Source organism: Rhinoderma darwinii, chromosome 4 (assembly GCF_050947455.1).
Source record: "Rhinoderma darwinii isolate aRhiDar2 chromosome 4, aRhiDar2.hap1, whole genome shotgun sequence".
Taxonomy (NCBI): domain Eukaryota; kingdom Metazoa; phylum Chordata; class Amphibia; order Anura; family Rhinodermatidae; genus Rhinoderma; species Rhinoderma darwinii.
In genome coordinates this window covers 397612937-397678492 of record NC_134690.1, presented here as the reverse complement: position 1 = coordinate 397678492, position 65556 = coordinate 397612937, and the positions used below count along the sequence as shown (strand labels likewise).

At 44.1% G+C, this 65556-nt stretch overlaps 1 protein-coding gene across 3 annotated transcripts; it reads left to right on the top strand.

Moving 5' to 3' along the window:
* The first annotated feature begins 8307 nt into the window (after nt 1–8307).
* LIN9 (lin-9 DREAM MuvB core complex component) lies at nt 8308–47820 on the top strand. 3 transcript variants are annotated; one of them, XM_075863418.1, is made up of 15 exons: nt 8308–8553; nt 16912–16944; nt 18337–18425; nt 19384–19488; nt 21198–21325; nt 23453–23578; nt 28253–28410; nt 30955–31088; nt 33189–33308; nt 34180–34281; nt 34642–34722; nt 39266–39391; nt 43024–43203; nt 43294–43391; nt 45130–47820. In XM_075863418.1, the coding sequence occupies exons 1-15, from the start codon at nt 8457–8459 to the stop codon at nt 45233–45235; spliced, it is 1683 nt and encodes a 560-aa protein (XP_075719533.1). In that variant the 5' UTR covers nt 8308–8456; the 3' UTR covers nt 45236–47820. The 3 variants fall into 3 exon arrangements, with proteins under 3 accessions (XP_075719533.1, XP_075719534.1, XP_075719532.1); XM_075863417.1 differs by having other exon boundaries at nt 8309–8553; nt 21195–21325; XM_075863419.1 differs by lacking the exon at nt 16912–16944 and having other exon boundaries at nt 21195–21325.
* The last annotated feature ends 17736 nt before the right edge of the window (nt 47821–65556 follow it).

The window sequence follows — 65556 nt, the reverse complement described above, 5'->3', positions numbered from 1 at the left end:
GCCCTCCACGCAGTATAATGCCCCCATAACTGCCCTCCACGCAGTATAATGCCCCCATAACTGCCCTCCACGCATTATAATAACCCCATAACTGCCCTCCACGCAGTATAATAACCCCATAACTGCCCTCCACGCAGTATAATGCCCCCATAGCTGCCCCCACGCAGTATAATAACCCCATAACTGCCCTCCACACAGTATAATGCCCCCATAACTGCCCGCCACGCACTATAATGCCCCCATAACTGCCCTCCACGCAGTATAATGCCCCCATAACTGCCCTCCACGCAGTATAATGCCCCCATAACTGCCCTCCACGCAGTATAATGCCCCCATAACTGCCCTCCACGCACTATAATGCCCCCATAACGGCCCTCCACGCAGTATAATGCCCCCATAACTGCCCTCCACGCAGTATAATGCCCCCATAACTGCCCTCCACGCAGTATAATGCCCCCATAACTGCCCTCCACGCAGTATAATGCCCCCATAACTGCCCTCCACGCATTATAATAACCCCATAACTGCACTCCACGCAGTATAATAACCCCATAACTGCCCGCCACGCACTATAATGCCCCCATAACTGCCCTCCACGCAGTATAATGCCCCCATAACTGCCCTCCACGCAGTATAATGACCCCATAACTGCCCTCCACGCAGTATAATAACCCCATAACTGCCCTCCACGCAGTATAATGCCCCCATAGCTGCCCCCACGCAGTATAATGCCCCCATAACTGCCCTCCACGCATTATAATAACCCCATAACTGCCCTCCACGCAGTATAATAACCCCATAACTGCCCTCCACGCAGTATAATGCCCCCATAACTGCCCTCCACGCAGTATAATGCCCCCATAACTGCCCTCCACGCAGTATAATGCCCCTTATAGTGCCTGATAAAAATAATATAAATACTCTCCTAACCCCGTTCTAATGACGTGTGGGGGAGATCCCTCTGGTCTGTGGACTTTACGGCCCCCTCCTCTACCGTTGGATTCAACTGTATCTGCGTCCTGAAGGTGTAGATAAAATGTAAAACCGGGGAAAAATAATTGATAAAACCAAAATTCCTAAGATTAATTGGGCAGAATTTCGATTATTTTTCGATTAATTGCCCAGCCCTACTGAGTAGTCTGATCCTGTAGTTACTCGACTGCCTCTGACATGCAGCGTTTGCTACTAGTCTGTAACCAGGGACCCGCACAGCTCTGCATAGGAGCTGTATACATAATAGGACAACTGGTTTAGGAGACTATTTGCAAATGTTTTTCTTTTTGTATTGCCTTGGAGCAATAAAAGGTTGGTAAAAAATGGAAATTAGATCCCCTTTATGACCTTAGCTGAACACCTATAGAGCTCCTAATCGATTGGGGAGAGTCATTAAAACCGTTTGTTGCACATAGTAACCAATCACAGAGCAGCTTTCATGGTTTTTTTTTTTAACAGCACTAAGAAATGAAAGCTGTGCTGTGATTGGTTGCTATGGGCAACAAAAAAAGTTGTTTTTTTTTTGGATAGACCGTTCTCCCCCATTGTGTCCGTTCATCAGCGCTTCCTTGGGAACGTTCATGTGGTCGGCACGATGCCTCGTTTCTTGTAATGCTGATCACGTGATCCCTCTTACCCAATCGGGAAAGTGAAGTCACGATTTAGCATGCAGCACTAGGACCGCTTGATGTCTCCACAGTCTAATGTATGTATTTAACCCATTGTTCTACGACAAAGGTGCTTGAATGGCTTCGTGCCCCACCTCTAGCAGTAAGTACGAACATACCCTAAGGGCGTAGATTTAGCAAAACTAGGACAGAGGAAAAGTGGAGCAGTTGTCCATAGCGACCAATCAGGCTCCAGCTTTCATTTTTCATTGTTCCTTTGAAAAATTAAAGAAGTCGTCTGATTGGTTGCTATGGACAACTTCTTCCCTTTTTTCTTAAGCTGGCCAAACACATAAGATCAGCATCGGCTGATCGTACGTTGGATCGGTCACCATCCGACTGGCAGAACCGGGAGCTGGTTATAAAAACCACAAAAAGTAAAACCACCAGCGCGGGCTTGCGATACGATCATTTCCGTGTAGTTTCAGCCAAAAAGATCAAGCCCAACATCCCGGAAGTCTACTCGGCCATCGGTCTTTTAAGAGTATGTTCACACGCAGTGACCAAAAACGTCTGAAAAAACGGAGCTGTTTTCAGGCAAAAACAACTCCTGATTTTCAGACTTTTTTAACAACTCGCGTTTTTCGCAGCGTATTTTACGGACGTTATTGGAGCTGTTTTTTAATGAAGTCAATGAAAAACTGCTCCAAAAATGTCACAAGAAGTGACATGCACTTCTTTTTCGCGGGCGTCTTTTTACGCGCCGTATTTTGACAGCGACGCGTAAAATTAAGCCTCGTGGGAACAGAATACCGTAAAACCCATTGAAAGCAATGGGCAGATGTTTGTAGGCGTCTGAAAACACTGTGTGTGAACATACCCTAAATGTAATTTTCAATCAATTGACAGCCGAAATGATCAAGATCTGACATTTTGTCTGACTCTTACATTGGGTCTGGCCATTTTTACACCACTGATGAGCACCGGTGATCTTGGGGTTACTGACCAATGTACCCACTAAAATAATAAAGGTAACATTATTTACACCTCACAGTGAACGACGTAAAAGGAAGAAAACAAAAATCAAGAGGAAATGCGCTCTCTCCCGAGAAAAAATAAATTATCCCTGACTTATAAGTTACCCAGGTTAGAAGTCTGAGTTTGTGAGTGCAGTGTAACTTTTAAACTATTCCGGGGGGGTCATGTGACATCACGACTAAGGCTGAATTCACACGAACATGTACGGGACAGTTGTCCCGCAGCGAGGCAGGGACTCCTAGCGTCGTACATAACTATGATGCTAGGAGCCCGGCCCCCTGCAGTGTGTTCGGTCCGGGACTTGCGGCCGAAATAAGTTCCATCCTTTACGGACCGAACATGCTCGTGTGAACCCAGCCTAAGGGTATGTTCACACGCAGTGTTTTCTGGCGTTTTACGCCTCGAATTACACCTGAAAAAACGCCCCTAATCCGCCTACAAACATCTGCCCGTTGCTTTCAATGGGAATTACGATGTTCTGTTCCCACGAGCCTTTATTTTACGCGTCGCTGTCAAAAGACGGCGCGTAAAATGACGGCTCGTCAAAAGAAGTGCAGGACACTCCTTGGGACGTTTTTGGAGGCGTTTTTCATTGACTCCATTGAAAAACAGCTCCAAAAATGCTGCGAAAAACATCTGAAAATCAGGAGTTGTTTTCGCCTCAAAACAGCTCCGTATTTTCAAACGCTTTGGTCACTACGTGTGAACATAGCCAAAGACATCTTTGGGCATTTTGCAATGTTACTTGTGGCTTCGTTCCCTCTACAAGGGAGTAAGTGAAGTTGCCTTGTGACGGTGACTGGTGGTGAATAAAATAATTGAAAATGTGACCAAAAAGTATTATTTGGCCCTTAACTTTTAAGACAAATGGTGCAAGTCATTTTTATTTTATTCTTTTTAAAATGCTTGGAACGCTGCTGCAGAGACAGATTCAGCACATAACATTCTGGCTGCTACTAGTCGGCGCTCTCTTCATACATCATTTTCTGTAGACCGAGGTCTAGTGTAGACACTTTCTTGTAGGCTCGGCTCACATGTGCGTCATGGCGTCCGTGTATAACTCGAGTCATCACGCAGTGCTGGTATCTTTGCATGACTATTCTGCTGGTGCAGTCACTGTGCACATACATTACTTATCCTGTACTGATCCTGAGTTACATTCTGTATTATACTCCAGAGCTGCACTCACTATTCTGCTGGTGGAGTCACTGTGTATATACATTACATTACTTATCCTGTACTGATCCTGAGTTACATCCTGTATTATACTCCAGAGCTGCACTCACTATTCTGCTGGTGGAGTCACTGTGTACATACATTACATTACTTATCCTGTACTGATCCTGAGTTACATCCTGTATTATACTCCAGAGCTGCACTCACTAGTCTGCTGGTGGAGTCACTGTGTACATACATTACATTACTTATCCTGTACTGATCCTGAGTTACATCCTGTATTATACTCCAGAGCTGCACTCACTATTCTGCTGGTGGAGTCACTGTGTACATACATTACATTACTTATCCTGTACTGATCCTGAGTTACAGCCTGTATTATACTCCAGAGCTGCACTCACTATTCTGCTGGTGGAGTCACTGTGTACATACATTACATTACTTATCCTGTATTGATCCTAAGTTACATCCTATATTATACTCCAGAGCTGCACTCACTATTCTGCTGGTGGAGTCACTGTGTACATACATTACATTACTTATCCTGTACTGATCCTGAGTTACATCCTGTATTATACTCCAGAGCTGCACTCACTATTCTGCTGGTGGAGTCACTGTGTACATACATTACATTACTTATCCTGTACTGATCCTGAGTTACATCCTGTATTAGGGCGGGTTCACACATAGCGGAATTTCACTTAAATTCCGCTGCGGACACTCCGCAGCGTTAATCCGCAGCGGAGCCGTTTCTCCATTGACTTTCACTTTAATTTAGCAGTGTTCGTTTACACGATGCGTACAATTCCGCTGCGGAGCATAGGCTGCGGAGCGGAATTTGGTGTCCGCAGCATGCTCTGTCTGTTGCGGAGCAGTGGCGGACTGGTTGCGGACTCATGGCGGAATTTCTCCATTGACTTCAATGGAGAGTCAAAATTCCGCAATGAAGTCCGCAGATCTTATGTGTGCTGCGGAGCGTATTGTTTTTACTACCATGACATTTCTTCATTCTGGCTGGACCTATGTATTTCTAGGTCTACAGCCAGACTGAGGAAGTCAATGGGGCTCCCGTAATGACGGGAGCGTTGCTAGGAGACGTCTGTAAATAGTCACTGTCCAGGGTGCTGAAAGAGTTACGCGATCGGCAGTAACTGTTTCTGCACCCGGGACAGTGACTACCGATCTCAATATACATGTATCTGTAAAAAAAAATATAAGTTCATACTTACCGAGAACTCCCTGCGTCTGTCTCCAGTCCGGCCTCCCAGGATGACGTTTCAGTGTAAGTGACGGCTGCAGCCAATCACAGGCCAAGCACAGGCTGCAGCGGTCACATGGACTGGAGCGTCATCCAGGGAGGTCGGGCCGGATGCCGAAAGAGGGACGCGTCACCAAGACAACGGCCGGTAAGTATGAATTTCTTTGACTTTCACTAGGGAAAGTGCTGTCCCTTCTCTCTATCCTGCACTGAATAGGGAGAAGAGAAGCACTTTTCCTGCAGTCCGCAGCGGCCAGTCCGCATCAATTTTCTGCACATTTTGTGCAGATCCGCTGCAGAATCTGCAACGCAGATTCTGTGCGGCATTGATGCGGACAGTTGCGGAGGAATTCCGCCATGTGTGGTCATGCCCTTATACTCCAGAGCTGCAGTCACTATTCTGCTGGTGGAGTCACTGTGTACATACATTACATTACTTATCCTGTACTGATCCTGAGTTACATCCTGTATTATACTCCAGAGCTGCACTCACTATTCTGCTGGTGGAGTCACTGTGTACATACATTACTTATCCTGTACTGATCCTGAGTTACATCCTGTATTATACTCCAGAGCTGCCCTCACTATTCTGCTGGTGGAGTCACTGTGTACATATATTACATTACTTATCCTGCACTGATCCTGAGTTATATCCTGTATTATACTCCAGAGCTGCACTCACTATTCTGCTGGTGGAGTCACTGTGTACATACATCACATTACTTATCCTGTACTGATCCTGAGTTATATCCTGTAATATACTCCAGAGCTGCACTCACTATTCTGCTGGTGGAGTCACTGTGTACATACATCACATTACTTATCCTGTACTGATCCTGAGTTATATCCTGTATTATACTCCAGAGCTGTCAGAGTGACAGGAAGTCACTAAGTCGTTCCAGATGAACACTGTCAGTGATAGTGTGCACCGGGAGGTCAGCTGTCCCCGACAACTGACACTCCACTGTTGCCGATCAGCGGTTCATCGCCGCTGATTTCAGCAATTAACCTGTTAGAATACATTACACTACGTAAGTGATCAGTGCTGCACGTCCAAAAAAGTTAATAAAAATGTTTTATAAAACTGTAAAAATAAAAGATATAAGTTAAAAAAACAAACACTGCTTTTTTTCATGTCTTTTATTATAGGAAAAGAATGAAAACATTTAAAAAAGTACATATATTTGGTATCACCGCGTTCGTAACGACCTAAACTATAAAACTATAATGTTATTTTTCCCGCACTGTGAACACTGCAAAAAAAAACAAAACGCCAGCATTGATATTTTTTGGTCACCATCCCTCCCAAATATAGAATAAAAAGTGATCAAAAAGTCGTATTTAACCCAATATAGTATCAATAAAAACTACAAACCCTCCCGCAAAAAACAAGCCCTTACACCGCTTTTTTTGTCTGAAAAACAAAAAAGTTATAGCTCTGAGAATACGGTGACACAGAAAATGTATTATTTTATAAAAAAGTGGTTATTGTGCAAACGCCGCAAAACATAAAAAAACGATATACATCTGGTATCGCCGTAATCGTACCGACCCGCAGAATAAAGTAAAACGTAATTTATAGCGCACGGTGAACGCTGTAAGAAAAAAATTGATTCCTTGTAAAAAAGATTTTTATTTTTACAGACTAATTCCAATAAATGTAGCAAAAATCCTGTGGGGTCAAAATGCTCACTATACCCCTAGATAATTTCCTTGAGGGGTGTAGTTTCTAAAATTGGATCACTTTTGGGGGGTCTTTACTGTTTTGGCACCACAAGACCTCTTCAAACCTGACATGGTGCCTAAAATATATATATCCTTTTTCTTCGGAGGCCGGTGCTTCAGTCCATTACCGCACTAGGGCCACATGTGGGATATTTCTAAAAACTGCAGAATCTGGGCAATAAATATTGAGTTGCATTTCTCTGGTAAAACCTTCTGTGCTGCAGAAAAAAATGAATTAAAAATGAATTTCTGCAAAAAAAAATGTAAATTTCACCTCTACTTTGCTGTAATTCCTGTGAAACACCTAAAGGGTTAAGAAACTTTCTGAATGCTGTTTTGAATACTTTGAGGGGTGGCGCTTTTAAAATGGGGTGATTTATGGGGTCTATCTAGTACATAAGGCCCTCAAAGCCACTTCAGAACTGAATCGGTCACTGAAAAAATAGCCTTTTGAAATTTTCTTGAAAATGTGAGAAATCGCTGCTAAAGTTCTAAGCCTTGTGATGTCATAGAAAAATAAAAGGATGTTCAAAAACGATGCAAATATAAAGTAGACATATGGGGGATGTTAACTAGTAACATTTTTGTGTGGTATAACTGCCTGTCTTACAAGCATTTTTTTCACTAAATTTTGGTGTTTTTCACAATTAAATACTGAATGTATCCAGCAAATTTTGCCAGTAACATAAAGTGCAATGTGTCACAAGAAAACAATCTCAGAATCGCTTGGATAGGTGAAAGCATTCCGGAGTTATTACCACATAAAGTGAAACGTGTCAGATTTGAAAAATGAGGCTCTGTCAGGAAGGTCAAAAGTGGCCAAGGAGGGAAGGGGTTAATGGAAGCGCTGTCTGTCTATGGGACGCTCTGGTGGTTGTTAGGGTATGTTCACACAACAGCGTCCGTAATGGCCGAAATTACGGGGCTGTTTTCAGGAGAAAACAGCCCCGTCATTTCAGCCGTAGCGGCATGTGCAGGCGCTTGAACGCCGCGTCCATTACGGACGTAATTGGCGCTGCTATTCATTGGAGTCAATGAGTAACGGCTCCAATTACGCCCAAAGAAGTCACAGGTCACTTCTTTGACGCGGGCGTCTATTTACGCGCCGTCATTTGACAGCGGCGCGTAAATATACGCCTCGTGTGAACAGACAAACGTCAGCCCATTGCTTTCAATGGGCAGATGTTTGTCAACGCTATCGAGGCGCATTTTTCGGACGTAATTCGGGGCAAAAACGCCCGAATTACGTCCGTAATTAGTGCGTGTGAACATACCCTTATTGGAGTGTGGTTAGTATTTGTAAACGGGGAAAAAAACGATCAGCGGCGCCTTTTGAACGCTGCAATTTTAATAAATAAAATAAACAGAGAATACGGTAATAATATATTGACGCTGCGTTATAATATCTCCCTAATCATCTGCACCACAGCGCCGTACACTGTGCGTCTCGACTTAACACGCATGCGTGAAGCAACCCACTTTCACGCGTCTCAGGATCACACGCACGAATGCGCGTACTGGAGCGCGCACGTTCGCCGCGTCGTGTGTTTGTGGTGACGTCACGTTCTCGCCCAGCAACGCGAGCGGGATCGCGAATGGCGGCGCAGAGAGGGGAGTTCAAACCCAACGGAGGCTCGTCCTGCCCGTGACTCGGCAACATGAAGAGATTGAAGACGGCCCGGCCCCCCGCGGCTCCCGGAGCTGAGGGGGAGGACGACGATGACGTGCAGGGCCCGGACCTGGCGGACGTGGAGGGTAAGCGAGAGAGAGTGACAGATGAGGCGAGAAACCGGAGCTGCAGCCGCCACCGCCCGGGGGAAGGACCCGGCTCCTGTCACTGAGAGACTAGGGCCCCCGGCGCAGTGGCGGTTCTGTCACCTCGTCGTCTACAACTCCCGGCAGTAGGGGGCGCTGTAGTGGTGAACTATAGGTGGAGAGCGGGGGTCTCACACACTGGGGAGTCCAGCACCCCATTAACTGACTTATTTACGTGGACACTTGAGAGACCCCCAAAACCGCTTATTTTACCTCATTATTGGGGTGTGGAGACCTCAAAAGGGACTTGTTCCCATTTTCTGACTATGTAAACACACAACGACCCTCAAAACACGCACAACCCCATAATAAAAAGACCCCCGCTATATCGAGGTCTCTGAGTCGTCGTCTTGTGTCAAATGCTTTAAAATAATAATTCAACTTTTCCTTAATTATCTTTATCTGGGAAAGCTGGGTGACAACAAATATGGCCGCCACTACCGCTCCCCCAATGTAGTCACTCAGCTTTTCTGGTGTTCTGCCTAGTAATACAGGACTGAGGGAGAATATAACTCGGGGGTCTGTGAAGGCTGGGGCAGAGGGCAGCCTCCGAAAGACAAGTAACAGCACCCAACTTTCCCCTGCTCCTGAATGGCAGACTCCTGTGAACCCCATGAATAAACCTACAGCCAGCATGAGTATAGTGTTCTAATAAGGGCACTTAATTACCCCTGGGAATCCTGCGCCCACATACTGATGACCGCTCCTGCGCCCACATACTGATGACCGCTCCTGCGCCCACATACTGATGACCGCTCCTGCGCCCACATACTGATGACCGCTCCTGCGCCCACATACTGATGACCGCTCCTGCGCCCACATACTGATGACCGCTCCTGCGCCCACATACTGATGACCGCTCCTGCGCCCACATACTGATGACCGCTCCTGCGCCCACATACTGATGACCGCTCCTGCGCCCACATACTGATGACCGCTCCTGCGCCCACATACTGATGACCGCTCCTGCGCCCACATACTGATGACCGCTCCTGCGCCCACATACTGATGACCGCTCCTGCGCCCACATACTGATGACCGCTCCTGCGCCCACATACTGATGACCGCTCCTGCGCCCACATACTGATGACCGCTCCTGCGCTCACATACTGATGACCGCTCCTGCGCCCACATACTGATGACCGCTCCTGCGCCCACATACTGATGACCGCTCCTGCGCCCACATACTGATGACCGCTCCTGCGCCCACATACTGATGACCGCTCCTGCGCCCACATACTGATGACCGCTCCTGCGCCCACATACTGATGACCGCTCCTGCGCCCACATACTGATGACCGCTCCTGCGCCCACATACTGATGACCGCTCCTGCGCCCACATATTGATGACCGCTCCTGCGCCCACATACTGATGATCGATCATCGCTCCTGCGCCCACATACTGATGATCGATCATCGCTCCTGCGCCCACATACTGATGATCGATCATCGCTCCTGCGCCCACATACTGATCGATCATCGCTCCTGCGCCCACATACTGATCGATCATCGCTCCTGCGCTCACGTACTGATGATCGATCATCGCTCCTGCGCCCACGTACTGATGATCGATCATCGCTCCTGCGCCCACGTACTGATGATCGATCATCGCTCCTGCGCCCACGTACTGATGATCGATCATCGCTCCTGCGCCCACGTACTGATGATCGATCATCGCTCCTGCGCCCACGTACTGATGATCGATCATCGCTCCTGCGCCCACGTACTGATGATCGATCATCGCTCCTGCGCCCACGTACTGATGATCGATCATCGCTCCTGAGCCCACGTACTGATGATCGATCATCGCTCCTGAGCCCACGTACTGATGATCGATCATCGCTCCTGAGCCCACGTACTGATGATCGATCGATTCTGAGCCCACATACTGATGATCGATCGATTCTGTTCCCACATACTGATGACCGCTCCTGCGCCCACATACTGATGATCGATCGATTCTGTTCCCACATACTGATGACCGCTCCTGCGCCCACATACTGATCGATCGATCCTGCGCCCACATACTGATGATCGATCGATCCTGTGCCCACATACTGATGACCGCTCCTGCGCCCACATACTGATGATCGATCGATCCTGTGCCCACATACTGATGACCGCTCCTCCGCCCACATACTGATGATCGATCAATCCGGCACCCATGTATTTGTCTCAAAAAAAAAGATTCCAGTTTGTGCCCCATAAATGATAAACACAAACAAGGGCTTGTCCCCTTTTACCTAGAACTTTTCATACCCCAAAATAAAGATTTATCCTCCCTTTACTGATCATGTAAATACTTGGGGATCAGCGCTGGTCTCCCCTGTAGACATCAATAGAAAATTATCTAAACTGCAGTGGGCGACAGGAGGTGCTCAAGAGCCACAACTAATACTGTATGATCGGTGGGACCCCCGAGCTGATGTAATGGACCCTCCACAGTCAGAGGAGGAGGAGGATGAGATGCTTGCACTGTAAATCGGAGGTGTGGGGCCGGGGACCTGATGCATGTTCTGTTCTAGTCCTCAGCACTGGCATGTCAATACATGGAGTAGATCTTATTACGCTGCTGTTCTCTAACGTGGCAGGGGGGGGGGGCACTGGAGATCTTGTCGTGACTGCAACCTCTGCACCCCCAACACAGCTGGAAATGTAATATCTATAGGGGGAACCGTGTGTCTACTCTGCGCTTATTGCCTGTTTTATTTATATAGCGCCAACATATTCCACAGCGCTGTACACAGAATGCACAAAATGCCCCTTTTTAGACCGTCCGATTCAATTAGTTTTGCTTTTTGTGTATTCCTTTCACACAGGGCAGCTTATTTTTTATATTTTTTCTGCCATTTTTTGTTACTTGAGTAAGGCCTAGTTCACACACAAAGTCAAAAACCTCTGAAAATTATGGAGATGTTTTCAGAGAAAACAACCCCTGATTTTCAGATGCTTCAGAAGCTGAAAACGTTTTTTTTTCAGTAGTTTTTGGATCTTTTTTTCCATGAAAAAGTGACGTGCTCCTCTTTACGCCCCGTTTTTTTAAAGTCTGAGCGACACTTTTTTGTAGGCGTTTAGCTAGCGGTTTTTCAGGTGTATTTCAAGACGTTTATTCCCTGAAATACAGCTGAAAACGCAGCGTGTGGACATACCCTTAGGCCTAGTTCACACGGAGTCTTTTTCAAGCAGAATTTTAAGGCAGGTTTTGAACTGCCAGTATCGTTTTGACGCTTTTTTCCGCTGAATTTGCCCACGGTCATTCACTAATGCAAAACACGATGCAAGAAAACGCTCACAAACTAGCGCCATTGGTTTCTTTTGTCTCCCGTTAACTTCAATGGGAGGTCAGAGACAGAAACCGCGGCAAGAAAGAACATGCCGTGTTTTTTTTTTTTTTGTTTTTTTTTTTCCCCGCGAACACCCAAAAGATGCCCGGGAAATAAAAACGCCTCTACCCCTCCCCCCCCCCCCCCCCCATTGAAATCAATGGGGGTTTTTTTTTCAGACATTTTTTGGTGCTCATTCCAACGCAGTTTCCACATTAAAATCAGCACCAAAATCTCAGTGTGAACTGACCCTAAAGTGTTAGAAAAAAAAATAATTTTGCATTTCTATTCTATTTGTAATATTCACACACTGAACGTTTTCCCTCGTGTTTCTCTCATTGTATTTTATGGCCGACGAATTGTAAAAAACTGACTTCTAATTTATTTACTTCTGTGGCTTATATAGCGCCAACCTATTCCGCAGCGCTGTACAGAGATGGTCATCACGTCCTCTCGCCATTGGGTCTCAAAACCCAAATCACCACAGGGAGAACATAAAACTCCATGTAGACGTTGCCCAATGGCAGAATTTCAGATGATCTGGGCAGACTATAGGTTTGGGTTGGCACTGACCCCCAATACGTCATAACAGACCTTTAAAAAAAAAAATTTTTTTTTATTTCCCCTGTGCCCTCAATGAGCGATCGCTGTGTGTAAATGATCTGCTGCGACTGTTTATGATCAATGATCGGCGCCGCCAGCACAATTAAAATTGGTCTGACAGGTTTAAAATGTTGTTATGGGACATGACGGGTCTGGTCGTTGCGTCACCGCAACCTCTGAGTAATGATAGAACAGGATCGGGCATCGTTCGCTTCAGACTGGATGTTCAGAGTTGTAGTGTGTAAACCAAGCCTTGTAGCGGTCATTCCTGACGCACGGGGCGGAGTGGTTTATCCCAGAGTCTTCAAGTCATCAAGCCCCCCTTTCTCTTTCCCCAGCTGTTCCCCTCCCCTGGTATGAATAGCCCTCCCATCTGCTGAACCTGAAATATCCCTCCCCGGGGTCAGAGGGGCTGTCATTGTCACCGCTGCCTGAGGTGCTAGACTGGTGCTTCTGTTTGGGTTTGTGGAGGGGGTGGCACTGTGACATGTACAGTATATAGCGCTGCAGATTTAGCCGGGTTTGGAGACGCCGCTTTTTTTGTGTGCTTTTGTTCCGCTGCTGTCCGTTCAGCACTAGGACGGCCCTGATCCAGACTGACATCCCTCTGACCTCCCCTCATTATTTACCCCCTTCCTGAGACCTTATTATCCAGTAATGTCCAGCATTTATTTTCTTTCTGGTATATGGGAGATCCTATAATCTATACCATCGCTGCCGAGAGCAGGACAACCTCATACACGTGTCCACGTTCAGGTTGATCTCAATATTTTGGTACATTCAATTGAAGGACGCATTGGGTAAAGTTAGTGATGTAAATTTGAGGACCTGTGACAAATGTCCATTAAGGCCCCCCGCACACGATGTGTATTACGTGCCCATTTGTCTGGCGCATCCGCAGCATAATACAGGACCAGCAAAGTCAATGAGATCTCAATTAATCTCAGCTACACGTTGCAGAATTTTTCCGCGTGTAAATTGACCTGCGGTGCGGATTTTAAAATGTATTTTGCCTTTCCGACAAGTGTATATAAAAAAAACAATTTTCAGGTGTAATTCCCTGCCGGTTCTGGGTCAGATACGCTGCGGACCTTTCCGCAGCGTATTGGCCCATGTAGCCTAAAATCCTTGGAAAGTAGGACAGATTATCCAAATTCTCTAAGGTATTGATTAATAATACTATAACACCTGCTGTGACCAATGGGAGTAATATACAGAGTATAACCTTCCGCACCTATACGCCTAGTTCATCAGGAAGGTTGTCGGGTATATATCCTCATCTGGGCCGATCTCTCGCCACATAGACTACCATGGATTGATAGAAATAGACGTCTATTGCATCCAAAGTTCTTGGGGGGGGGGGGGGGGTATTGGTGATATATATCATATGTTATGGCGTTGCTCTCGTATAATGGGATTTTGGCAAGAGATTGTCTAAGGCCTCGTGCCCACTTCCGTTATTTTCTTCAGGGTGCTATCTGTTTTTTTAGCGTATAGCACCCTGACACATTCATTTCTATTGGGCCATGCACACATCCGTTGTTTTAACGGAACCGTGCAGCCTTTTCGACAAAAATAGGACAGATCCTACTCCATTTTCGTTTTTGATGGAGCAGTCTCGGCCATTCCATTAATTTTGTCTGTTGAAACAACGGACTGCACACGGAAGCCATCCGCGTGCGGTCCGTGTTTCACAGATTCGTCATTAGCGGCCGTACGACGGGCAACGGAAGTGTCCATGAGGCCTAACATAGATTAAATATGTGGGGTCGCTCTCCTTTTAGACCCAAAAATTAGTTAGGAAGTCCTGGGGGGGGGGGGGGGATCCAAAGGGAAGAAGAGAAGTTGTAATGCAATTCCCGTACTATGCAAGGAAGACGATACTCCGGAAATGGATTGTGTCTGAATGTCCCACGAGTCAAGAATGGGTTAAATATGTCAGTCGTGTGTTACTATATGAAAAAGTATAAAGATCTGGACATAAGAACAGCGGGTTATGTAAGAATTAGTGATGTGGTTACTCTTCTTCTCCATTTTTTTTTTTTCTTTTAGTGCAGGATGGTGGGGGTTGTAGTATATGGTTTTTTTTTCTGTTCTTTCCTTTTTTGGTATGTTGGGGATGTGTGGAATAATTGAGTGGTTAATATTGTATGGATTACGAAACCAATCAAAAATATGAACAGAGTGGAACTGCATATTAAGTTGACAGATGGGCCAATTTTGGCTCATTTCGGGTTAATTTGCTTCTGACAGCACTTTCCTTTGCATGAATATTTTGTGACACATCTTTGAAAGTTTTACGAGTGTTTTAATAAGCTCTTCCAAAAACAGCGCCACTTTTGTCTGTAGGCTGTGTCTGGTATTGCAGCTGAGCTTTAGTCATTTGAATAGGAATGAGCTTCAATACTACAAACTGTCCCTGAGCAAGAGAAAGCAGACGTTTTTTTTAAATTTCAGACAACTTTTGAGTGGAGCCGCCACAGTGATCCGCTGAACTCCGCGTGTTCTGCTCTTGGCACCCGCTGCAAACAGCTGATTCCGGCAAGGAAGGCCGCGGCTAGCCAGACATTACCCCTGCAGTGGCCACTGTAGAGGAAATGTAATATTACATGGCGGCCATTCAGATAAGTGTCCGCCCTTGTAATGTACAGACGGTTCACGTCCACCATAGCAGGGGCTTCTCTTACAGGGTGGTCCTCTGATCTGGCTCGTAGATGGGGGGTACTAAGTACTGGACACCCCTCTGAGACCTCCATAATCTCTTAAAGTTCGTATGGACAGGAGTTGTCTATAACCCCATTACCAGTTTTCCAAAAGTAGTTAAATGACTAAAATAATAGTAGTTATTTTATTTTAATTCTAATGCAAAAAGCTTGTTTAAAAAAGGCAGCAAAAAAAAAGACGAGCGCTGCAGAAAGAGAGTGCCACTTTTTTTGCCACAAGCTGTCAAAAGCCGCCCGGGAAGAAAACGCCGCTGCTTTCCGTTGAAATAAATAGGGGGCGTTTTACAATGCGGTTTACATATCAAAATCGGCGCCAAAAAAACGCTCTGTGAACTACCCTTTAAGCTTGCAGCTGCTTTACTGCTGGGTCCTCATTTATATATAAACTATTCTTTTTTAACAATTTACATATTTAATGTTGTATAATGTCCAAAAGTGGAGTTCTTCATTAAGGCCCAGTTCACACAGTTTTTTTGGCGCTGTTTTTTGATGCAGAAACTGCGCCAAAATACATATGAAATCGTCTCCTCCAGAATTCAATGGGAGGGAAAAAATGTTCACCTGAAAAAAAAAAAAAAGCGACGTTCTCTTTCTTCCCGCGGTTCCGTCTCTAACCTCCCATTGAAATCAATGGGAGGCAGAGGAAGCATTTTTCACGCCTTTTTGCCTGGGGCGCTCAATGGCTGCGGCCGAAAAATGCGGCAAAGTAAGTGCAGGCAGGGCAAAATCTGCCTTAAAATTCCTGAAGGAATTTTGAGGTGTTTTTCTGCCTGCAAAAAAAACTGTGTGAACAGGGCCTAAAGGATTTCCGCTCTGGAGCATGGAGAGAAGCTTGTGTCGCCCACAGGCCGCGGCCTGCGTTGCAAGTACAAGTAAAGACTGAAACATATTTGGGCCACTACTTTCCTAACATCAGGTCCAAGTAATGCATTAGAGAGTCCTGGGAACTTCCATGTGAATAATTATTATGGGAAGCTCTAATTTTTTGCCGCAATAGCCCTTTCAATTTTGATTGTATTCTCAGAGCACTTGGACTGGCTGATAACTGGGAGCAGTAGATTTCAATTAACTGCACTGAAAACTGAAGACGAACCTGTACATGCGGTGTCCACAAACCTCCTAATGTCCCTGGCCCCATACGAGCCTCACCCAATCTGGATTCTGCCAGGCTTATCCTATTCTTTTCTTGGGAGATAAGAGGCACCAGAGATGTCTTGCCGCCGCTGGTCCTCTCTGCGCTAGTGAAATGAAGTAAATCGCGCCTGGTGTTGGTGCTGTCTGGGCTCGTACTTGGTCTATGGCCGCCGTTAAGTCTCCCTATATTGTCACACATGCATTCGATTTCTAGTTAGGTTACTCGATGATTTTGGAGCCAGTATTACTTTTTTTTACTGTGTCATTGTAATGCCCTGTAAACATTGCGTGCTGCGCTATTGTTTAAAATAAAAATAAAAAAAGTAACCTATCGGAAGGGAGGCAAACGGAAACCAAAAAAACACCATTGAAATCGATGGTGTTGCAAACAGAAACGATCTGACGGGACACATGAATGGAAAGCTAAACGGGAGGCCAACGCTAATGTGAACAGGCCATTAGTGAAGACTCCTGCAGCAGTGACCTCGATCTCATTCTGATTTTTGTCTTTTTAGATTCTTCCGCGAAGGCGCTGGTCAGTCTGAAAGGTAAGAGCCCCCTGTGGCGCCCCCATACACATTCAGGTTCTCCTCCAGATATGATGAGAATCCCAATATGTTTTGCAATCGGCAACAAAATAAATAGATATTGAATGATTTTCCTATTGTAGGACATTTCACCTTTTCTTTTTCCATCACCCAATTCATGTGCCGTAAAGCAAACCCTATAGTTGCAGCATTTAGTTGGAGCATGATTGATGAGCGTTGTAACCAGTGGGGGAGATTTCCATCAGTCTCAGCCGTTTTTGGTTCTCTAGATTATACCGGAAAAAGTCTTTGAGACGACCACCCAGAATTGCATTGAAAAGGGTCGTCTAGAGGGGTGGTCCTCCCAAACAAGAGACCAATATACTTCTGATATGACTCTGTATAAAGAGGTGGACTTTTGGAGAGGTTACATTTGTATTTAATAATCTGATCATTACAGATCTTTTTAAGTCTCCTTTGTGTGTGATTTATTACAGCGTACCTTTAGCCAAGAGGAAATGTTTAGGTTAGTTTAAAGCAGGAACAGCTGAACTGCGCAATTTCTAGGACAGGAAGTAGCTGTCTGTCACCATCGTCACCCATATTGGTCCTCATGGAGCTGATTGTTTGGTCACCCAGAGGCTCCTCCCTCTCACAGTTCTTACTAGCAGAAAATGCCAGTGTCGGGATGCTCCCTCTCACTGTGCAGAGGCATCAGATAGCTTCCTCCCTCCGCTTCCCCCTAAAAACATTTGCACATGCTTTGTTTAACTAATACTGATCCTGAGTTCCAACTTGTACTGTTCTCTAGTAACATCCAGAGCTGCATTCAGTACACTGTTAAGTCCCTATACTACTCTACACTATGGTTTGTCTACATGGGAGGAGTATAAATCAATTACTATATCAGTGTAAACATCACATCTCCTAGAATGCAGTACAGCATAGCATGCTCTGTAAAAACACACACAGGCTTCGTTCACATCTGCGCTAGGGCTCCGTTACGCCGGAGCTTGCTGACCGTGGACAACATAGTCGGATAACTTTATCACATGGCCACATAATCCGTGACAATATATGGACAAGAACTCCCACGCCTATTCAGACTGTGCCGACGTGCGCCACTTGCCTCTCCCTACTTCTTTAAGATGAAACCAACAAAATTGTAAATGCTGCTTTGTGTGTGACTGGAGAATGTTTTGGATCATCATTTAAGTATAAAATAAGCAAAGCCTGTGAATGTTATATATAGATTTACGTTATGCAGTTGGCCATGCTTTATAGTGAAGCTCTGCTTTAAATGTCGTTTTACAAAAATGTGCAGTGAAAATGTTGTTTCATGACTATTCGCTCGAGATGAGGATGTGACTCTCCTGGAAAATTAACCCACTGCTTGGTTTTATTCTTACACAGAAGGAAGTTTATTAAATACGTGGAATGAAAAGTTCTCCCCTCAAAAAACACTGAGCTGGAAAGGTGGGAACAGCCCGGTCACGGACCTGGTGAGTAGTCACCATCTTGTCAGGTTTGTTTTTTAGCATTGTGAGCATTGGCTGCTATCGGCATGCTGGGAGTTGCTGACCGAAGATTTAGGACATTTCTGACTTTTACCAGGGCCCCCCCCCCCCCTCACCAATTCGCCACTTTGGCATCAGACTGATCAAACATCTATATAATCTCTAAGCAGCGCAATTCTTGAGCATCTTTTCTTACAGCTCGTTTTGATGTTACTCTGTTGTTCCTCCTGGAAATGAATGAATAAATTGACCACTGGGTTGGCATTCCCTTTATCAATATTGTGTAAACCTACACACACTGTCGGAACTGAACAGTGTGAGCGTAGAGGGATCCCCCCCCCAACTGGTAACATCCAGTTGTCAATTCAGGCTAGGGCTACACGACGACTTCGGCCAGGACACAGGTCGTTCAGCCTAAGAATGCTGTCCCCCTGCATTCATCGCACGCTCCCAAAGTGAATGTGGCCGCATTGCGTCTCGCCGGTTGCCGCAAATGACGGTCGCGAGAATTGCTGCAGGTTTGGATTTGTTGCGAGTATTTGGTCACCGTTGCGGCATCCTGCGGTGTACAACGTGTCCACATTCACTTTAATTGTGTGATGCCCACAAAAGCATGCAGCGATCTTTGGCTGCTTGACCTGTCCCGTGGCCAAAGTCTCCATGTAGCCCAAGCTTTATTCATACATTTCCCGGAGGAATAACAGAACGACGGCACAATACAGAGTTATAGGATAGTCAGCCGTATAATAATTGGCACTACTCTGTTTCCGTAAGTCTTTTAGACTATAATGGAGAAAGACGAGCACGTACGCTGCCATGGGGATGACTCTCAGATGACACTTTGCTTTTGGGGTAGCTGGGGGTCCCGCCAAGTTCTAACAGGTCTATGACTTTCAATTCGCTTTGTATTGCTGTCCAACCTAATGTGCTGTCGTTTCTGTAGCCGCAGCGGAGTTCTAAAAGGAGCAGACTTATAAGTGATGAAGAAGATCTCCAGATAAATACCAGATCACCAAAAAGGAACCAGAAAACTACAATGACACCACAGGTAACCCACATTCACACGCACACAGCCCCGCTGAGGAGCAATGTATGATCCTGTGTCCAGCACTGATGAAACAGCAGCTTGTATTCTGCAAAGCTTCTTACAAAGTGGAACCGCTTGAAGCTCTGTTCACGCTAGCGTCACGGCTGCTATTCATTGTGACGTTGTGACTGATCCGTTTTTCAGACGTTACCCAATGACACGTGATCTGTCAGGTTTCCAGTGTTTTTTACAGCAAGAATAGAGCTGCACAATGACATGAAAAATAACCGCATAAGGCTGTGTTCACATCGCGTTTTGGCCTTAAGTTTCAGAGTTCATCGTTTTAACATGGGAGCCTATGGGAAACTAATGCTACTGTATGGCATCTGTCACAGGCATCCGTTAAACGTATACATCAGAAGCTTTTCAATAGTGGATGCCCAACGGTGGCATCTGTCACTTGTAGGCTGTAATGGTATCCATTTAAAGGGGTTGTCCGGTCCCTAAAAATGTATGGCCTATACTCCAGATAGGTCGTCCATATTCGATCAGTCGGGGTCTGACTCACGGTAACCCCACCGTTCAGCTGTTTTGATGGGGCCGCAGCGCTGCTTCCCCTTCATTCCTTATGTGCTCGTACTCGCTTATAGCAGCAGTTCACAGTATTACAATCTTCTCCCATTCACTTCAATAGGAGAATGCTGTAATACTGTGAACCTCCGCTACAACTGTGTCTGCGATTCAAAGTACGACAGATAAGGAATGAAGGGGAAGCAGCGCTCGTACTATAAACAGCTGATCGGCGGGGCTTCCGGGAGTCGGCCCCGACCGATTAGGTATTGATGGCCTATCCTGAGGATGGCGTATAGAAAATAAGCACAAATTCAGATAAGTGTCACAATGTAGAAAACTATTCAATATTTTTCCATGTCAATTGACCGAAATCGAAGGCATAACAATTGCCAAATGTAAACAAAAGATTCTGTTCACCCATTTAGGCCCCATGCACACGACGGTAAAAAAAACCTCAGTTTTTGCGGACCGCAACTGCGGTCCGCAAAAATGGACCCATTCACTTTCATTGAACGCGGACACCTTTCCGTAGCACTACGGAAGGGTATCCGTGCCGTGGAAATGTTCCGGAAATTATGGAACATGTCCGTTCTTTTGCATTTTGCGGGCCGAGCTCCCTTACTTTGTATGGGAGCACGGCCCGAAAATGCGGCTGTCAGTCGGCGGCCGGCCGTGCCTGCAATCGCGGGCCGTGATTGCGGGCACCGTCGTGTGCATGAGGCCTTAGAGGTTAGAGTCCTGGAAGTGTCCTGGTTAGAATTTCATCTTCGTCTTTCCAGTTAGATCCAGGGCTTTCGCCGATAGAGACGGCACGTGTGGAGGGTCGGCGTCTGACAACACCTTTGCATCCTGAGGATAGGCCATCAGTTTTTAGGGACAGGACAACGCCTTTAACTTCCGCTATCGAAAAGGGTCACGAGTTCATGACGTATCTGTTAATCGAATACCATAATAACCTATTCGTGACAGATGCAACTGATAAGCATCAGTCACCGCCTACATTTAACGTATACGTCAGCTTTTCTCGGCGTGCACATCAAACCTAGGAAAAATCATGTGAACAGGGTCTTAGTTTGCAGTTTGTGGGGCTTTCTCTCTTTTTGTTTTTTTTTTGTTCTGTACACCAAATTAAATGCTACCCTTTTTTATGCTAGAAGTTTACAACAACAAACACGCCGGTGAAAAAATCGTCACAGAAAATAGGCTACAGGCTCCGGAATCTATTAAAACTCCCCAAAGCGCATAAATGGTGTATATACGAGTGGTTTTATTCAAATATTGACAAGTGAGTACCAACAAACAATCATTTAGTCTATTCTAGTGTGTTAACTTTTTATCATGGGAAGCCGTAAAATTTAAAGGGATTGTTCAGGATTAGAAAAACATGGCTGCTTTCTTACAGGAACAGCACCACACCAGTCCACAGGTTGTGTGTGGTATTGCAGCTCAGTCCCATTCACTTCAATGGAGGTTTTGGACAACCCATTTAGGCCCCATGCACACGAACGTGCTTTTGCGGCCTAAATTCCCCCGAACATCCACGGGAGAATTGCGGCCCCATTCATTCCTATGGGGCCATGCACACGACCGTGGTTTCTGATTTGCGGGTGACACTCCGCTGCCGGCCGACCCGAAAATCACGGCTATGCACATGGCTACGGTCGTGTGCATGAGTCCTTAATGTTGAGCTTACCACACGTTCATCTGTACATGTGTATTATGTATTGACATGTTTTATTCCGTAATCTTGGCTTAAAGGGAATGTTTCGCGAATTAGTTACAGATTTCTATTATATTTTTAATTTTTTTACTTGTTTTTTTTTTTTTCTTACACATGGTGGAAAGTATTAAAAATGAAATAATAATTTGACATGTTTTCCTATGTTGGCCACCAGTGGGAGCACTTCCCAGAATTACAGCAAGGTGAATAAGGCAAAGCAACCTGACTCACAGCTGCTGTAAATGTGGGAGGGAATCTCACCCCCCCCCCCCCCTCTACAAGCCAGGAAAAGGTATCTTCAAATTGCTAAGCAGTGTCCGGCAGCCATATTGGGTGTGATTCTGCAGCTGGCAGAAGTTATAGGATACACCAAAAGGCTAAGGGTATGTTCACACGCTTACTAAACAAAGGGAAAACAGCTCCTGATTTTCAGCCATTTTTTAATCAAACTTGCGTTTTTTACGGCCGTTTTTGTAGCTGTTTTTCTATAGAGTCAATGAAAAACGGCTCCAAAAACGTCCCAAGAAGTGATATGCACTTCTTTTTGGCGGGCGTCTTTTTACGTGCCGTTTTTGGAAAACGGCCGCTTAAAAAAAACCTCCGTCAGAACAGAACGCCGTATTTCCCATTGAAACCAATGTTCAGATGTTTGTAGGCGTTCTGCTTCCAATTTTTCAGCCATTTTTCGGGACATTTACGGCCCGACAAACGGCTGAAAACACTGCGTGTGAACATACCCTTAGAATGTTGAAAGTAAAGTGAAACACACACACACACACACACACACACACACACTCCGCTCTACTACATCTGACAGTCAGCACTGCTACATGCACACACACTCTGCTCTACTACATCTGACAGTCAGCACTGCTACATGCACACACTCTGCTCTACTACATCTGACACAGTCAGCACTGCTACATGCACACACTCTGCTCTACTACATCTGACACAGTCAGCACTGCTGCATGCACACACTCTGCTCTACTACATCTGACACAGTCAGCACTGCTACATACAGACAGGGATTTTACAAGAAACACAAAGAGGCAATGGCCCTTAGAAGATCAGAACATGCACAATATGTTATCAGCAGGAGATGACAGACTCCACGGCTGGACTGCAGGTATCGTCAGCAGAATACAAGGGCCGTTTATGTCAGCTTGTAGTCTGCAATGCATGGGTGGCCCGTCGGGGGTCACGAGAGTGGGGGTCTGTGAGAGAGGGACAGACAGACACACACCTTACCTGCAGTGCAGCCGGTCTTCATAATGGCGCCTGCTATCTCCCTACAATCCGGCTTCTCTGCTGTGTGACTGACCTGCGTCTGCGCAGTACAGAGCCAGATAGCAGAGGTACTGGACGGCTGACGTTCATTGTGCCCTATGCATTGTAGCTGCCGTATTCCATCTCTGTATGTGCCGTATTCCATCTCTGTTTGTGTCGTTAATCAACACCTACAGAGATGAAACAAAAAAATGGCAGCCCCCATAGAGAAGTAAAAGTATGAATACATTAAAAAGTGGAAAGTGACATCACAAATAAATAAAATTTTTGTTTACATTATATTAAAAGCAATATAATAAAATAAAAATCATGACACCTTCCCTTTAAGCTCAGCGTAGAATCGGAACATATTTTGCAGAATATTCTGTAAAAAATGTGAATGTTATTTTTTTCCCTTTTTAGGCCTCTTTTTGAAGGTGATAATGATTTCTGTGTTTGCCTAAAAGAATCTTTTCCAAATCTTAAGACAAGAAAGCTAACCAAGGTGGAATGGGGTAAAATCCGACGACTTATGGGGAAACCCCGAAGGTAATTCACAAATCCGCTGTGTGGACAAAGTTATGCTGGACAGGAATATGAAATGAGACTTCCACTGCAAGGCGGATCTAACCAGGATGCCCTTGTATAGGTGTGAACGTAGCCAGTTGGAGAATAGCTTTTCCCATCTCTCAGGACGTGATCTGATCCTGTTCTTGGCTCTTAATATGCAGCCTATGCAAGAAGCCATAATGCAGCCATGTGGTTGAGCAGTATTTTTGTAGTTTTTATTGTTTTTCATAGGATACTTTATTTCAAGAGGTCTATTGTTGTCGATAGGGGGCAGTATTATAGTAGTTATATTCTTGTATATAGGGGGCAGTATTATAGTAGTTATATTCTTGTATATACGGGGAAATATTATAGTAGTTATATTCTTGTATATATGGGCAGTATTATAGTAGTTATATTCTTGTATATAGGGGCAGTATTATAGTAGTTATATTTTTGTATATAGGGGCAGTATTATAGTAGTTATATTGTTGTATATAGGGGGCAGTATTATAGTAGTTATATTCTTGTATATAGGGGCAGTATAATAGTAGTTATATTCTTGTTTATAGGGGCAGTATTATAGTAGTTATATTCTTGTATATAGGGGCAGTATTATAGTAGTTATATTCTTGTATATAGAGGGCAGTATTATAGTGTTATATTCTTGTATATAGGGGCAGTATTACAGTAGTTATATTCTTGTATATAGGAGGCAGTATTATAGTAGTTATATTCTTGTATATAGGGGGCAGTATTATAGTAGTTATATTCTTGTATATAGGGGGCAGTATTATAGTAGTTATATTCTTGTATATAGAGGGCAGTATTATAGTGTTATATTCTTGTATATAGGGGCAGTATTACAGTAGTTATATTCTTGTATATAGGGGGCAGTATTATAATAGTTATATTCTTGTATATAGGGGGCAGTATTATAGTAGTTATATTCTTGTATATAGGGGCCAGTATTATAGTAGTTATATTCTTGTATATAGGGCCAGTATTATAGTAGTTATATTCTTGTATATAGGGGCAGTATTATAGTAGTTATATTCTTGTATATAGGGGGCAGTATTATAGTAGTTATATTCTTGTATATACGGGGAAATATTATAGTAGTTATATTCTTGTATATATGGGCAGTATTATAGTAGTTATATTCTTGTATATAGGGGGCAGTATTATAGTAGTTATATTCTTGTATATAGGGGGCAGTATTATAGCAGTTATATTCTTGTATATAGGAGCAGTATTATAGTAGTTATATTCTTGTATATAGGGGGCAGTATTATAGTAGTTCTATTCTTGTATATAGGGGCAGTATTACAGTAGTTATATTCTTGTATATAGGGGCAGTATTATAGTAGATATATTCTTGTATATAGGGGGCAGTATTATAGTAGTTATATTCTTGTATATAGGGAGCAGTAGTATAGTAGTTATATTCTTGTATATAGGGGAAGTATTATAGTAGTTATATTCTTGTATATAGGGGCAGTATTATAGTAGTTATATTCTTGTATATAGAGGGCAGTATTATAGTAGTTATATTCTTGTATATAGTAGTAGTAATATAGTAGTTATATTCTTGTATATAGGGGGCAGTATTATAGTAGTTATATTCTTGTATATAGGGAGCAGTATTATAGTAGTTATATTCTTGTATATAGGGGCAGTATTATAGTAGTTATATTCTTGTATATAGGAGCAGTATTATAGTAGTTTATATTCTTGTATATAGGGGGCAGTATTATAGTAGTTCTATTCTTGTATATAGGGGCAGTATTACAGTAGTTATATTCTTGTATATAGTGGGAGTATTATAGTAGTTATATTCTTGTATATAGGAGCTGTATTATAGTAGTTATATTCTTGTATATAGGAGGCAGTATTATAGTAGTTATATTCTTGTATATAGGAGGCAGTATTATAGTAGTTATATTCTTGTATATAGAGGGCAGTATTATAGTAGTTATATTCTTGTATATAGAGGGCAGTATTATAGTAGTTATATTGTATATAGAGGGCAGTATTATAGTAGTTATATTCTTGTATATAGGGAACAGTATTATAGTAGTTATATTCTTGTATATAGAGGGCAGTATTATAGTAGTTATATTCTTGTATATAGAGGGCAGTATTATAGTAGTTATATTCTTGTATATAGGAGCAGTATTATAGTAGTTATATTCTTGTGTATAGGAGCAGTATTATAGTAGTTATATTCTTGTATATAGGAGCAGTATTATAGTAGTTCTATTCTTGTATATAGGGGCAGTATTACAGTAGTTATTTTCTTGTATATAGTGGGAGTATTATAGTAGTTATATTCTTGTATATAGGAGCTGTATTATAGTAGTTATATTCTTGTATATAGGAGGCAGTATTATAGTAGTTATATTCTTGTATATAGGAGGCAGTATTATAGTAGTTATATTCTTGTATATAGAGGGCAGTATTATAGTAGTTATATTCTTGTATATAGAGGGCAGTATTATAGTAGTTATATTCTTGTATATAGAGGGCAGTATTATAGTAGTTATATTCTTGTATATAGAGGGCAGTATTATAGTAGTTATATTCTTGTATATAGGGAACAGTATTATAGTAGTTATATTCTTGTATATAGAGGGCAGTATTATAGTAGTTATATTCTTGTATATAGGGGAAGTATTATAGTAGTTATATTCTTGTATATAGTGGGAGTATTATAGTAGTTATATTCTTGTACATAGGAGCAGTATTATAGTAGTTATATTCTTGTATATAGGAGCTGTATTATAGTAGTTATATTCTTGTATATAGGAGCAGTATTATAGTAGTTATATTCTTGTATATAGGAGCAGTATTATAGTAGTTATATTCGTGTATATAGAGGCAGTATTATAGTAGTTCTATTCTTGTATATAGGAGCAGTATTATAGTAGTTATATTCTTGTATATAGGAGGCAGTATTATAGTAGTTATATTCTTGTATATAGGGAGCAGTATTATAGTAGTTATATTCTTGTATATAGGGGGCAGTATTATAGTAGTTATATTCTTGTATATAGGGAACAGTATTATAGTAGTTATATTGTATATAGGGGCAGTATTATAGTAGTTATATTCTTGTATATAGGGGACAGTATTCTAGTTCTAGCTATATTCTTGTATATAGGAGGCAGTATTATAGTTGTTATATTCTTGTATATAGGGGCAGTATTATAGTAGTTCTATTCTTGTATATAGGGGGCAGTATTATAGTAGTTATATTCTTGTATATAGGAGGCAGTATTATAGTAGTTATATTCTTGTATATGGGAGCAGTATTATAGTAGTTATATTCTTGTATATAGGGGCAGTATTATAGTAGTTATTCTTGTATATAGGGGCAGTATTATAGTAGTTATATTATATATAGGAGGCAGTATTATAGTAGTTATATTCTTGTATATAGGGGCAGTATTATAGTAGTTATATTCTTGTATATAGGGGACAGTATTCTAGTTCTAGCTATATTCTTGTATATAGGAGGCAGTATTATAGTTGTTATATTCTTGTATATAGGGGCAGTATTATAGTAGTTATATTCTTGTATATAGGGAGCAGTATTATAGTAGTTATATTCTTGTATATAGGGGCAGTATTATAGTAGTTATTCTTGTATATAGGGGCAGTATTATAGTAGTTATATTATATATAGGAGGCAGTATTATAGTAGTTATATTCTTGTATATAGGGGCAGTATTATAGTAGTTATATTCTTGTATATAGGAGCAGTATTATAGTAGTTATATTCTTGTATATAGGGAGCAGTATTATAGTCGTTATATTCTTGTATATAGGGGCAGTATTATAGTAGTTATATTCTTGTATATAGGAGCTGTATTATAGTAGTTATATTCTTGTATATAGGAGCAGTATTATAGTAGTTATATTCTTGTATATAGGAGCAGTATTATAGTAGTTATATTCTTGTATATAGGAGCAGTATTATAGTAGTTATATTCTTGTATATAGGAGCAGTATTATAGCAGTTATATTCTTGTATATAGGGGGCAGTATTATAGTAGTTATATTCTTGTATATAGGTAGCAGTATTATAGTAGTTATATTCTTGTATATAGGAGCAGTATTATAGTAGTTATATTCTTGTATATAGGGGCAGTATTATAGTAGTTATATTCTTGTATATAGGAGCTGTATTATAGTAGTTATATTCTTGTATATAGGAGCAGTATTATAGTAGTTATATTCTTGTATATAGGAGCAGTATTATAGTAGTTATATTCGTGTATATAGAGGCAGTATTATAGTAGTTCTATTCTTGTATATAGGAGCAGTATTATAGTAGTTATATTCTTGTATATAGGAGGCAGTATTATAGTAGTTATATTCTTGTATATAGGGAGCAGTATTATAGTAGTTATATTCTTGTATATAGGGGGCAGTATTATAGTAGTTATATTCTTGTATATAGGGAACAGTATTATAGTAGTTATATTGTATATAGGAGCAGTATTATAGTAGTTATATTCTTGTATATAGGGGGCAGTATTATAGCAGGTAGTGCTAGTTGTGTATAAATATACCTCCTTTTTTTTTTTTTTTTTTTTTTTTTTTACATGATGTCCTCTGAAGCCCGGCTGCTGGTGGATAATACTGTTTTATATTCTGTACTATTTGTAGATGTTCCTCTGCGTTCTTTGAGGAGGAGAGGTCCGCTCTAGAGCAGAAGCGACAAAAGATTCGGCTGTTGCAGCAGAGGAAGGTGGCGGATGTTTCACAGTTCAAAGACCTTCCAGATGAAATCCCACTGTCCTTGGTTATAGGAACAAAGGTTACAGGTAAGAAGCAAACTCCTTAAATGCACATTCTTATCGTGGATTTTTATGACATATCCACAGGATATTTGGACGTGCTTATTATAAAACCTGGAGTGTCCAGATAATGGGGCAGAGCAGTAACCATGTATTTGAACTTGCTTCGCTCCTCTGGTCCTATCCTGCATTATTCCAATAGTAGTTAATATTAGAAGGTTTTTGTGTAGGCAATTCCCAAATATGTAGGGAATGTATCATTAGAAAATGACATTATTTCAATCAGATGAGCTACAGAAAACAGGTTGTTTCAGCCTATTGTAACTGCGCCAGGGAGCAGTGTGAAAACCAGAAGATTTTTTTTCATTTATTGTTTTTTAAAAGGGATAGTATCATTAAAAAAAAGCACATATAAAATTTTCTGAAAATATGTTTATAACAAATTTTCTACACATTTTTGTGTGCTTTTGAAATTTTTTTTTTAAATAAAATAAAAAAATCTTCCGATTTTCGCACTGCCCACTAGCACAGTTACAATAGGCTGACGATACCTGTTTTCTGTAGCTCACTTGTCAGCTTTGCTATATTTACTGGGTGAGATTGAACAGAGTCTTCTCATTATCATTAGAGGTGGGCGAGTTACATACCAGTTCTATTTTACTGCTGGAGGCCTAGATAAGGCAGGTTAGTAAAGCCCCTATTACATCGGCCAATTTTGGCCGGTACAGCGAGCGTCTGTCGACGAGACCTTCTTGATCGGGTATCGCTTGCTCCTGTCACACGGATCTATGGATGGGGACGAGCGATCGTTACTCCGATTGCTCGTCACTATACATTATCACGTCGGCAGCGCGTCTCCCTGTTTACACACCAAGATGTGTTGCCGACAACGATATTTCACTTTTTTAAAACCATGCGATCAGCAGATTATTGAGCTTTTGATCGTTCATCTGCTGATCGCTGCCCTGTTTACACAGGGCAATTATCGACAACGAGTGTTCTATGAATGCTTGTCTGCCCAATGTAAAACCCCCTTTACACTGTATACACCGATAAGGCACTGTATGCAGCTCTCCTGGGGGGAGAGGCTGTACTCCATCACTTCGTGTAAACGGGTCGTGTTTTTTTGCGCAGAATTAGGACTCCCATTGACTCTGAGAATTAGGCGCGTTGACCTGACTCTTCTTTTGTTACGCAACGTGTTTTCACTACAATGCGCTTTCCCATTGATGTAAATGGGAAGCTTAAAGCATGCGTTTTTCAGCGCTAAAAGCGTGTCAAAACGAGTAATACATGCCGTGTGAACAAGGCCTAATAATCTGACGGTTCTCTGTCAATTGACTCCTATTCATTTCAGTTGCCATAAAGAACACATACTCTGCTGCACTGTGTATACAGGGAGTGTGTGCCTCCAGTATGGCCACCCCAAGAACGGTTTAAAAAATCTCCTTCAAAACGCGTCAGGAAGTGACATGTTGCTTCTTTTTACAAGGAGTTTTTTTTAATTCAGCAGCGTCCAAATACGCCTCATGTGAACAGCACCGTGTGTTTCTCATTAAAATCAATGGGATCCTGTTAGATTTAATTCAAGTGTATTTTGGAGCGTAAAACGAGGCTTTTCTGCTTCAAAATCGGCCTGAAAATAAGCCGTGTGAACATAACCATGTTGAATAACTTTGTAGTTTACTTTATTTAAAGCGGATCCGTCTGCTAAATACGCTGCCCTAGGTAAGGATATAACAGGGGCAGGTCCGTTCTCCGCCAAAGCAGCACAAATAAAATATTGTAACGTTTGACTAATAGGAGCAGTTAAAGAATACTCCGGACTCGTATGCCCACGTTTACTAATGCTGCCTAATAGTGAGACCGTCTAATCGTAGTCCAGGCAGGCACAAAATGCGCCAACCTTATCACATTGGTTCATGATATTTTTGCCGCATCTTGTTATGACCTGACAGACACTATTTCTTTTCCTTCTATGTCACTTTTGATGATTTGGATTACTTTGCGGCAGAATTTTTTGCTATGTTTTTCTTTTTTTGTCGCATGTTTTAATCCACACCCAGTTTCTTGCAAATTACAGCTCTTTTTAGGAACACTTTTAAAAAGTGTCAAGGGAGGTGCAAACATCAAAATTGTAGTCTTTGACTTCTCCTATTGGCCATTTGCCACAATATTTTTTGGTGCGCTGTTTTGGCTAATAGAAGAATGGAGCAGTCCCTGTGATATGCCGTCCTTACTCAGGGCAGGATATATAGCTGACAGATCTACTCTTACATGTCTGAGATCTGAATATAGATACCGGCTATGTATCGGCAGGTGCCATTGCCTTACACAGACTCTCTGAGCTACCTCTTGTACAGTACGAAGCTTGTAAATGTCGTTTTTGAAAACCCCATTCACGTGTAGCAGATTTTTCACACTGGATCTCAGCGCGTTTTGCAGATTTTCTTCCCCCTTCGTGTCCAATGCAATGAGCTGAATGTTAAAACCATAGTTCCCTGCTATATGCATTCGGTAATGTGTAAGGCTGTTAATCCAAGTCCATGTAATTCTGCTGTTTCTCCACAGCCCGGTTGCGTGGTATGCATGACGGCTTGTTCACTGGCCAGATAGATGCCGTAGACACCCAAAATTCTACCTACAGGGTCACCTTCGATAGAAATGGCCTTGGCACACATACAATCCCAGATTATGAAGTTCTGGTAAGTGGAATAGTTCTAAGACTTATAATATGAGATTGCTCGTGCACTGTTTACCTCAATCACCTAAAAAGAATACGTATTTTTTTTTAAATCCCTTAGCGTAGCGCCTTTCTTTATTTTATTTTAATTTTTAATTTTTTTCTGATTGGGCGAGCCCTACCTGGTGTGCTTCTTAGGGTAAGGGTTACTTTGGTGTCGTTTTCTGCTGCCCACAGATCCCATAGTGCTGTGCACAATGTCCAGCAATCAGAAGGTTCCCCCTGTTGCACCTCCTCTCCTTTCACAGCATGTTGTTTCACAGACCAAAAGGGAAGCTGCAGCTGCATCCCCCACCTCTCCCTTCTTCCTATTGTATTACTCTAGAGAGCCCGCAGGCAGGGTCAGTCAAACTACAAGCAGCTGGGGGGATGGAAGATGCCTCTCATAAAATATATTCCAAAGTTTCATGTAAATACATGTACTACTGATTTATGCAAAAAACAGAAGAGATAATATAACGATAGGTACTTTAGAGACGTGTTTTTACTGATCTTGCATTTAGCAACTGTATGAAAAATCTTGCAGTTGCAGACGTGAAACAGTGGCGTCAATGAAAGTCTGGGGCTCCGGAGGTGAGTTAGTGGTGGCTTGAAAATGTCTTGACCAATCTTCCCTTTTTTTTGGCTCATTATCGGAGCACTCTGCAGTACAGTCACAGAGCGCTGCGTCCAGAACTTGTGATTATGCAACTCAGGGAAGCCCCGTGTCGAACGTGTGTCCAGAAATAGTCCCAGAGCATTAGCTGGAAAGTTTTCTGCCGTTTTTAAATCTTGGGTAAAAATAGTAGCAGAGCAAAAATGAACCAACGGCAAAGAAGTTAATGAGTCCTAGCTGATTAACCAGCCCATCAACAATTGCAGGGTTAGCCAGGAGCACTGAGGATGAGAAGCACAAGGTGAGTACATGTGGCAGGACAGTTGGGGTATATTCACACGTGGCCGTTGAAAACCGCATCCAAAACATATCTGAAAATCCAAATGCGGTTTTACCGCGATTTGGTGCGGTTTTTTGTTTTGCGTTTAAAAATGCATCAACTAGTGGTAAAAACGTGCATTTTTTTTTGTGTTTTTTAACTGCAACTGGTTCGTGTGATTATACCCTTAGTGTTTAAAGCTGCCCAATCTCTAACTCTCATAAGCTTCAATGGAAAGAGCTTCTCTATTGATCTAAATGGGAGAAATGGCAGCAAATGGGGGTCGTAGGACCCGTATCCTTCTGATAGGTGAAAATCCAACATCTGGACCGCTTACCTTTGTCATTTCTGCCATGTTTTGTGGATATGTCATAAATGGCGAAGATATTAGTGTCCTTTTACGTACTTGACGGAACAGGCTGGGTTCACACAGTGCATTTTTATTGCATTTTTAACATATTGTTTTTTGTTTTGGTAAATAATCTCCCATGTCTCTCAATGGCAGTACCCGAACTAAACAAAAAACGCATACTAAAAATACAACAAAAACGCACAGTGTGACCCAAGCCAAATACCTTATGTTACTACCAGTCGTCATGATCTGTGAGAGAAGGTAGACCGTGGAATAGGTAGATACTATGTTTTATTGTGTATTATCTGCCTCTAAATGCTGGCATGTAATAATAAACGTATTCACGTCTGATGCAGTAAAAACAAATGACTTATTGTATCATGTGTTGTATGTAGAAATGTGACTTGATGTTTATATACCAGCGGCTCCAAATTATATGGGGGTAGATCTTTCATGGCGTAGTAGAATTGGACTTTACCTGCTGTTAAAGTGGTTGTCCAGGATTAGAAAAACATGGCTGCTTTCTTTCAAAAAACAAGCTCCTCACCTGAACACTGGTGGTGTATGGTATTGCAGCTCAGTCCTATTTACTTCAATGGAGCTGAGCTGCAATACCAGAAACAACCCATGGACAGGTGTGGTGCTGTTTTTGGAAGGAAGTAGACCTGTTTTTCTAATCCTGGACATCCCCTTTAACACACTGCCACTATTTAACCAGTGAGGCGCCAGCAGGATGTAAATCCATGTATTACAGCTGTAGCCACGACTAAAAGTTGGATTTTGCTTTGTTTTGCAGAGTAATGAGCCCCATGAGACCATGCCCATTGCCGCCTTTGGTCAAAAGCAGCGTCCTTCCCGAATGTACATGACTCCTCCACGGTTACATCATCCGCCTCATGTCCAGTCACCCATCCTGGTAAGAACTGTTCTGTGTCTCAGATGGAAAAAAATTTGGATTTGAGAAGAGACCCTAAGGCCATGTTCACACGCTGTGGAATTGCAACTGATATGTGGTGCAGAGTTTGAAAACCCCGTCCAGGCTTAGAGGAAAAAATTGAAACATGCTGCAGACTTTCATATGCAATTTATTTGTGTAAAATAGCTGAAAATCCCTGGCAAAATCCATATGTATCATGTAGACTTTGCCCTAATTTTGTGGTGGAAAAAGTCAGCTACATGTGGACTTACCCGAAGGCCTCGTTCACACTGACTTTTTTGCAGGAGGAAAATTCTGCCTCAAAATTTTGTTTGCGATTTTGAGGCAGATTTTGTCCTTCCTGCATGTCGTTTGCCGCGATTTTCGACGCGATTTTCGCTCCCACCCATTGTGTGCTACGGGCAAAAAACTCAGCAAAATACGCTCTCTTCCTCCCATTGATGTCAGAGGCGTAAACGCGCGAAGATAGGGCATGTCCCTTCTTTCTCCCGCGAGGCGGCTTTACCGCTCGCGGGAGAAAACCGCCCCCCATTGAAATCAATGGGAGGCAATTTTCGGACGGTTTTTGACGAGTTTTGCGGAGCGGTTTCCGCTCCAAAATGCTCGTCAAAATACTCAGTGTGAACAGGGCCTAAAGGGTAAAATTAGATAAAAAGGGTCTGCTTGTTTTCGATTTCGGGTATTCACTTCAATTGGACTGAGCTGCAATACCAGACGCAGCCCATGGACATGAGTGGGCGCTGTTTTGGGAAGACTTGTTTCTTTTTTCTCTAATCTACAAATTTTCCATTTGCTGATCATCTAAAATACAAGAAAAAAAATTGTGTTTACATTTTATTACCGGTTTCAGGAACTGGATCCCTTGTTGGCACAATCACCTTGGAAAACAAAATCTTCCAGTTCAGACGGTGACACTATAGGTGGATTTCCAGTGGAATTTCTTATTCAGGTGGTAAGTGGAAAAGACCAGTGGTGTAAAGCCCACAAAATACCCCCTCAATGTATCGCGTCCCAAAACCGCCTCAAAATCACAGCGGTCAATAATGTCATCGTATCCACGTGTTTGTCATCTCTTTTCCTAAAGTGGTTGTCCAGGATTAGAAAAACATGGCTGCTTTAGGTATTTACTTCAATGGAGCTGAGCTGTAATACCATGAAACAATCCATGGACAAGTGTGGCGCTGTTTTTGGAAGGAATCAGCCATGTTTTTCTAATCCTGGACAACCCCTTTAATAATTATTTTTTTTAATTCAAAATATTTTGTTTTTCCATTACAGAAGTTGTGATTTCATTAGATTTTCTTTTCTTCAGACCAGATTATCAAAGATCTTGATGATCAAGAAAGAACAAATCAAAAAGCTAAAAGACATGAATACAGAAGCAGAAAAACTGGTGAGATGGTTTATCCTCCATTCTCCGTAACTTAGGCTGTGAATATCCTTAAGGCCTAGTGCACACTTCAGTCTTTTCCTTCATGGTGCTAGCTGTCAGGAAAACGGCTAGCACCCTGACCCATTCATTTCAATGGGGCCATGCACACTTTTTTTTTTTTTTTTTGACGGTCCCGTTGCTCCGTTCCGACAATGTCCAGGTTGCTGAAAGAGTTACTGCCGATCAGTGCAGCCCATTAACTCTTTCAGCACCCTGGACAGTACCATGTTCGGCGCTCGGAAACGGAATCACGGAGTGCACACGGAAATCACACGGCCGCTAAAACGGCCGTGAAAACGGTGATGGAAGTATGCACAAGTCCTAAGAATATGTTGGGGTTTAACCCCTTCCAACTCCTGGACGTACTATTAGGTCATGGCAGCTGTATCGTTCGCGCTCCATGACCTAATAGTACGTTTCGGCCGTCCTCCCGACACATACAGGAGCTGTGACGCTGCTGTCTTGTTCAGCAGCTGTCACACCTCCTACAACGGGGACCGATCGCTGTGTCCCCGCTGATTAACCCCTTAAAAGCCGCGTTCTATAGAGATCGCGGCTTTTTAGGGGTTAAGCTGCCATCGCTGGCCTGCTACGCGATAGCGGCCGGCGATGGTGACTATGGCAACCGGACACCAAACAATGGCGTCCGGCTATGCCATAGACGGAAGCCTAGTGGGTCCTGACAACGTCAGGACCCACTATGCTTGCTGTCAGTGAGTAGCTGACCGTTCTAATACACTGCACTACACATGTAGTGCAGTGTATTAGAATAGCGATCAGAGCCTCCTGCCCTCATGTCCCCTTGTGGGACAAAGTAATAAAGTTAAAAAAAAGTTAAAAAAAGTTGTGTAAAAATAAGAAAATAAAAGTAAAAATCCCCCTTTTTCCCTTATCAGTCCTTTATTATTAATAAAAATATATAAACAAACAAATAAACTATACATAATTGGTATCGCCGCGTCCGTAACTGCCTGAACTACAAAATTATTTTGTTATTTATCCCGCACGGTGAACGCCGTAAAAGAAAATAATAATAAACCGAACCACAATCACAATTCTTTGGTCACTTCACCTCCCAAAAAATGGAATAAAAAGAGATCAAAAAGTCGCATGTACCGAAAAATGGTGCTGATCGAAACTACAGTTCGTTACGCAAAAAATAAGTCCTCGCACGGCTTTATTGATTGAAAAATAAAAACGTTCTGGCTCTTAGAATAAGGAACACAAAAAGTGAATGATTGTTTACAAAACGTATTTTATTGTGCAAACGCCGTAAGACATAAAAAAAAACTATAAACATCTGGTATCGCCGTAATCGTATCGCCACGCAGAATAAAGTGAATATGTCATTTATAGCGCACGGTGAACGCTGTAAAAAAAAAAGTATACAAAAACAATAGTAGATTTGCTGTTTATTAGTCACTACGCCACCTAAAAATAGAATAAAAACTGATCAAAAAGCCGCATGCACCCCAAGAAAACTACAATGGATTCCTCAAGGGGTCTAGTTTCCAAATTGGGGTCACTTTTGGGGGTTTTTCACTGTTTTGGCACCACAAGACCTCTTCAAACCAGACATGGTGCCTAATAAAAAAGAGGGCTCAAAATCCGCTAGGTGCTTCTTTGCTGCTGGGGCTTGTGTTTTAGTCCACGAGCGCAGTAGAGACACATGTGGGACATTTCTAAAAACTGCAGAATCTGGGCAATACATATTTAGTAGTGTTTCTCTGGTAAAATCTTCTGTGTTACAGAAAAAAAAATGAATACAATTGAAATTCAGCAAGAAAAATGAAATTTGCAAATTTCACCTCCACTTTGCTTTAATTCCTGTGAAATGCCTGAAGGGTTAAAATACTTTCTAAATGCTGTTTTGAATACTTTGAGGGGTCTAGTTTTTAAAATGGGGTGTTTTATCAGGGTTTCTAATACATAGGCCCCTCAAAGCCACTTCAGAACTCAAGAGGTACCTTAAAAAAAAGGCTTTTGAAATTTTCTTAAAAAAATGCGAAATTGCTGTTTATGTTCTAAGCCTTGTAACGTCCAAGAAAAATAAAAGAATGTTCAAAAAACGATGCCAATCTAAAGTAGACATATGGGAAATGTGAACTAGTAACTATTTTGGGTGGTATAACCGTCTGTTTTTCAAGCAGATGCATTTAAATTCTGAAAAAATGCTATTTTTTCAAAATTTTCTCTCAATTTTGCAATTTTTCACCAATAAACACTGAATATATCGGAACAAATTTTACCACGAACATGAAGCCCAATGTGTCACGAGAAAACAATCTCAGAATCGCTTGGGTAGGTTTAAGTATTCCGACGTTATTACCACATAAAGTGAAATATGTCAGATTTGAAAAATGGGCTCTGAGCCTTAAGGCCCAAACTAGGCTGCGTCCTTAAGGGGTTAAGGCCCTTTTACACAGACCAATTATCTGGCAAACGATCGTTCATAGAACGCTCGTTACCGATAATTGCCCGCTCGATCATCTGCTGATCGTATCGTTTTAAAAAGAAGTAAAATATTATCGCTGTCGGCAGCACATCTTGGTGTGTAATGCTGGAGATGCGCTGCCGACATGATGATAATGTATGGGGACGAGCGATCGGAGTAACGACCACTTGTCCCCATACATAGTTCCTTGTGAAAAGAGCAAACGAGCGCCGATCAACGAGCTGTTTTGTTGATCGGAACTCGTTTACACGAACCAGGACGGGCCATGTAAGAGGATCTTTTGGCTACTTTGTCAGGTGCTGTGATGTAGTAGATTCCTCCTACTGCTTTGACCGAAGATGGCACCAGGCAAACCACCACTCTGCCCATTTATTTAAGCCCCACACCTAACTGACAAACCAACATATAAAGAAAACCATGGTATGATAGACTTCTGATTCTCTGGCAAATTTCTGCAAGCCCTTTTGCACTGATAGCAGGAAATTGCTTTGAGTTTTTGTTTTTTTTTTCTACTTTTACAGGGATGTTTTTAAAAAATGTTTGGATTTGTGGGGGCCGTCCACTGAGACCACCACAGTTTACTAAAACAGCACGGCAGAATCAATAGGGTGAGCGCTGTGCTGCTTCGTATCTGATCGGCTGTCCTTGGTTCGGTATTTTTTAAAAGTTTAGATACCTTTTAAAGGAATACTTAAGGCAAAACAGATACTGTGTTTTGCCTTGTGCATGGTCTGAGGGGGAGCTGCATGATACAGGCATTTAAAGAATCCCTGTGTCATGCTCCACCCTTTCAGGCGTTGCACTTTTGCATATTGGTGTCTCAGCTTTGCCCGGATTGTTCCTTTAAGGCGATTACTATGCCCATGGATCTTCCTGCCGTAGTTTGAAAGCAAAGATACTGCAACTTTAAAGCTCCGCACGAGTGAGAGACGGTCTAAGGGGGTAGTGCTGGTTTTTGCACCTGAAAAACAAAAATATTTTATAGAACTGCCCCCATGTTCTCGAATATGTAACTAAACGGGAAGAATTTGACTGGAGTTGCTTTTACTAGTTATTATTTATTCATTTAAAAAGGTTTTCTGAGATTTGCAAGAAAACAAAAAATATTTGAAATATACGTGGTCTTGAAAACGGCTGCTTCCCCCTTCGCTTGTGCTCTGTTTACAATGCCAGGTGGTGTCATGGTGGCCCACAGCACCGTGACGTAGCCCCCACATTGCTGCAATTGGCCACTGTTGTCAGATGAAGTGACAAGACTTCACCATGGATATCACGTCCCTTACCCAGCGATGGGGGAAGCGATTTATTCTAAGACTCTGTACGTTTATTTAAAGTTTTTTTTTTAGTTTTTTTTTTTTACTGTGGACACTGAAAACTATTCTCTGAAATACACCTGACTCGGTAAAACACCTTTTAAACACTATTCGGTGGTTGTCGTCCTCTTTATGTACAACCAGATTCAAGACTAAGGCCCCGTTCACACAGTTTTTTTGTAGGCAGAAAAATCAGATTTTGACCTGCCTGCAAATTCTTGCTGTTTTTTTCACCTGCCGCCATTGAGCACCGCGGGCAAAAAATGCAATGGAAAACGCTTTCTCTGCTTCCCATTGATTTTCAATGGGGGGTCAGAGGCGGAACCGCGGCAAGAAAGAGCATGTTGCTTTTTTTACCTTGAGCAGCTAAAAGCCACCGTGAAAAAAAAAAAACGCTTCCACCTACCATAGAAATCAATGGGAGGTGGTTTTGGTATTTTGCTGCGGATTCCAACACGGTTTCTGCGTCAAAATCAGCGTGAAAAAAAAGGTGTGTGAACAGGGCCTTAGTGTCATTTGAAAGCCAAACTTCTGGGCTTTAACATGACCCCAATATCCAAGCCCTGTGCCTTATATTATAGAGCGTTTAAAGTCCTTGCGCATTGAATACGTCCTTGGCGGTGAATGTGTTAAACTGCGGTGAGGGCTGGAAGTGCGTTTTCTTCATATCTAATATGAGCGCGTGTCCTCGTCGTTCTCTTCCCTTCCTCTATAATGTGCTTTGTCTCTTTAATAGAAATCCTACTCTGCGCCGATCAGCATTGAGTTCCAGAGGCGATACGCTACAATCGTTCTAGAACTGGAGCAGCTCAACAAGGATCTTAACAAAGTTCTTCATAAAGTCCAGCAGCATTGCTGTGAGGTAATAAGCCTTTTCCCTAGCTCTGGGCTGTGTTCACACGCGGTAGATTTGTTTGTAGAACTTTCTGCGACTGAAAAAGCAGTTCCATACATTCTTTTTCCTAAACGGCAGACAGAATATTGGTTTCAACTGTGTTTTTATTGAAAATTTTTCAACAATATACATATAACTTAGAGCAGCATGAAGGGCCATGCAATTCACATAGTAAGACAGTAACTTTCAATAGACAGACAAAACATCTGGGAAAAAACACAGGGGTTTAAGGGGGTGAGGGGGGGGGGATAGTCGGAGCTCCACCTACCACCTAATCTTGAGTTCCCTGTATCCAATACTTGTCCCACGGGTCCCACACCACTTTGAACCTGTCCAGTTCATTGTCAATAGAGGCCGTCATATGCTCCATTGTACGTATTTCCCTAATTCTAGTTACTAAGTCGATGTGGGAGGGAGGGGTTGTCTGTCTCCATTTCCATGCTATCAACGTCTTAGCGGCTGTAAGAAAGTGTCGAAAGAGTCGAGCTGGTGATTTCCCCAAAGACCTAGGGGGAACATTTAGGAGGTAATGAAGAGGGTCTAAGGGAATATCCTGCTGCAACACCGCCAATGCCAAGTTCTTAACTTCCAACCAATACTGTTGTACCAGTGAACAGCTCCAGAAAATATGGAACAGATCACCTCTCTGACCTCTACATCGCCAGCAATCCGACGGAATACCCGGATTGAAGCTATGCAGAAAGGCAGGGGTATGGTACCAAAACATAAGGATTTTATATTGGTTTTCCTTATATGCAGTGCAGATGGAGGTTTTAGCTGCTTGCGACCAAATAATCTGCCACAATGAGAGCGGGATGGATTTATTCAGTAAGGCCTCCCACTTCAACATGTATCTATGCCCAGGCGGAGGGGAACCCTCCGGGGATAGCAATAATGCATAAATGGCTGAGATAAGCCCCCTAGTGGTGGTAGCATACCGACATAACCTTTCGAAGCTTGTAGGTGCAGTAACCCGCGTGGATCTAAAAGTTTGCTGCATGTAATGTCTAACCTGAAGATAGTGAAAGAACGCAGCGGAGGGAATATTATGATGTTTTTGAAAGTATGAAAACGGGTGAAGCTCTTGCGTGTGGGGATCAACCATATCAGCCAGGTGAAATACCTCAATTCCCGTCCACAATCGGACTATTCGGGAGGTAGTGCCCCCCGGGATAGTGGGAGTGTAGAGTACCGAAGTCAAGGGCGGGCAACCCGATGCCAAATGGAAGCGGTTTTTACAGGTTTCCCACACCTCCCTTTGAAATCTCATGGGACCCAATAAAGATGCAGTCGGCATTACTAGTGGGTCACCCCATAACAGGGAGTTTGGGTGGACCGGGGCCATCCATAGCTTCTCTATTTCGGTCCATTTATTGTACGCCCTTAAAGACACCCAGCTGGGTATGCGACGGAGGTGTGCCGCCCAGTAGTACTTCACCACATCAGGGACCGATAGCCCACCCGCAGATCGACCCGATAATAAAACTGATTTCGGAATTCGATGCAGACAGAATATTGGGTAGAGAGAGGGGAGTAACACATGACTGCAGGTTCAGACTCCACAGGGTTTGTTTAGAGTCTGTAATTATGGAGACGCGTAGGAGCTGTATACACAAAACGGTAGGAGAGTTCTTCGAGACGTTTTGCAAAGTTGCTTCACATTTTTATTATGGATTTTAGGAGTAAAAATAATGGTTGCTGAAGCGCACAAACCTTTTTAAGATCTATGTTTATACAACTCTAAATTTTGTGCAAAAATAAGATTGGAGGCTTATTCAACGCCAAGGCTTCATTCACGTCTGCGCCAGGGTTCCGTTCATGGGTTCTGTCGGAGCTTTACATCAGGGGAACCCATGAACGGAACCCTGACTGAAACAAACGGAAACCATCGGCTTCCGTTTGCATCACCATTGATTTCAATGGTGACGGATCCGCTGCAAGTGGTTTCCGTTTTTCACCACTGTGTAAGGGTTTCGTCATTTTGACGGATTGAATAGCGCCGTCTACTACGGTATTGATTCCGTCAAAATGACGGAACCCTTTCACAACGGTGAGAAACGGAAACCACTTGCAGCGGATCCGTCACCATTGAAATCAATGGAGATGCAAACAGAAACCTATGGTTTCCATTTGTTTGTCAAGGCTCCGTTCATGGGTTCCCATGACGAAAAGCTCCGCCAGAACCCATGAACGGAGTCCTAGCGTAGATGTGAACGAAGCCTAAGGCCTCCATCTCTTCTGTGTGACAAATTAAGTGCAGAAAAAGATATTCCTGCTTGAGAATGTTGAAGGTGCCTCTAATGGGTCAACAACATACTCTGTGGTGGTACCAGGTCTTTGGGGTTAAATTAAAGGAATACTTCCGGCAAAACTGATACGGTTACACCTGGTGCAATATTAGAGCATGACACAGGGATTTAACAAACACTAAAGAAAGGTCTTGCACCAGGCATCGGTATTTTTTATGTTCTTCTTGTACATCCATGTTCATAGCTGTGGGAATGCTTGGCAAACGTACGTCGATCAGCCATAATATTAAAACCACTGACGGGTGAAGTGAATAACATTGATGGTCTGGTTACAATGGTGCCTGACAATGGGGGGGGGGGGGGGTGTTTATTTGCAAATGACCAGTCAGTTCTTGAAGTTTTTGTGCTGGAAGCAGAAAAAATGGACTATTGTAAGGATCTGAACAACAAGGGCCAAATTGTCTAGACGACTGGATCAGAGCGTCTCCAAAACGGCCGGTCATGTGGGGTGTTTCTGGTATACAGTGGTCAATAGGAGGAAAACCGGTGACCGGCAACAGGATCATGGGTGCCAGAGGCTCATTGATGTGCGTGGGAAGTGGTGGCTTGTCTGATCCCACAGAAGAGCTACTGCAGCACAAACTGCTGAAAAATGTTCTGCTAGCTGTGATAGAAAAATGTCAGAACATGCAGAGCATCGCAGCTTACTGTATATGGGGCTGTGTAGATGCCGACCGGTCGGAGTGCCCCTGCTGACCCCTGTCCACTGCAGAAAGCCCCTACAATGGGCACGTGAGCATCAGAACTGGAGCAATGGAAGAAGGCGCCTGGTCTGACGACTCTTGTTTTCTTTTACATCATGTGGACGGCCGGGTGCAGGTGCGCCACTTACGTGGGGGAGAGATGGCACCAGGATGCATTATGGGAAAAAGACAAGCCGGCGGGGGGCAGTGTGATGATCTGGGCAATGTTCTGCTGGGGAAGCTTGGGTCCAGGCATTCATGTGAATCTGACACGTATCACCTACCTAAACATTGCTGCAGACAAGTACCCCCTCCATGGCAGCGCTATTCTCTGACAGTGCCCTCTTTCAGCAAGATGAGCTGTTTTGGCGGCACAGGGGCAACCTATACAATATTAGACAGGTGGTTTTGGCTGAATGGTGTCCGCTCTAGATAGCACGGACTTCAGGAGGAATTACTGGCAGAGTTTTTTTTTTTAGTAATGTATTGTAATCCAAACCTCTTTGTATATTTTTCTCCTGATCCGTCAGTTGTCAGGAAAGACAGGTCAGTTTCCATGGACATTGTGTTATTAGAGTTTAATGGTTTTTTTTCCTTACTTGTTCAGGTCGCTCAAGATCAAGGACTTCAGCCAGCGAACCAGCCGACCGACATGAGACGACGCTGTGAGGAAGAGGCTCAGGAGATGGTCCGTCAAGCAAACACGTCCAGCGGGCAGCCATGTGTGCAGAGCGAGAGCTTGACAGACCTCATATCCAGGCTGACGGCTATCCTCCTACAGATAAAAGTACAACGCCCGCACTGTCGCCCCTGTATTGATTGCTGCACTTGGTTGTTACTGGATCTTGTAACCAGTGTGTGATCCTTTCTCTTGCAGTGCCTCGCGGAAGGAGGAGACCTCAATTCTTTTGAGTTCAAGTCTTTAACAGATTCAATTAATGACATCAAGAATTCAATAAACCCTTCTAATATCGGGTAAGTGATTGAATCTCGGGTGGATAATCTAGAAAGTGGCAGGTACTGAAACGAAGAACCTGAGGCTACAGCTACGTGGCGACTTATTTAAAATTTGTGCCATTCACATTAAAGTTGCTCATTCTTTAACCAGTTGCTGCTTAAAGGGAATGTGTTGCCAGCAAAACATGCTTTTTTTTTTAGTTAAACAATTAGTGTGTAGGTGATTAAACATTGTTCTAATTTATTTTATTTCAGGAGTCAGGAAATATTATAAATTGGATTCTAATTTATAATATTTCCCATTGCTGGTCACTAGATGGAGCCATTCCCAAAATTGCAGCATTGCATGTGGTAAAGCAACCACATTGCTTTATGCTGCAAAATTGGGTAAAAAGCCCTCGCTCTAGTGAGCTCTCAGCATCCCCCCCTCCTTTATCCTGGCTAGTGCCGGGATAAACGAGGGGATTGAACGGTCTAACCTCCTACACTGTGTGTCGCCATTTTTTGAGCTAACACACAGTGTAGAAGGTTTACATACAGTAGTAAACACACACTGAAACACGAACATACATAGAAATAACTTACCTGCTCCAGTCGCCTCCGGTCCATCCGCTCCGTCTGCTGCCGCTGCTCCATGTGCACAAGTCCGGAAGCCGCGACCGGAAGTAGTAATCTTACTGTCCGGCCGCGACTTCCGGTCCACAGGAAAATGGCGCCGGACGGCGCGCATTTCAAATTGAACTGTGTGGGAGCGGCGCATGCGCCGTTCCCACACAGCGGCGTACATGTTAGTGGATGGAACCGGCCCCGTTCGCAGTCCCTATGGGACTGGAGCTGCCGTATTCCATGTCTGTATGTGTCGTTAATCGACACATACAGAAATGGAAAAAAAAATGGCAGCCCCCATAGGGAAGAAAGTGTAAAAATAAGAAAAAGTAAAACACAAACACACAAATGAATCCAAACGTTTTTAATAAAGCACTAACATCATTAACATATTAAAAAATAATTTGTGGTAACACTGTTCCTTTAAAGAGTCTCTGTCCCCACATTATAAGTGGCCTCTCTTGTACATGATGTGATCGGCGCTGTAATGTAGATCACAGCAGTGTTTTATTATATAGAAAAACGATAATTTTTGTTTTATCACCTATTTTAGCTTTATGCTAATGAGTTTCTCAATGGACAACTGGGCGTGTTTTACTATATGACCAAGTGGGCGTTGTACAGAGGAGTGTATGACGCTGACCAATCAGTGACCAATCAGCGTCATACACTTCTCTCCATTCATTTACTCTGCAGAAAACGATATAGTTATGCCAAGTAACACTTTTGCGCATGAGTTGAAGGGGCCAGACCGAGATCACTCAAAGTTTATAGGTGCCCTTATACTGATGCAGCAGAGCTGAGTTTTACAGTGTAGTTGAGCTTTCATTGGCATAATTTATTGTTGGCATGATCTGTCGTTTTCCATAGGACTGCAGATAACTCAACAAGTTAAGATAACGTGATCGGTTTATCACAGTGAACAAAATAAATAGTTCAATATCAAATTCAGCTCTGCTACATCTGTGCACTGCAGAATCACAACTAGATATTCTGCGGATTCAAGATCACTATGCATTTGGGTATAGCAACCCAAAGAAACCTTATAAGACCGAATACGTAATCACGTCCATTTTCATATTGCCAATTCTAATACCGGGAAGTTTCACATCCGGAAGCTTAAACCAGTGTGTTTTGTCTCTTCTGGCAGCTGTTTTCAGAACAACGTCGAGATCCACGTGGCGCACATTCAGAGCGGACTGAGTCAGATGGGAAACCTCCACGCCTTTTCCGCCAATAACACGAACAGGGACTGATAATCCGCCCATGTTTTCCTTCCAGCCGAACTTGTCTATAACACAGATGACAAACTCTTGTTTGTATTAAAAAAAAAAAAAAAGTTGCAAAAAAAAAATACCAGAAGCAAAACCAGCATTACGGACCTCACATATTTTATTTACTTTGTCCTATGGATACACAACTGCACGAAGTAGCAGCACGGATCACCGAGCTGCAATCAAAATCGCGCCACTTTGCAAATTGGAGAGGAAATGGAAAGCCCGCCGTCGTCCTGGTCATTCGTATGAGCTGTATTATCCTTCAGTTACTCAGATATGTAGGTGGCATTGTAGCTGCAGCACCTGAGCTCTAAAGAGTGATTCCCGATGACTTGTAAGTGAATGATTCTCATGAGAAATCTAGGGACCGGCAACAAGGGGACTGTTTTTATCGTATTTTTTTGTTTCCCTGTGTTTTATTTACTTATAGGAGTTTTCCAGTTTTTTTTGTACAGAAAACCTCATACGATGAAAAGTTTTGTCATTTTCCAATATACTTTGTGATTCATTTTCTCACCATTTCTCAAGATCTCTGCTTGCTTGATTTTGTTCAACCAGAGGCTGAAAAACCTGTACAGATTGAATACTTCTCATAGTGGGAGAGCACTTGACAGCAAGTAGAGATCTTGGAATGGCGAGAAAATGGAATGCAAAGTATATTAGAAAGTTGCATACCATATTCTATTATACCGTTTTTAAAGGGTAACTCCAACTATGGACATCTCTAATTTTTGCAGTCCAGAATTCTGTGCTAATTTTATAATGCATCTTTATCAGGGTTGTAGCTCCAAATCCTCTACTTCCCTACACACGGCCGTATTGGTAAATAACAACATTCTGGCTGCTTACAGCCACCACTAGGGGGAGCTTACGGAAGACAGATCTACTATTGAGTGCAAATGGTAGCTGTATAAGTCTCTATGCGCTGAGCTCCACCTAGTGGTCGCTGCAGGCAATACAGAATTTTTTTTCATGCAGATCTATGACTGTGAAGATAAGCAGGGGATTGGACGCTCTGTGTCAGAAAAACAAAAATCCATCCTCTGTAAAGATCCATTATGAGGTTACTCCGCACTGAATTTGGACCTATAAACTTGGGAGTACATTTGCAGAAAACCATTTAAAGTGACGCTTCAGTTTCACCCCTGTCAACAACTGGAGACATCTGAGACACGACTTCAAGGGGATACTCGGATTTTCTTGTGGGTTCCCTTCATACCCCTCCATCAGCAGAGTTCAGGCTGCTGTAATTTGTTGTCTATAGTCTGACGGATACTCAGGAGAACCTGCAAGGAATCTGATTTTTCCCCTGCTGTATTTTCAGATAACTCCAACAATTCCATTAATAATATTGTTAGGATTTTGTTCTGAGGTTCCTGATCTGTATTTATATGAAAACATTTTGTTACAGTTTGAGATGGAGATTGGCATGGGGTGATTCTTACCCAAGCTGCTTCTCCCCTTCTTTGCGGTCTGCACAGTGCCAGTGATGCTTGGTACATGTTTGACAGTCTGGTTGTTTGGGGGATACATTGTTTAACAACCAGACTTTTCGATGGGGTTGTTATGCAGCGCATGCCTAGCAACCAGTCTATTTCAAAATATTTAGGTCTTTGGATCATGGCAGAATTGGCACTAAACTGCGTGCAGAGAAGGGGCGAAAAGAGCTGAGGGCTAATGCTCCCATACTTCTAAAATAAAGCAACTCTACAAAAGGTCTTCATTAAAAAAAAATCTACAGCTCTTATGCAGAACTATGCGTCTCCATGGTAACTGACCTCAAACTCTGTAGTCTGATCCTGAAGTCCTTTTCTTGCTAAACTACCGAATGTATGATGCGGGCAGATTACAAGGGAGTATGACTGCCGGATCAGACTACAGAGCTTGTTGGTTCTCAATTACCATGGCGACGCAGTCTCATAGGAGCTGCATACACTAAATGGTAGGAGACTTTTAAGCGAGACCTATTGCAGAATTGCTTTCGTTTTCTTTCTTAGATATACGGGAAGAGGTTGTCGTGATGACACAATCCCCTTTAAACTACGCCCACTTTGTCTCCCGCACCCTCGTTACCATATTAAAAATTAAATATAAAAATTTACATAGAGAACCCCTTTAAGAAATATGTTTTTTTTTTCTCTGCAGAGCACCTCCAATATTGTGCCTCAGTCTAGTAAAGTTCTTCCAAAGCCTATAGCTGTCCATATTTATTGCTATAGGCCCCGCTGTGTCACAGCCGACATCACCCGCCCGTACCAGGACGGGGCCAGCGGTCGCACCATATTGCCCAGTGTGGCCTATAAGAGCTACCATTGCAGAGAGTGTTGTGTCCCCCTCCCCCCCCCCCCATTGTTTATCTTGTACAGATTTGTGGTCAAGAGGTGGAAGATAATACAACATTTCACATTTGTTTTAAGAGCTAGAAGTAGGTAAGGTGTTACCCAATATTTTAGAGCCCACAAATATTGAAGTATTTTATGGTATTGTACAGAGCAGAGAAGCCCCGGGGTCCTCACCCTGAGGTGCTTGTATAGTTTAAAAAGAAAAAAAAAAATATTCTAAGACTTCTGGTGTGCTTTGTATCTTTTTTTTTTTTTTTCGGGTGTGTGTGCGTGCGTGTGTATATGTATATATAACACTGACTTGTCAGGAGGTTGTTTTTTCTTTTTAAGTTTATCATAGAAGTGTATGGTTGAAGAGACAAAATACACACCAGACATTGTGGACTTTGCAGAAATGTCAGTCACTATTATACTCCAGAGCTGTACTCACTATTCTGCTGGGGAGTCACTGTGTACATAAATTACATTACTTATCCTGTACTGATCCTGAGTTACATCCTGTATTATACTCCAGAGCTGCACTCACTATTCTGCTGGTGGAGTCACTGTGTACATACATTACATTACTTATCCTGTACTGATCCTGAATTACATCCTGTATTATACTCCAGAGCTGCACTCACTATTCTGCTGCTGGAGTCACTGTGTACATACATTACATTACTTATCCTGTACTGATCCTGAGTTACATCCTGTATTATACTCCAGAGCTGCACTCACTATTCTGCTGGTGGAGTCACTGTGTACATACATTACATATCCTGTAATGATCCTGAGTTACATCCTGTATTATACTCCAGAGCTGCACTCACTATTCTGCTGCTGGAGTCACTATGTACATACATTACATTACTTCTCCTGTACTGATCCTGAGTTACATCCTGTATTATACTCCAGAGCTGCACTCACTATTCTGCTGGTGGAGTCACTGTGTACATACATTACATATCCTGTAATGATCCTGAGTTACATCCTGTATTATACTCCAGAGCTGCACTCACTATTCTGCTGCTGGAGTCACTATGTACATACATTACTTCTCCTGTACTGATCCTGAGTTACATCCTGTATTATACTCCAGAGCTGCACTCACTATTCTGCTGGTGGAGTGACTGTGTACATACATTACATTACTTATCCTGTACTGATCCTGAGTTACATCATGTATTATACTCCAGAGCTGCACTCACTATTCTGCTGGTGGAATCACTGTGTACATACATTACATTACTTATCCTGTACTGATCCTGAGTTACATCCTGTATTATGTTCCAGAGCTGCACTCACTATTCTGCTGGTGGAGTCACTGTGTACATACATTACTTATCCTGTACTGATCCTGAGTTACATCCTGTATTATACTCCAGAGTATACAGATCAGTACAGGATAAGTAATGTAATGTATGTACACAGTGACGCCACCAGCAGAATAGTGAGTGCAGCTCTGGAGTATAATACAGGATGTAACTCCGGATCAGTACAGGATAAGTAATGTAATGTATGTACACAGTGACTCCACCAGCAGAATAGTGAGTGCAGCTCTGGAGTATAATACAGGATGTAACTCAGGATCAGTACAGGATAAGTAATGTAATGTATGTACACAGTGACTCCACCAGCAGAATAGTGAGTGCAGCTCTGGAGTATAATTACAGGATGTAACTCAGGATCAGTACAGGATAAGTAATGTAATGTATGTACACAGTCACTCCACCAGCAGAATAGTGAGTGCAGCTCTGGAGTATAATACAGAATGTAACTCAGGATCAGTACAGGATAAGTAATGTAATGTATGTACACAGTGACTCCACCAGCAGAATAGTGAGTGCAGCTCTGGAGTACAAGGCTGGGTTCACACGTGCCGGAATTTCACTTGAAATCCGCTGCGGACACTCCGCAGCGTTAATCCGCAGCGGAGCCGTTTCTCCATTGACTTCCACTTTAATTTAGAAGTGTTCGTTTAGACGATGCGGAAAATTCCGCTACGGAGCATAGGCTGCGGAGCGGAATTTGGTGTCCGCAGCATGCTCTGTCTGTTGCGGAGCAGTGGCGGACTGGTTGCGGACTCATGGCGGAATTTCTCCATTGACTTCAATGGAGATTCTAAATTCCGCAATGAAGTCCGCAGCTGTCATGCACATGTTATGTGTGCTGCGGATGCGTCTTGCTTTTTTGCCATGACATTTCTTCATTCTGGCTGGACCTATGTATTTCTAGGTCTACAGCCAGACTGAGGAAGTCAATGGGGCTCCCGTAATGACGGGAGCGTTGCTAGGAGACGTCAGTAAATAGTCACTGTCCAGGGTGCTGAAAGAGTTAAGCGATCGGCAGTAACTGTTTCTGCACCCTGGACAGTGACTACCGATCCCAATATACAGCAACCTGTAAAAAAAATAGAAGTTCATACTTACCGAGAACTCCCTGCTTCTGTCTCCAGTCCGGCTTCCCAGGATGACGTTTCAGTCTTAGTGACGGCTGCAGCCAATCACAGGCTGCAGCGGTCACATGGACTGCCGCGTCATCCACGGAGGTCGGGCTGGATGCTGAAAGAGGGACGCGTCACCAAGACAATGGCCGGTAAGTATGAAATTTGTTTACCTTCACTAGAGAAAGTGCTGTCCCTTCTCTCTATCCTGCACTGATAATAGAGAGAAGGGAAGCACTTTGACCGCAGTCCGCAGCAGCTAGTCCGCATCAATTTACTGCACATTTTGGGCAGATCCGCAGCCGTAATCCGCAACCCGGATTAGGTGCGGCATTGATGCGGACAGTTGCGGAGGAATTCCGCCACGTGGGGGCATGCCCCAATACGGGATGTAACTCAGGATCAGTACAGGATAAGTAATGTAATATATGTACACAGTGACGCCACCAGCAGAATAGTGAGTGCAGCTCTGGAGTATAATAGATCATATAACTCAGGATCAGTACAGGATAAGTAATGTATGTACACAGTGACTCCACCAGCAGAATAGTGAGTGCAGCTCTGGAGTATAATACAGGATGTAACCGGTTCCTTTTTAAGCCCTGTATGTTACAGCTGCCACCCGCGGAGCACGTAAAATAGTGTTATGTCAGAAGTATAATAGGGGAACAATGCAGGACTCCGACAGCAACCCTGCCATACCCCCAATTTCGACTTTCTTGGGGAAGATACCTGGCCCTCCACCCTGACCACTTGATGTCTGTCAATCAAGAAACTGAGCAGCACTTGTATAATTCCTGATCAGAGGGGGTCCTGGGAATCAGACCCCGACCCATCCTAAGGATTGGAAAACCCCTTTCATTTATCTATAGGGAGTGAGGGCGCCATGGTGGTAAATCAGAGCGCGCATAGTTACAACCTGAATCAGTCGGTTTTAAAATCGTCTACATAGTTAATGCTACTGCTGAGCCGCTGTCCCTAGATGCAAGTTGAGGGCGATCCTCCCTACCAGACCATTTCTTGTTAATACGTGATCGGAACAGTTTTATAAAACGTTTCATTGCTACTGGTGTCAGGGCTACCGGGTGATCGGTCACAGATGCCGCAGGTGCTTATTTGGCACTGGTACAATAACCTAAGAGACAGAGGACATAAATAGAAGAATAAATAAAAAAGACGGGGGGGGGGGGGGGGGAAACAGCACAGTAACGAAAAATCTGGTGAATGTCACTGAACCTTGTCAGGTGTCCAGAAATTGATGGAAAAGGCGGCGGTCCGGATTATCATGAAATCAAGTGGATCTTTCATTCATCTATAATGTGCAATGTTTCATATTAATGTATCCAATGAGTGAGAAGAAACACTGCACATTATAGATAAAGGATCCACTTTGTCATGATAATCTGGAGCGCGGCCTTTTCCTTCCTGATAGATGAATATATATATGATAGAGAGACGGATTAGATATGAAATGGATGAATAGATAGTAGAGAGGTGGATAGATATCTATGGGTCTTTCATACCTACCTGATATCTATAGCTCATACGAGAGAGGTATTAGACAGACCAACCCAACACTATGAAACCACAGCACCCCATCAGGCACAGTGGGTGTATTACACAGGTGCAGCTGTGAATCACCGTCAGTCATGAGGATTGTACGTTTGGTGGAAATGATCCTGAGAAAGTGAACGCACAGGAGTCTGGGACACAATTACTGGCGGCACTGACACTTCCGAGCTTTTAAGAGTGCCTCACGTTCTATAGTGTCCGGAGCCCCGGGGATGTTTATTCTAGAGATTAAATTGAGTCCCGGAGACCCCCATACGTTACACTATTACTTATCCATGAGGCGCATGTTAATAAAATAATTTCCAAATTTAATTTCTATTTAGGTAGAGACTGGGCTTGTGTTCATCCGGGGCTTCCTGGTACTTGAATGAGGAATATGGAGTTTCCTGGACTGCTGTATCCTCGAGGGTGGAGATACAACAATGTGGATAGAATTGTCATTCAGGGTGTGGGGTAAGCGGCCCGGGCCCGGTAACCCTTATGGGAACTACAATGACTGACGGACATCAACAGTATCTGTTATCTATCAGGCGTGTAGCTATAAAGGGTGCAGAGGTAGTAGTTGCATTCAGGCCCTGGTGCCTAAGTGGGCCAAAGACCCCTCTGCCCCATGGTAGGTAGAGGGCGCTGTTACAGATTTTGCATTGGGGCCCAGGGGCTTCAAGTTACCCCATTGAGACCAATATAACCACTAACTAAAGTACTGGAACACTCCAGACAAGATGACAAATCAGAGATGTTGCCATTTGGATGTTGCCTGGGAGATTTAGCGCTTGCAAAGGCAAGACCAGCCTCACAGTACCCTTAATAAACAATTCTGCCGGTAGAGTGCATTACAATTCAATGATAATTTCTGGTTTCCTCCAGCCACCACAAGGGGGAGCTCTTTACATACAAATTTATACAATTCCCATTAAAGTCAAAGGGAGTATTAAAATACATCTGCATCTAGCTCCCCCTAGTGGTGGCCACCAGAAGCCGTTTGCATGTCCCTATAAGACTTGAATCTAGTGGTTTCCTCGTTTTTCCTATATTTTCAGCTCCTTCTTGGGCAAGGAAAATGGAATAGGACGTGGACCAAATATATGGTCGTGTGAACGAGCTCTTATGTGAACTCTTGCTCTGGACGCAGTCATTGGTTTTGCATTGATGGGGTTAATTACATATCACCCGTATAATACAGTGTGCAGAAGTGCCAGCCACCAAATGGTGGGCGATTCTGAAACTTGACATAATAAAAAGTTGAGCTGAAACCCGGCTCTGCTATGTACACGAGTTAGTCCATTAGCTGTGTTTGTTTAGTCCTTTTAGCACGTTGTATTCCCCTAATAATGAGACGTCAGAGGTCATTAGGGCGTAAGTGACAATGACTCTGGTCCTCAATACACCCCATATAGGTCTTTACGCTGTCTGGTGGCTGTTCCTGGTCACCGGGCCACATTGTCTACAGAACGCATGATTTACCCGTCATCACTGACCCGACCTATCCTTATAGGTAATTACAGAGAACCTCCGGCAGGAAGACATTGTCTCACCCATCAAACCCCCTCCCCCACACCACCCGCTTCTTTATCACCGGGTTCAGAAAGTATATATTTGCTCCTTGCTGTGGCCGCCATCTACAAGGATTAGAGGTGACGTGGTAGCATCGTGGCGTCCACAAAAGCGGGAAGATCCAGTATGATATTCTTTGGCGGAGGCACATGTTGGGGATTTCTGGTAATATACATTGTAGGCCTGACCTTAGAATCAATGCTGGAACGATTTGGGTCCCACTCCACGGATCACACCCGATCAAAGGGGTCAGTGGGAGTCCCAGTTGTCGGACACCACCGAACACACATTGATGGCCTATTCTAAGGATAGACCTTAAATATTTTTTTTCCTGGAGACCCCCTTTAAATTACGCTTCTTCCATTAGACCCGACTAAATCTCTTAAAGGGACATTACATCTTTTTTTAGGAAATGTAAAAAAAAACCAACTGTGTTTTGTCACTGTATATTGGGCTGGATGTCGGTGGTAATTTCTCAATTATTTTGCTCCTATATAAGTTAAGTTTTGTGATATACAGAATGATATTATCCGGCTACTTTAGTGTAATGATGGGGTCCCCAGGAACAACAATAAAGCTTGTCCGGTCATAGATTTGCTGATCATTCCTAATATCCAGCAACGTGTCATTCCAATAGTGAATGACAACATTTTGGCGTAGTCACCGGATCTGTTTCGTTATAGCTAGCTTAGAGGGGATGTCTGGCTTAGAAGATCTATTATCATACACCCCATTAGGGACTTCTGCGTTAATATAGGGAGGTCTCCCGTTTCAGGACCCTCAGCTACAGTGGAGAGCGGCTGCAAAGAGCGTCTCTCACTCTGGAGGACCCGGCACATCCATGCATTACAGAAACAAACCATTAATTTCTATGAGCACTATGTGTAATTCTATATTTCTCCTGTGGTGGTGCTGCAGGGAAATTCAAAACTTACTGCCAGTTTCCCTCTTATATAACATCTAATTGCATAATTTTCCATCAGCAGGACTCCCTGTGATCAGTTTATTATCTGGGGCCCCTTTTAGCTAAAAAGGGATTGTCTCAGGTGGAACTCCGCAGCAAGGCCTGTACCAGTCATATAAAGACACTAAGGAATTTCAAAACTAGGCTATACTATCTTTAATGGAGACGTGACTTAAAGTGGAACGCCGACACGCTGCATGCTGAAATTTTCTCATAGATTAATCTCACAGATGGCGCTGTTCCATTGTTATCTATGAAAGAGACATGCAGATTCTCCCAAAATTGACTCGACCTTCCAACAAAATTCTAATTCTTGTGGTCACCTCTACTGGTCTTCTGGCTCCAGACCCCCAACATATCTCAGATCACATAGAAGTGGCAGGGATGGTCTCAATGGCAGGTAGGTCACTTAAAGTGTTGACCCACATGAGTGACGCTTTCATTAGGGGAATTAAATTGTAAGCTCATCTGGTGCAGAGACGAATGTGAATGCACAACTTCTGAGTACAGCCCTACAAAATAGGTCAAGGCAGTCAGATTCTTAATATACATTTAAAGGGCTTCTCCACTTTGGACAATCCCTACTTCTTAGAAGGGTCCCGGAGACCCCCAGCGATCAGCTGTGATCTGTGAGAAACCTGGCAGTAAGTAATCAATTTCTCTTCAGCACCACCACAGGGGGAAACTAAGAATTACACAGTGCCCATTCAGATCAATCTGTTGTCTGTGCCATCGTATAGATCCCCACATATCACCCTCCCCCCCCCTAATGAGTGGGGTACCAAGATAGTGGAGTAGCCTGCAGTCACACCTACATTTTCCAGGTCATTTTTATATTTAACTTTCTGTGCTGATTGATTTCATAATATATCTTTAGGGTCATATTGCAGATTTTGACGCAATTTTGAGAAATCTTGGCAAAATGCTGCGGTTTTGCCAAAATTTTGTAAAAATCGCACCAACAAACATGATTTAACTTGAACATTTGAACAGACGCTTTTATTGGTCGAAACTCTGTTTTTCTCATGTAGCGCACTAAAGTCCTGCAGATACATAGAGTTACATGATAAGATTCTGTCTACCTGCAGCCACCACTAGAGGGAGCTTAGGAGCTTACTGCAAACACAGTATGGAGTAAGCTCCCCCTAGTGGTAGCTGCAGGAAGCAGGAATTTTATCATGTAACTCAATGGGGGAATTTATCAACCTTTCTATGCCAGTTTTCAGTCGTAGAAAGGTCACAAAATGGGACCAAAAGCCCAAATCTGTCACATTTTATTCCAGTGGAGCAGGTAGCTAAGACCGGCGTAGGAATCACCAGTCTCAGTAGATCTGCCCCTATGTCTATGCAGGGGGTCTGGAGCTCTTTATCAGCGCAGTAAGAGTAAAAAGATAAAGAAATGTTATGTAACGCCGAACACTCCAGAAATTACGCATCCCGTGCACTGTAAGCACCACAATTATTCCAATTTCTCCAATTCACAAGAAAATTGTCATCTTTTCCTGTTCTGTACAGACAATGGGGAGGAGACAGGAACCGAGATCTCCCCATAAATTACAGCTCCATTGTTCATGCCGTGGTCCTGGTAACATAATGTCACCTCACATCAATGGACGCCCGGGAGCAATGTGTATTGGGGGACAATCGGGAGTGAGGTCACTAATGGTCTGTGCGCTGCTGAGAGACATTATACTGGATCCAGGTATACTAACACCTGAGGGGCAAACAAGAGACCACCCATCTCCTCCACAAATCAGCAATAGTGTCATGTGGTCTATCTATCTATCTATCTATCTATCTCATATATATCTATCTATCTATCTATCTATCTATCTATCTATCTATCTCATATCTATCTATCTATCTATCTATCTCATATCTATCCCTCTCATATCTATCTATCTATCTATCTATCTATCTATCTATCTATCTATCTATCTATCTATCTATATCATATCTATCTATCTATCTATCTATCTATCTATCTATCTCATATCTATCTCTCTCATATCTATCTATCTATCTATCTATCTATCTATCTATCTATCTCATATCTATCTATCTATCTATCTATCTATCTCATATCTATCTATCTATCTATCTCATATCTATCTATCTATCTATCTATCTATCTATCTATCTCATATCTATCCCTCTCATATCTATCTATCTATCTATCTATCTATCTATCTATCTATCTATCTATCTATCTATCTATCTATCTCATATCTATCTATCTATCTCATATCTATCTATCTCATATCTATCTATCTCATATCTATCTATCTATCTATCTCATATCTATCTATCTATCTATCTATCTATCTATCTCATATCTATCTCTCTCATATCTATCTATCTATCTATCTATCTATCTATCTATCTATCTATCTATCTATCTATCTATCTATCTATCTATCTATCTATCTATCTCATATCTATCTATCTATCTATCTATCTATCTCCTATCTATCTATCTATCTATCTATCTATCTATCTATCTATCTATCTATCTATCTATCTATCTATCTATCTATCTATCTATCTATCTCTCTCATATCTATCTATCTATCTATCTATCTATCTATCTATCTATCTATCTATCTATCTATCTATCTATCTATCTATCTATCTATCTATCTATCTATCTCACAGAGGCGTAGCTAGGTTCTCCAGTACCCGGGGCAAAGATTCAGTTTGGCACCCCCCCCCCAACCTCTTTCCCGACATCTCCTTCCCCCTCGCCGTGTTTGTTTTCTCTACCAATCGACGTGTCATTTCTTTTTATGTAACGCGAGCATAAAATTATTTGTACATTTCACAAGCAATATAGTTCTATACACAACACCAGAACCAAGCTCAGTACATATATACAGCCCCAGAACCAAGCTCAGTACATATATACAGCCCCAGAACCAAGCTCAGTACATATATACAGCCCCAGCACAAATACAGCTCAATTTAGTGCAACCCCTGCCGTATAGGTGTGTACTGCGTAAAACTACAGCTCCCAGCATGGCCCGAACAATGGTAAGGATATGCTGGGAGATGCCGTTTCACAAAAAATAAATCCTATCATAATCACACCACCCATCATCTCGCTGCAGATCATACAGTGACTACAGTGCTGATTAGAGGCAGAATAAACATTTACATTAAGTGACTCACCGGTGACGTCTCAGATTCTAGTTCCCCTGTACATAGCCCAGCAGATATAGTCCCCCTGTATATAGCCCAGCCCTGTAGATATAGTCCCCCTGTATATAGCCCCCCTGTAGATATAGTTCCCCTGTATATAGCCCAGCAGATATAGTCCCCCTGTATATAGCCCAGCCCTGTAGATATAGTCCCCCTGTATATAGCCCAGCCCTGTAGATATAGTCCCCCTGTATATAGCCCAGCCCTGTAGATATAGTCCCCCTGTATATAGCCCAGCCCTGTAGATATAGTCCCCCTGTATATAGCCCAGCCCTGTAGATATAGTCTCCCTGTATATAGCCCCCCTGTAGATATAGTCCCCCTGTATATAGCCACCCTGTAGATATAGTCCCCCTGTATATAGCCCAGCCCTGTAGATAAAGTCCCTCTGTATATAGCCCCCCTGTAGATATAGTCCCCCTGTGTATAGCTCAGCCCTGTAGATATAGTCCAACTGTATATAGCCCCCCTGTATATAGCCCAGCCCGGTAGATATAGTCCCCCTGTAGATAGACACCCCCCGTAGATAAAGGCCCCCCCACAGATACAGCCGCACATTTCTATTACAATTTAAAAAAAATAAAAAATAAACTATTCAAACTCACCTTATTCCCGCTCCCACGCCGTCCGGCAGCCATGGGGACCTGCTCTCTTCTGCGCAGGTCTCCAGGGGGTTGAACACAGTGTCTATGAAAGGCGCTGATTGGCTGGGCAGGATGACTTTCCCTGCCAGTCAGTCAGCGCCTTTCATCGACGGAAGCGTCACTGGTACAAACGGTACCAGTCGCTTCATTCGTGGAGAGGCGCTGAATGGCCGGGCACGGAACGTGCCCGGTCATTCATTGCTTCTAATTGTACCTGTGTCCTTGCGACACAGGTACGATTATAGTGCAGGAGGAGGGGGCACTGGCGCCCCCCTCTGAACTGCGCCCGGGGCACATGCCCCGCTTGCCCCCCCCCCCTAGCTACGCCCCTGTATCTCATATCTATCTATCTATCTATCTATCTATCTATCGCCTATCTATCTATCTATCTATCTATCTATCTATCTATCTATCTATCTCATATCTATCTATCTATCTATCTATCTATCTATCTATCTATCTATCGCCTATCTATCTATCTATCTATCTATCTCATATCTATCTATCTATCTATCGCCTATCTATCTATCTCATATCTATCTCATATCTATCTGTAGCGTCCATGGCCGCGGAACGTAGTGATTTCTCACCCCTCGACGGCCACAGCCGGATCTATGAGCGCTGGTCCGCATCTCCTCCCCAGGAGACGCCAGCGCTCACTTCCGCTCCGTTCTGCTGTGTCCCGTAGGGTGCGAGCCCACGCTCTTGCCCGGCCTTACAGGGCCAGCGCACGCACATGGAAATAATCATCAATTAACCCATGATCACCATGGACTATAAAAAGGGGCCTGCCCTTTGACTCATTGCCTGAGCGTTGTTGTGTTTACCCGTGTCAGTCTTTCAAATGGTCCTTTAGTGTTATCCTGTATCCCGTGCTACCCTTGTTCCTGTGCCTTAGAAAGTTGGAGTCGTGTTGTGCCATCGGTCAGGCCTGCTGTGTTACACCGCGCCTGGTGTCTGCTGCCAAGGTGCCGTCTCAGCCTGCCCGTTACTACTGTCTGAACTGCTACAGGTGCCCTTGTGCTTGGACTATTGATCTTTCTATTTATTTATTTATTTATCTATATCAATCATATATCTCTCCCATTCATTTCTATATTTCTCCTATTTATCTTTCTATATATCAATGTTTTATTTTCAGGATAATGTATTCAAAAGTCACTGACAGACATTTCTTACGGACAAATTGAAAAAAACTCAATGAATGATTAATATTCTAAGTAATAGATGAGAAAAGTGATATGAACATTAGCAGCATTTACTCTAAACTCCTGATAATTACAATCCCAGTAATCTGCACAAGCTCCTCTGCATGCGGATGGTTGGCTGTATCTGTCTGTGGCCTTTATCATGGGATTATTCCTCTGTATACGGGAATGCTGATCCATTAAACTTCTTATTGCAGTTCACACATTTCGCACTTTCCCTGACAGCGGCTGTAAAATGCGGATGAGCCGGAAATTTACATAACAAAGTATTTCCCTCCTCTAAAGATGAAAGCCCCAACACCACCTGCCCCTTCTCATAGTCACCTGCTGCCCACAACATGAGCCCAGCACCCGCCTCATGCACAGCACTACCTACCCCTCACCTGCTGCCCACAACATGAGCCCAGCACCCGCCTCATGCCCAGCACTAACTGCCCCTCACCTGCTGCCCACAACATGAGCCCAGCACCCGCCTCATGCCCAGCACTACCTGCCCCTCACCTGCTGCCCACAACATGAGCCCAACACCCGCCTCATGCCCAGCACTACCTACTCCTCACCTGCTGCCCACAACATGAGCCCAGCACCCGCCTCATGCACAGCACTACCTACCCCTCACCTGCTGCCCACAACATGAGCCCAGCACCCGCCTCATGCACAGCACTACCTACTCCTCACCTGCTGCCCACAACATGAGCCCAGCACCCGCCTCATGCCCAGCACTAACTGCCCCTCACCTGCTGCCCACAACATGAGCCCAACACCCGCCTCATGCCCAGCACTACCTACTCCTCACCTGCTGCCCACAACATGAGCCCAGCACCCGCCTCATGCCCAGCACTACCTGCCCCTCACCTGCTGCCCACAACATGAGCCCAACACCCGCCTCATGCCCAGCACTACCTACTCCTCACCTGCTGCCCACAACATGAGCCCAGCACCCGCCTCATGCACAGCACTACCTACCCCTCACCTGCTGCCCACAACATGAGCCCAGCACCCGCCTCATGCACAGCACTACCTACTCCTCACCTGCTGCCCACAACATGAGCCCAGCACCCGCCTCATGCCCAGCACTAACTGCCCCTCACCTGCTGCCCACAACATGAGCCCAGCACCCGCCTCATGCCCAGCACTACCTGCCCCTCACCTGCTGCCCACAACATGAGCCCAACACCCGCCTCATGCCCAGCACTACCTACTCCTCACCTGCTGCCCACAACATGAGCCCAGCACCCGCCTCATGCACAGCACTACCTACCCCTCACCTGCTGCCCACAACATGAGCCCAGCACCCGCCTCATGCCCAGCACTACCTGCCCCTCACCTGCTGCCCACAACATGAGCCCAGCACCCGCCTCATGCACAGCACTACGTGCCCCTCACCTGCTGCCCACAACATGAGCCCAGCACCCGCCTCATGCACAGCACTACCTACCCCTCACCTGCTGCCCACAACATGAGCCCAGCACCCACCTCATGCCCAGCACTACCTGCCCCTCACCTGCTGCCCACAACATGAGCCCAGCACCCGCCTCATGCACAGCACTACGTGCCCCTCACCTGCTGCCCACAACATGAGCCCAGCACCCGCCTCATGCACAGCACTACCTACTCCTCACCTGCTGCCCACAACATGAGCCCAGCACCCGCCTCATGCCCAGCACTAACTGCCCCTCACCTGCTGCCCACAACATGAGCCCAGCACCCGCCTCATGCACAGCACTACATGCCCCTCACCTGCTGCCCACAACATGAGCCCAGCACCCGCCTCATGCACAGCACTACCTACCCCTCACCTGCTGCCCACAACATGAGGCCAGCACCCGCCTCATGCCCAGCACTACGTGCCCCTCACCTTCTGCCCACAACATGAGCCCAGCACCCGCCTCATGCTCAGCACTACGTGCCCCTCACCTGCTGCCCACAACATGAGCCCAGCACCCGCCTCATGCACAGCACTACCTGCCCCTCACCTGCTGCCCACAACATGAGCCCAGCACCCGCCTCATGCCCAGCACTACCTGCCCCTCACCTGCTGCCCACAACATGAGCCCAGCACCCACCTCATGCCCAGCACTACCTGCCCCTCACCTGCTGCCCACAACATGAGCCCAGCACCCGCCTCATGCCCAGCACTACCTGCCCCTCACCTGCTGCCCACAACATGAGCCCAGCACCCGCCTCATGCCCAGCACTACCTGCCCCTCACCTGCTGCCCACAACATGAGCCCAGCACCCGCCTCATGCACAGCACTACCTGCCCCATACCTGCTGCCCACAACATGAGCCCAGCACCCGCCTCATGCCCAGCACTACCTGCCCCTCACCTGCTGCCCACAACATGAGCCCAGCACCCGCCTCATGCCCAGCACTACCTGCCCCTCACCTGCTGCCCACAACATGAGCCCAGCACCCGCCTCATGCCCAGCACTACCTGCCCCTCACCTGCTGCCCACAACATGAGCCCAGCACCCGCCTCATGCCCAGCACTACCTGCCCCTCACCTGCTGCCCACAACATGAGCCCAGCACCCGCCTCATGCCCAACAGACCTGGCCACTTATTTTAAAGTTAAAATTGACAACATCCGGCATGATATTATCTCCCAGTCCCCTAGTAACATCGATCCCCTTCCCTCCCGCACTCCCTCTTCTTCACTTTCAGCATGTGACCCAATAACAGAAGAAGAAGTCTCGAGGCTCCTCTCTTCTTCTCGTCCTACTACCTGCCCCAGTGATCCTGTCCCCTCACATCTCCTCCAGTCCCTCACACCTCCTCCAGTCCCTCTCCCCTCACACCTCCTCCAGTCCCTCTCCCCTCACACCTCCTCCAGTCCCTCTCCCCTCACACCTCATCCAGTCCCTCTCCCCTCACACCTCCTCCAGTCCCTCTCCCCTCACACCTCCTCCAGTCCCTCTCCCCTCACACCTCCTCCAGTCCCTCTCCCCTCACACCTCCTCCAGTCCCTCTCCCCTCACACCTCCTCCAGTCCCTCTCCCCTCACACCTCCTCCAGTCCCTCTCCCCTCACACCTCCTCCAGTCCCTCTCCCCTCACACCTCCTCCAGTCCCTCTCCCCGGCTGTCACTGGTCACCTGACTAAAATATTTAACCTCTCCCTTTCCTCTGGTATCTTTCCCTTCTCTTTTAAACATGCCATTATAAACCCATTACTGAAAAACCAACACTTGACCCATCCAGCGCTGCCAACTACCGACCAGTCTCTAATCTGCCCTTCATCTCTAAACTCCTGGAACGCTTGGTCTACTCTCGCCTTATCCGCTATCTCTCTGCTAACTCCATTCTTGACCCCTTACAATCTGGTTTCCGCAATCTACACTCCACAGAAACTGCCCTTACTAAAGTCTCAAATGATCTCTTGGCGGCTAAATCGGACGGTAAATCCTCTCTCCTGATTCTTCTGGATCTCTCTGCAGCCTTTGACACTGTAGACCACAAACTCCTACTTAAAGGAACAGTGTCACCGCAATTTTTTTTTTAATATGTTAAAGATGTTAGTGCTTTATTAAAAACGTTTGTATTTATTTGTGTGTGTTACTTTTTCTTATTTTTACACTTTTTCTTCCCTATGGGGGCTGCCATTTTTTTTTCCATTTCTGTATGTGTCGATTAACGACACATACAGACATGGAATACGGCAGCTCCAGTCCCATAGGGACTGCGAACGGGGCCCGTTCCATCCACTAACATGTACGCGGCTGTGTGGGAACGGCGCATGCGCCGCTCCCACACAGTTCAATTTGAAATGCGCGCCGTCCGGCGCCATTTTCCTGTGGACCGGAAGTCACGGCCGGACAGTAAGATTACTACTTCCGGTCGCGGCTTCCGGACTTGTGCACATGGAGCAGCGGCAGCAGACGGAGCGGATGGGCCGGAGGGAGCGGCGGCGACTGGAGCAGGTAAGAGATTTCTATGTATGTTCGTGTTCAGTGTGTGTTTACTAGTGTATGTAAACCTTCTACACTGTGTGTTAGCTCAAAAAATGGCGACACACAGTGTAGGAGGTTAGACCGTTCAAACCCCTCATTTCTCCCGGCACTAGCCAGGATAAAGGAGGGGGGGATGCTGAGAGCTCACTAGAGCGAGTGAGTTTTTCCCAATTTTGCAGCATAAAGCAATGTGGTTGCTTTACCACATGCAATGCTGCAATTTTGGGAATTGCTCCATCTAGTGACCAGCAATGGGAAATATTATAAATTAGAATCCAATTGAATCCAGTTTATAATATTTCCCGACTCGTGAAAAAAAAAAAAATGAGAACAATGTTTAATCACCTACACACTAATTGTTTAACTAAAAAAAAAACAAAACATGTTTTGCTGGCAACACATTCCCTTTAACATGCTCCACTCTATTGGCCTCCAGGACGCGGCTCTCTCTTGGTTTTCCTCCTATCTTTTTGACCGCTCGTTCAGTGTGTCATTTGCTGGTTCCACTTCTTCTCCTCTTCCCCTTGCTATCGGGGTTCCTCAGGGATCAGTCCTAGGTCCGCTCCTCTTTTCTCTCTACACAGCTCCTATTGGACAAACCATCAGCAGATTTGGCTTCCAGAACCATCTCTACGCTGATGACACCCAATTATATACCTCTTCCCGTGACATCACCCCTGCTCTAATACAGAACACCAGTGATTGTCTGTCCGCTGTCTCTAACATCATGTCCTCTCTCTATCTGAAGCTGAATCTTTCTAAAACTGAGCTCCTTGTGTTCCCACCATCTACTAACCTCCCTAAACCTGATGTCTCCGTCTCTGTGTGTGGCACTATCATAACTCCTAAGCAGCACGCCCGTAACTCCTAAGCAGCACGCCCGCTGTCTCTATCATCACTCCTAAGCAGCACGCCCGCTGTCTCTATCACTACCATCACTCCTAAGCAGCACGCCCGCTGTCTCTATCACTACCATCACTCCTAAGCAGCACGCCCGCTGTCTCTATCATCACTCCTAAGCAGCACGCCCGCTGTCTCTATCACTACCATCACTCCTAAGCAGCACGCCCGCTGTCTCTATCATAACTCCTAAGCAGCACGCCCGCTGTCTCTATCACTACCATCACTCCTAAGCAGCACGCCCGCTGTCTCTATCATCACTCCTAAGCAGCACGCCCACTGTCTCTATCACTATCATAACTCCTAAGCAGCACGCCCGCTGTCTCTATCATCACTCCTAAGCAGCACGCCCACTGTCTCTATCACTACCATCACTCCTAAGCAGCACGCCCGCTGTCTCTATCATAACTCCTAAGCAGCACGCCCGCTGTCTCTATCATAACTCCTAAGCAGCACGCCCGCTGTCTCTATCACTACCATCACTCCTAAGCAGCACGCCCGCTGTCTCTATCATCACTCCTAAGCAACACGCCCACTGTCTCTATCACTATCATAACTCCTAAGCAGCACGCCCGCTGTCTCTATCATCACTCCTAAGCAGCACGCCCACTGTCTCTATCACTATCATAACTCCTAAGCAGCACGCCCGCTGTCTCTATCATCACTCCTAAGCAGCACGCCCGCTGTCTCTATCATCACTCCTAAGCAGCACGTCCGCTGTCTCTATCACTACCATCACTCCTAAGCAGCACGCCCGCTGTCTCTATCATCACTCCTAAGCAGCACGCCCGCTGTCTCGGGGTTATTTTTGACTCAGATCTTTCCTTTACTCCTCACATACAATCACTTTCACGCTCCTGTCATTTTCACCTCAAAAACATCTCCAGAATCCGCTCTTTTCTTACGGAGGAAACCGCCAAAACTCTCATTGTCGCTCTGATTCACTCTCGTCTTGACTACTGTAACTCATTACTAGTCGGTCTTCCCCTCACTAAACTCTCCCCTCTCCAATCTATCCTCAATGCAGCAGCCAGGCTCATCTTTATGACCAACCGCTACACCAACGCCTCTACCCTGTGCCAATCACTGCACTGGTTGCCCATCCCCTTCAGAATAAAATTCAAACTTATTACTCTCACCCACAAAGCTCTCCACAGTGCTGCACCTCCTTACATCTCCTCCCTCATCTCTGTCTACCACCCTACTCGGGCTCTACGTTCTGCCAACGACCTTAGATTAAAATCCTCCATAATCCGAACCTCCCACTCCCGTCTCCAGGACTTCTCTCGTGCTGCACCCGTCCTCTGGAATGCGCTACCCCAGACAATCAGATTAATTCCCAATATCCACAGTTTTAAACGTGCCCTGAAAACACATCTATTTAGACAGGCCTATAACATTCCCTAATCTGACTCCTCTCCATGGCCCTCCTTTTAGATTAGTCATCAGAATAAGATTCCCTCACACTCCTTCTCTTCATGTCCGTCATACACGGATACTGGCTGGTGACCGGCTCATGCAGCTTTATGTTACCACCGCATG

Coding starts and splice junctions, on each gene's coding strand:
- LIN9 (XM_075863417.1), top strand. CDS start 8,457: ATGAAGAGATTGAAGACGGCCCGGCCCCCCGCGGCTCCCGGAGCTGAG. Junction 21,326..23,452: donor TTTTATTCAAATATTGACAA/GTGAGTACCAAC, acceptor TTCCCTTTTTAG/GCCTCTTTTTGAAGGTGATA. Junction 39,392..43,023: donor TCCAGCAGCATTGCTGTGAG/GTAATAAGCCTT, acceptor TTACTTGTTCAG/GTCGCTCAAGATCAAGGACT.